We start from the raw sequence: 72,089 nt of genomic DNA, 5'->3' as shown, positions 1-72,089 counted from the left end.
CAGGAGATAGCATTGGGACCAAGTCAGTGATGGTGTGATGAGCAGCATCTCCAGGACCATACTGATGGACATGAAGTCATCAGCAAGCAGGCAGAACTCACAGGTAGGTGTCCTTGTGTTACCAAAGAGCTACTGTGCACTAGCTGGGCACTTGGCAATGCTCTTAGCACTTATATTGTATGGATTCATTCAGTGTCAACAACAACTTTAAGAGGTAGGTTCCAATATTATTCCCATTTTATTAATCAAAAGACCAAAGGTAAAGGCATAGAAAGCTAAAGACACAGGCATAATGATATCTGACTAAAAAACGGCAGCCTTGCAATGCATATTTATTGAATCTGGCCCCAAACCTATGTTCGTAGCCACCATTCTCCACTGCCTCTCCAAATGAGTGATAAAATCTGCAGAGTGGGCCTAGCTGCCTTTTCCTGAGGAGAAGCAGCAGCTCTTAACATGCCTCCTTTGTCCCCAACCCCATCCTGTTTCCCAGCTCCAACCCTCTACACAAAGTCAGGAAGGACCAGAATCATGAGCCTGTTATTTTCTCATCCTCAACCCCCCTACTCCCATACTCCAACCTCCCACAGTTCCTTCACCTTCAGGGACTCAGGAATGCTCCTTGCTAAAGATTCGAATAGGGCCAGCAGCTGCTCGGAATTATTCAACAGAATCATTTTGTGGGATGCTTCAGACCTTGAGCCCTTCAAGAAAAAGCTCTGAAGAGAAGTGAAGGGGAAACGTTAAAGGACCAAATGAAATTAAAATGCGCTTTACACATCTCCATTCAAGTAACACTCATGATGTAGGTACTGTTAGTATCATCTTCATTTTGAATACACCAAAGCTTAGAGAGACAAAATTAATTTCTCAAGTTCTTACATGGATAAATGACAGTCATATCCAAAACTCATGCATTTCCTCTCTGGTGGAATGAATGAAAAGTGAATATTAAGAGTTCTGTGAGCTTCCCACATGCCTGTAGCAGAACACTCCACAACCACCACCATAACTTTTCCTTGTATTTCGGTCATCATATGCCTGAGGAGTCTTCTTTCTTCTGGAATAGAAAATATCTAAGAACAGTTGTGACTGGAGATCTCAGAGCAGGAGTTGGCAAAGATTTTCTTTAGTTTCTTAGGGCCGAATATTTCAGATCTATAACCATTTTGAAATTTTTCCCAGCTTCATTACAAACACAAGAAAAAAACATGGAAAATTTTGAAACATATCTGTAAATTTCCATTGAAATAACATTTGGAATTCTTACAAATGTGCCAAAGAGTCTAACAGTTGACATTCCATAGTGCCAAACCGGTTCTTAGCCAAAAGGGACTTTACTGAGAGCCCTCATTTTTAGACATAATTCAATGCATTGTTTTTCATTTGGAATGTTCCACTCTAAGTTATTTTTGGTAAGATTTTGCCATTTGTGTAAGACTTCTCTGCCTCCCAGGCCTAATGTATAAGCCAGAAAGAACTCAGTTTTTCAGAAATTAAGGATTCCATTTTTACCTAAAATACTGGCTTTACTCTCAGGTTCTTTTGATTAACTTAGCCAATGAATTTTCCTACCTAGGTGCACAAGAAAAATGAAACAAATGGGTGGAACACAAAAATCCCTGTGAATTTTCCAAAGCCAAATTTTATGACTGCTGCAACATTACTGCTTACTACCACTTCTTTTCTGACCCAGTCAGCTGTTAGTGGCCTCTACTGTTAGTGGCGTCTAAGTGGATCCAAGCTAGTTAATTCCCAGATCAAATTCATTCGAGACCCAGTTCATTTTCTGTTGCAACTCCAAAACCAGTTTGGATCACAGATTTGCTCAAGGAAACTCAGAGAGCTCAAAACACAAATGTGTGAAGCTCCAAAATGCAAGAGGGAGCTTACCTTTGATCCTCAGCCACTCTGAGAGATCAATGGACACAAGTGGATACTGCAGGTACCTTCTGCATTTACTCAGTGCTCCTGGGAATACTAGAAGCTCCACTTCAGATTCTGCTTCTGACACGATCTGATAAAATGAAAACTTCAGCTGACTTAAATTTAAAGGAGTTTAGTTGAGAAATGAACAATTCCTCCATCCAGCAGCCTTCAGAATCACAGCAGATTCACAGAGGCTCCAGGGGTGCCTTGTGGTCAAAACAAATTTATAGTTATAGGGAAAAAAAGTTAAAATGATGTCCAGGAACCGGAAATGAGTTACAGAAACTGAGATTGCTGTCAACTGGGCATTTGCCTTATTTAAACACAGTTTGAACATTCAGCAGTCTATGAGTGGTGATGTAAGGCTGCTAGGATTGGCCAACATTCAAGTACTGTTACAGGTGCACACTCCTAAATTAGGTTTTCAGTTTTGTCTGACTATTAAGCTAGGTTACTCTTCACCCACAAGGACTCAAATGAAGTACAGAGTCCTTCTCAGACCATATTTAATTTGCTTTAACACTTTGTAGCAAAATTCATTGAAAGGATTATCTAAAAATGCTATCTCCAATCCTCCTCCTAATCTTATCTAACTGGGTTTTTGCTGCTACCGTTTTACTGAAACATTTTTGAAAGTCATCAGTGATCTCTATTTTATTAAATCCAGTGGTCAATTATTGCTTCTGTTCTTAATAGATCATTCTTTAAGACTTTCTTCACTTGGTTTCCAAGAAAACACACTCTCTTCATTTTCCTTTAACTTCACTGGTTACTTCCCAGTCTCCTCTGTGGACCCTTCTTTTCTCCCCAACTTCTTAAGTTTGCATCACTTTAGAGTTCAATCACTGGCCTTCGTTTGTATCCACACTTACTCCCTGGTAATCACATCTGGTCCCATGGCTTTAAAATCAATCTGCTTGCCAATGAGTAATACATTTATATTACTATTAAAACTCTTTTCCAAACTCAAGACATATGTATCTAATGGCCTGTTTGATATCTCTTGGATTCCACCCAATAGCCATCTCAAACTCATTATGTCTCAGATCAAACTCCTTATCCACCATCTCCACCCAGCCTACTTCACCTGTAGTCTTTCTCAATTAAGTTAATGGCAACTCCACCTTTTCACCTATTCAAATAAAAACTCTTGGAATTATTCCTAAGTGTCTTTTCCCCTCCCACTTTACATCCAATCCATTATGACATTCTGCTCATTCTTGTTGGCAGAAAATTCTTCATGGCCTCTCACATTTCTGCATGTCTTAGGAGCAGAGACATTGACAGCCTTTGCTCCTATCTTTTCAAGGATGTTTGTAAAGAGGACAGCTTGGAAGCTAGAGATATTGCTTTCTTCTGAAGCAGAAGGCAGTTTTGCTGCAACACACATCTATTGCATTTGCGACATTAATCTGCCTTCCTGTATTTCCTCTGTAGGACTTGTGGAGCAAAGATGACTGATACAAACACATGAATCATTCTGCCTGTTGAAGGAGTCATAAAATCCTGCCTTTACCTGGAAGCCTGTGTCATCTGCCAGCATTTATGAATCTGTGCCCCTGTAAACTTTTAGATGCTTCACAGTTCTCGGCAGTCTTTTCTGGATGGAGAATGTCTTTAGTCTTTTCTCTATGTAAAACCAGAACGCTCCTTTTAAAACAAAAGCCGCATTTTGTTATTCGTTGTGGAACTCCTGCTGTCACTCCCAATCTCATTCAGAGAAAGATATATAAAAGTCTTATAACCGCCCTCTAAGTTCTCCATGACTTAGAGTCCAGTCACCTCCCTGACATCCCTCCAGTCATGTCCCTAACTTCAATCTCTTTGCCTTCTCTGCTTCAGGCATTTTGCTGTCCTTTTTCTTCTGTTTGCATTCTGTTTTCTCATTATACCTATAGAAAACCCTATTACCTTCTTTAAGTCTTCACCTTAAAGCCACTTGCTCAATGAGGCCTCCTCTGACCATCCTATTAACAATTACAACTGCTTCCCTAGTTTCTCTGCAATGCTGCTGTGCCCCATTGTCATTCTCTGCCTCTTATCTTTTTGTTTTTTTGACAGGGTCTCTCTCTGTCACCCAGGCTGGAGTGCAGTGGCTGGATCATAAGTCACTGCAACTTTGACCTTTCAGGCTCAAGCATCCTCCCATCTCAGTCTCCTGATTAGCTGGGACTACAGGCATGAATCACTGTGCCTGGCTAATTATGTTATTTTTATGTTACAGAGTTGAGGGGGGTCTTTGTTTTTCAGGCTGTTCTCAAACTACTCGTTATAGTTTTATAAGTTTCTGTGCCACACTCTGATACCCCAAAATATCTAGCAGAGACAAACATAAAACCCAGAAAAAAATGTATGCTGACAATTCTGAAGACATTTCTATTTTTATATTATAATAATTTTAATGCTAGCTTCCTAAAAATTTACTTAAGTAATATGAATGTTAAAAAAACTTTGGACTTATTTACTTAATCTAGGAGTGTTCTTTTATGTATAAGCCAATTTGGTAGTCACAACATATAATGTAATACATGTGCATACACATAAACACATCTAGATGTATATACACACAAAGATCCAATAGCTTTTACCTTGGAACTCTAGCCATGAGATAGTAATACAGTCTCAACTGTCTGCAAACATGTCCACATGGCTGAATTTTGTTAGCCTTGATAGGTAATCCAGTGAAGGCTGTGAACCAAAATTTTAAATAAAAGGACTTTCTGTGGCAATTTGATTTTTAAAGGCCAAAACTCCCTATACTCCCAGGACACTGGGGTCAAAAACGGCACCACATGAGATCATCACATATTAACCTGGCCCAACCCTGCTTAAAACAGCGGCACAAAAGCCCGCTTTCCCATTCAACAGCAAACTCCAGATTCCAAACTATACGGAGCCAAACAGTGTCACAAAAGAGTATCAGTTTATCAAATTCTAATTTCCCATGACTGTATCAGACACATGCAAACAGTCACTAAAACACAATCCAACTGCTGCAGCATCAAACAAGCCCCAAAAGTCTACAATATGAAAGAGTTGGGGTGCTTCCTCTCTCCATTGGTTGGGCTCAATTGACCTGAAATAATAATTCCTTCAGAATTTCTCAGATGGAGAGGAGCTGATCCCACTGTCTGGTTCCCACAAATGACACTCACTTGCCTGGACACACACAAAATGACAAACAAGCTCCTAAGAGTGTCCGTATTGAAATAGTCAGGGTACTTCCCTCTCTTCATCAGTTGGACTTGTTCAACCTGCAGGTGGAAATTCCTTTAAAAATTTCCCAAACTGAGAGGAGGAGATCTTTCTGTCTGGGCCCACAAAGGACAGTCACCTATCTGGATGCAGATATCAAATTTCAAAGGCAGTTCTTCCAAGGCAATCAAGAACATGGTTGGGGCCAGCTGCGGCTGGCCCTAGAGAGAGGGTACTCATCTCTAGCCAAAATTGGGTAAGCAGCTGCTTAGGATGACTTTGAGATTCCCTGCCCATGGCAGCCGAGCCAAAGTGTTACTGGTTGGGGAACCAAAATCTGTTACTGAAACACCAGGGGTGTGGTCTTGGTCCTGCTGCTCACTGCACAGAAAACCAATTCATATCAACAATTATTGCCAAGGAAGAAGGCTGAATCAGATGCCGTAGCAGAGGAGATGGCAGTTCAGTGTCAAATCCATCTCGCTGACCAACTAAAATTATGAGTTTACATAGCAGGGAAGAAATGTAACAATGTGTAGAAAAACAGGAACTCAGGAGACCTAAGGAAGCAATCATAATGTAGGCGGGGCCTGGTGTGCCATTGTCTGGATGGGATCTTCTGGTGAGTTTCAGTTCTTTTATATTTTTTGAGGGACCTAGGGGTCCTTTACTAAGGATGAAACTCATATAAAAGAAATAAAAGTTTCAAGCTTTAAGACCAGAAAGGTCAATTTCTATGTTTATACAAAAAACTGTCCATGGGACTACAGGGGAGGTTTCAATTCGAGTGCCAGTGCTAGCTGCAATCTGCCTCAAGTCTACCTACGTTTCTGGCAAACTGTCTCAGGACCTTGGCCAGGAGAATAGCTTCGTCTCCCATCTTTGGGCTCCTCTCCCATCTGTAGGGCTGCTGAGATTGCCAAGTTCTTAGAATACCTCAGTTCCAGAGCAGACTCCTTTGTATCTGCCTTTGAGGCCAGCTCTGGACTCTCTCTAGATCTCAGCCCATGCTTATGGTGTGCAGGGGGATAAGGTGGAACTAGACCCCTATGACTTCCTCCCAGAAACACATGCTATCTGACAGAGTGGTTACTCTGCAGGACTCTAGCAGGGGATTCTCCAAGTCCACTTCTCTGATGTAGCTAATCTATGGATCAAAACTGAAAGGTTTAGCCTTATGTGTCACTGCCTCTGGGCTCTCTGGGCCTAGCTCAGCTCTGATATCAGTCCCATCATACTCAGTATTAGTCATAAGTGACTTCCCGAAACACTCATGGCAGCCTGGATTCTGGCACAAACATGGGATCTCTGAATGGAAGCAATGAATTCTGGTTTTACTGGTGCTGAGGTTGTGCTAATCAGCTTTGGACTTTTCAGGCTGCGTGAGAGATCTCTGATTCTAGGTCTCTCCAGCTGCCTAGCCCTGAATCTTCTTCCAACCTTTGGGACACTGCAGGTCCTTCAGGGGGTCATGGTGGAGTAGACACCTGGGATACCATTTAGGCATGGCCCCACTTTCAAAAAGGGTCCCAAATTTGAGATTCTAGCTTTATCACCAATGATATCACCCAATGAAACTCAGAGGGAATGAAGAGAACACATTCACCATCAATTACATGCTGCCAGAAGTCCACCCTGAATCAATGCTTTATAATTCCTGTACTGATCATGTGAGTAGAACAACAGTATTGCATGGCATTTTTGTGGTTGTAAGCATACATTTATAAAATGTACACACTTTAAGGACATTATATTATCAATGTTTTGATCTATCTTTATTTTTTGGTCTACTTCATACTACAAAGAGTGGCAATAAGCTGGCCATCTTTGAACCCCTGCGAAGCCCTGAAACTGTTGCTCATGGCAGGTAATGAGGACTGCATGGCTGAGTGTCTGTGGGAGGCTGATGGAGCTGCTCCCTCTGTGTATTCTCACAATGTGTCAAGGATCTCTGGGATGCTTCGTTCATATTAATGTCCTTAATTAGCCTTTAGCAATGTGAAACTGGAATGAAGCAGCCAACTTAGGAAGACATCTGATAGCTGTTGGCACCTACCCGTAGAATCCAAAAACTTCCTAGAGTTTCTGAGGAGACTTACCTTTGCAAGATCTTCTGGAGGATTTTGGAGAGACCTAAAGATCAAAGAATCACTCTACCCCAATCTAAGTCATAATAAATTCTTTCAACATTACCTTGAGGCAGTGACTAGATGCTTGTACATCTCTTCTGTGTAGTAGTACATTCCTGATTTCTGTTCAACAGGGAACTCACCAAGAGACTCTCATACTCTCAAATCCTGGAGAAATTCTCTTTCACTGGAAGTCTTTCTAGGGAAAAAGTTTTCTTTTCTGGCTTCTAAGATGACAGGTGGGCACTGTGACCTGAGATTCCCCTGAAATACTTGCTCTATTTCAGAATTCCTAATGAAGTTCCTCCTAATGGTAAAAAGGAGTACCCTAACTCTTAATTCAGGAGCTTTGGTGATTGAGCAGATTCTTCACATCTGGACACTGAGGGAGGGGTTGTTCATTCAGTCAGAGGACTTTGAACTGATGGTGGCTTTAGATGTGGTTGCACTTTTCTGTAGCAAAAGAAAGGTGTTTTAACTGACTGGGGGCTGGTGGTAAGGCATAGAAGAGCCAAGTAAACACAGGTTCTTTAGGGTCAAAAAGCCTGGTAGCACCAATTTAAATGGATCCCAGAAAAGAATGAGGGTTTCTGGAGTTTGAAATAAACAATAATCTGCCCTGTAGAAAAACTTGACACCAAAGTGGAATCTTGAAGCTTTTACAGAGGAAGAAATGGGATGTATAGTTACTTCATGGAGAGACCAAGTCGTGCCAAACTGTTCTGGGTTGGTGATGAGGTTTCAATGCCTCCAGAGGAAATAAGGAAATGGTATATGGTTTTAGCTAGATCAGGGAATTGGGAAAAGGTGGGATCCACAGGACATGCTTTCTTGGCTTGGGGCATCCGAGAATATTTTAAAGCTCTAAAGCTCTCTTATGTTTTCTGGTTTTCTTAAAGTCTAAAGAAGAGAAAAACAGGAACTTTGGCTATACTACAAAGCAATAGGGGACTCTCTTTGTTGGTCCTAAATATTTTCTTTCTGATTCTTTCATCTCCTGTTCCCCATTTTTCTACCCCAAATTTAGCTTTCATTATTTGCTTAGTCCCTGCTAATGCATTCTTTAAACCCGTGTCCTAAAACTGTGGCTAAGAACGACACCCGAAGCCTTCTTCCTTCATCCTTTGTGACCAAAAAGTTAATCTGAGCACCTGCCTAACTTGCTGAAAGAGAGGAAAATCAGATAGGAAGTTTATCAGAGATGGTCTAGTCTCAAGAAACTAAGTCCTGGAATGTAGACACATGATTGCATAGACACATGATTGAATGTGCAAAACTTGAGACCAGAACCCAGACATTCTAAATCCCAAGCCATTGTTCTTTGTTTTGTAAGATGCTGGTTTCCACTTTGTGATGAATTTTGCATGTTGTACCTCCAAATATGTCATCATGAGTCTCTTCCTCTTGTGACTTTAGTTGAATTAGTTTACACAGATATTTGATCTGGGAACTTTTGTCTCCCTCTAACCTGGTACTGGCTTGAATATCTTGGACAACAAGTCCTATTATGTTAAGGGAAAATTTGATTGATTAATCCTCAAATACATATTTTTATCTTTTCTACCCCAACATATTATTTCTCTTATTATACTTATCAGAAAATCTGGAAGATTCAGTAACCATCAGAACTCTGAAATACAAGTCGAACTTAATGGGAGAAATAGGCCAAGAGTAGTTTTCCTCCATTGTGTTTACCTTTCTTTTTTTGTAGAACAATTTTATTGAGGTATGATTGACATACAATAAGCCGTATGTGTTTAATGTATAAACCTTGATGAAGATAGAGATGAATACATACTCATGAAACCATCACCACAACGTATGCCATAAACATATTCATCACTTCCAAAAGTTTTGTCTGCTCTATTTATTATCATTATTGTGTGTATATATGTGTTTGATAAGATCATTTAACATAAAGTCTGCCATCTTTCTTTCCAAATTAGCAGGAGTCCTGTCTCTGATGCTGCTGAGGCACTTTGAAAATCACTATTTAGAAATCTGATTGGATGCCACACAACTGGACATCAGCAAAATGTCAGAATGGGACTTTCTAGTACTTATCCTCACACAAGAACATCAATTTAAACAACTATCTGTGGACAAAAATACCTTCACAAGAGCTAAGGATACCAGGTGAAAGATTACAGAATCTTTGTCTAGCAGAGAAATAAGAAAAGATGAATTGAAGAGCATAGGAAGAACAATTTTACATTACCTATTTCATCCCTCCCACAATAACAGGCAGCAGAGCACAGGGAGAGGCAACCTTTGTGTTGAAGAAGAAAAGGGAAGTAGGCACTGAACTTTGCATTTGACCGAAACACAGCCTGCTTCAGTGAAATACAGTAATAGGTATGCCACTATGGCCCCAAACTCCAGGCTGGTACCTGCAGACTGAGCCAGAGCAGATCCCAGAGCCCAGGTTTCAGACTTGCCTGGCAGACATGGTTTCTGGATATATCTATTCCAGTGCCCTAGGTGTCAGATGCTCCCTGGGACCAGCCCAGCCCCAGTGACTCCAGGCTCCAGACTGTTCCCAGGACCAGGCTGGCTCCCACAACTCCAGGTTTCACACCAGCCTCAGGGCCAGGCTGGCCCCTTCAACTCTAGTCACCAGGCCAGTGTCCATAAATCCAACTTCCAGGCTGGCCCCTGTGAATATAGGCTCCAGGACTGCCTAGTGCCAGGCTAGCCCCTGTGGTCACAGACTCCAAGTCTACCCTAGGTTCCAGACCAGCCCAGAACTAGGTTGGCTCACACAAATCCAGGATTCAGGCCCACCCCAGTTCCAGGTTGGCAGCCCTAGCACTAGCCCTTAGCTAGGTATCTGACAAGGATCTGCAGACACAGGCTTCAGGCCTACCTAGCACTTGGCTAGTTTCTGCCACCCCACTCTCAAGGCCAGTTCCTAGGGTCACATGCTCCAGCAGACCCAGGGTCCAGACCCATCACAGTTGACTCCACTATTGGGCTTGTGCCCACAGACCCAGTATCTAGGACTGCTTCTGTGGAACCAGGTTCCAGTCCAGTTCCTCCAGCCCTAGGACCCTAGGCATGCTTCGTGGACCTAGTCTCCATGCCAGCCCTGAAGACCTAGGTTCTAGGCCAGAATTCACACACCCAGCCTCCAGGCCATTCCGCAGCTTCTAGGCCAGCTCCTGTGGCTACAGGCACCAGTCTAGCAGCTGTAATCTCAGGCTGTAGACTGGCCCCACCCCCACTCCAGCCCTAGGCCAGCTTCAGGGTTCAGGCTGGTTTTTGTGACCCAGGATACAATAAACTCAGAGCCGAGCTGTGCTCTTGCAAACCCAACATACAGGCTGAGTTCAGCAGACCCTGACGCTAGGCTGGCCATCATGGACCAAGGCTCTAGGACCATCTCTGAAGACACAGGCTCTAGGTCAGCTCCCATCTACCAAGATCCTAGGCCCATTTCTTCAGATTCAGGCTCTAATCCTGCACCAGTACCAGGCCAGTCCCCATAGACTCAGATTTCAGACTCATCCCAGTAGACCCAGACACTAGGCCCATTCCACAACCTAGCCAGCCCTTGTAGACACAGGCTCAATGCCCACTTCAGAGCCTTGTCAGCCCCTGTAGACATGGGCTTTAGTCCAGCCCCTATTGGTACAGGCTCTATGCCTGCCCTTATAGACATAGGCTTTATGTCCATCTCCACATACCCAATGAAAATATCCAACCAGTGGATACAGGATTCAGGCCCAACTCTACAGACCCAGGAACCAAGCCTACCACCTGCTGACACAGGCACCAGGCCAGCCTGCCTGAAGACTTCAGCAACAAGTTCACCTGCAGACCACAACAGACACCCTGCCAAGAATTGCTGGATGGCTGGGAAAAGTTTTTTCCAGACAAAGCCAGTATGCAAAGACTGGAATAACTTTCTTGTTTTTCAAATGTGCAGACACGAATGCACAGCCTAAAAATCAAGAAATATAAGAGAAAAATGATACCACCAAAGAAAAAAAAAGAATAACCAATAGCTGACCCCAAAAAATAAAGGTTTATGAACTTCCTGACAGTGAATTTAAAATAATCATCTTTAAAATGCTCAGTGAGCTTCAAGAGAACACAGATAGATGATTAAAAAGAATCAGAGAAATAATACATGAACAAAATAGAAAGTTCAACAAACAGAAAGAATCATAAAAAAAGAGATATTCTGGACATAAAGGACACAATGGTTGAACTGAAAATTTCATAGAGTTCTTTGAAAGCAGATTTGATCAAGTAGAATAAAGAATCAATGAACTCAAAGATACATCATTTGAAATTACTGAGTCAAAAACATAAAAGGAAAAAAATGAGAAAAAATGAAGACATCCTATGGCAATTAGAGAACATCAGTAAGCGAACCATTGCACACATCATGTGTGTCCCAGAAAGTGAAGAGAAACAGATAGGGAAAGAAAGCTTATCTGATGAAATAATAGCAGAATACTTTCCAAGTCTGGGGAAAGAGAAATATACAGGTATAGGAACGTTGAAGATGTTTGATAAGATTCAATCCCATCAAGAGTACAAGATATATTTTAATTAAACTTTCAAAAATCAAAGAAAAGGAAGATTCTGAAAACAAATGAGAAAACAAGCAAATAACATATAAGGGAGTTTCAATAAGGCTAATAGCAGATTTTTGAGCAGAAACTTATAGGCTGAGAGCGTGGAATGATATATTCAATGTTCTATAGAAAATAAAGTGCCAACCAAAAATACCGTTCCTGGGAAAATCTGTTTTTTTGCAAATAATGGAGAGAAAATCTTTGCCAGACAAACAAAAATTGAGGGAGTTTATTACCATCAGAGCTGTCTTACAGGAAATGCTAGAGAACAAATGTTAGGACACAAAGCATGTCATAATAAATTTAAGAAGACTGAAATCATATCATTTATCATTCCAGATCACAATGGCATGAAACTAGAAATTAATAACAGGAGAATTTTTGGAAAACTCACAAATACATGAAAATTAAACAGCATGCTTCTGAACAACAGATGGATTAAAGAGAAAATTAAAATGGAAATTAAAAAATATGTTGAGACCAACAAAAATGGAAATTCAAAATACCAAAACTTGTTAGATGCTTCAAAACATTTACAATGAAAAAGAAGAAAGATGTTAAACAACTTAATGTTACACTTCAAGGAATTATAAAAAGAATAAACTAAGCCTAAAGTTAATAGAATGAAAGAATAAATAAAGATCGGGGCAGTTAAATTCAATAGAAACTATGAAAACAATGAAAAAAAAAGCCCTGAAATTTGATCTTTTGAAAAGTTAAATAAGATTCACAAACCTTTATCCAGACTAAGGGAAAAAAAGAGAAAAAAAGTTAATCATAAATAAAAAGGAGACATCACAACTTACATCACCAAAAAATCAGAAGAGACTATTATGACCAATTATATGCCAACAAATTGGATAATCTACAATAAATGGGTAAATTCCTAGATACATAAACCCCACCAAGATGAAGAAATTGAAAATCTAAACAGACCAATAATGAGTAAGGAGGTTAAACTAGTAATAAAAAATATTCCATTAAAGAAAAGCTCAGGACCTTATGGCTTCACTGCTGAATTCCACCAAACATTTAAAGAAGAACTCATGTCAATCCATCTAAAAGCCTTCCAAAAAATTGAAGAAGGGGGAATACTTCCAAAGTTATTTTACAAGGCAAGCATAATTCTGATACCAAAGATAGGGACACTTCAACACATGAAAATATTAGGCAATAGCACTAATGAACTAAGGTACATCAATAAATATTAATACTAACTAATCCCAACAGCATGTCAAAAAGATCATTCATCATGATACAGTGGGCTTTAACATAGGGATGCAAAGATAGTTCAACATACATATCTATAAATGTGAAATCCCACATCAACAGAATAAATAACAAAATCCATATGATACTTGACAGATGCAAGAAAAAGCATTTGATAAAGTTCACCATGATTTCCTGATTATGAATTCTCAACAAATGAGGTATAGAAAGAATGTAGCTCATACAATAAAGACCATATATGATAAATCCACAGCTAACATCACACTTAATGGTGAAATGTGAAAAACATTTTTCTAAGATTAAGGACAAGACAAGGATGCTCATTCTCACTACTTCTATTCAGTGCATTAATGGAAGCTCTACTCAGAGCAATTAGGCAAGAGAAAAAAATAAAAAGCATCCAAACTGGAAAGGAGGTAGCTAAATATGTCCCTGTTTGCATATAGCATGGCCCTATATATAAAAAATCCTAAAGACTGCAGCAAACTAGGTTAAAACTACTAAACAAATTCAGTAATGTGGCAAGATACAAAATGAACATATGCAAATCAGCAGCGTTTCTATACACTAACAATGAAAGACTTGATAAAGAAAAAAATCCTGTTCGCATAAGCTACAAAAAATAAATACTTAGGAGTAAATGTAAATAAGGTGGTAAAAGACTTATATAGTGAAAATTATGAAACATATGAAAAAAGTGAAGAAAACACAGATAAATAGAAAGATATTTATTATTTATAGATTGGGAAAATTAATACTGTCAAAATGACAATAATGGCCCAAGTGATTTACAGATTCAATGCAATTCCTATCTAAATACCAATGACATTCTTCAAAGAAATATAAAACACCAAAAAATGTATATGTTATCACAAAAGATCCTTAAGAACAAAATCAATCGTGAGCAACAAGAATAAAGCTGGAGATATCACACTACCTAATTTCAAAATGGACTATGAAGCAATAGTAATGAAAACAGGATGGTACTGGCATCAAAACAGAAACATGAAACAATGGAACAGAATAGAACGTCCAGAAATAAATCCATGCATTTAAGATGATTGATTTTGACAAAGTTGTCAAGAAAACGTGAATGGGGAATGAATGGTCTCTTTAATAAATGCTGTTGAAAAAAACTGCATATCCACATGCAGAAAAGTGAAATTAGACTTTATCTCACACCACGTACAAAAATCAACCCAAAATGGTTTAAAGAACTAAATGTAAGACCTGAGACTGCAAAACCACTAGAAAAAAACGTGGGAGAAAAGCTTCGTGATATTAGGTGGGGCAATGATTTTTGGATAGAATCCCTAAAGCACAGATAACGAAGGCCAAAATAGACAAATGGGATTACATCAAACTAAAACAGTTTTATACAGCAAAGGAAACAATCAACAGGATGAAGAGGCAACCTATGTAATGGAAGAAAATATTTGCAAACCATACATCTGATAAGGGGTTAATGTTTAAAATAATAAGAAACTTAATAGCAAGAAAACAAATAATCCAAATTAAAAATGGGCAAAGACCCTGAATAGATCTTTCTTTCTTTCTCTCTCTCTCTTTGAGTTGCTTTTTCTTTTTACTAGTGTGTAATAATCTTAAAAACTCTATCACATCCATAAACCACCACAGGTGAAAGGACGATAGAGATAGAGAATGAATGCTACAGTATGTGGACAGAGTGGGGCAATCCAGGTATTCCCTAGGGTAGTGTGGAAAGGAGGCAGGGAGTGTGAATAGGAGGCTGTTGTTTGGTTCCTTATTGCTGGATGGGGGTTGGCTAGCAGAGGAGAGAGGGACTCAAACTAAACTAGAAAATAAGGAACATATCACACCAAAGGCAATGACAGTTGGGGGCCAGGGGGATTACAGTACATTTTCTACACAGACTACAAGGGTGAGTGAGAGCTTCAGAGACTTGCACCCCTTCATAGGAAGAAATGGGTTTGAGGTTGATTTGACTTAAAACTCCCAAATTGGTATCTGGTCCAATTTCCTAAAATGGCAGCTCACCATTCAGGGAGAGGTACTGAGAAGTATAGCAAGAGTATGTGGTTTGGAGATGAAGTAAGGGATAAGGGGAGACAGTGGTGCTCTCTAAATCTGACCCAGATAAGCAAGAATTGGAAGAGGGCCTTGGGTGAAATGGTGGCCAACACTTTGGGAGAAGACATTGCACCATAAGCTGTAGGTACTCCTGAGGGCTCAGGGACACGGAAGTTCACATTAGGCAGGAAAACAACTGAGAACAATAAATTAGGACTTCATGTTACTGTCATCTGGCATAATATAAACCAGGTAATTTTTTTCCCTTTTTAAATATAAGGCAACTTGTCAACACATAATTTAAAAACTGGTCTTCTGTCACATTGTTTCAGATCACTAGAGAATTCCTGGCTAAAGAGCAGTGGATAGTAAACAAAACTCAATGTCTTAAGAACCGTCAGCTCACATTCCCCAGAGACAAGTGGAAAGGGAAGGGCTTATTTGATCCAATAATTTTTTTTAAAGCCCAATTCTGCATCTTTAACAGAAGAAGGATGTAAAAATTTATAACAAAGCATAATCTAAGTGTAAAGTTACAGAAAATTGTTAAATTTCTAGTTAGCTAATTGCCACTTGGGAATGAGACATATTGGGCATGGAGTGGATAAAAGGGTGCCATAAGAATAAACATTGGGTAAGAGGGGCTGTTTCCAAAGTAGACTCATCTCCAGTTGTTAAAATCATGCTCATTAGGTAAAGGAATCACTCAAGAACCTTTAAGCTTTCTGGGTTTTTTTTTCCCTTACTTTCTTCTTTAAACTGAGGGGCTGCACTAGAAGGTACTTGTGGAGCCACTCATACACAGTGCTATCAAACCAACACTACATTCAAACAAACATATGATGTTAAAATTTATACTGTAGAGCAATATTCTTAGCCAATGTAGAGAAAACAAACACATTTTAACTTTTTTCTTTTTGTGTGTGTTTTTAATCCCAAACTCCAATGTGATCCATCATTCCCTACCTACCTAATTCCTTGAGTAAGCTATTTTTTGTTTGTTGTTTTGTTTTGCTTGTTTTATTATTTTATTTAATTTTTAATTTTTTATTCATTTATTTATTTTGAGGAGGGGGAAAGAGTAGGGAATAGGGCAGCAGGTAAGTCAGGAAAGAGGCAACAGTGAGAAAGGGATCTTGGTTATGCTGAATGGTCACTATGCTTATCTAGATTTGGAAAGGGGAGTCTGGAGTCAGGATGTCAATACAAAAACTGATTTCAGTGCAGGGAAAAAATTTTGAAGGAAATTAAAAGTGCTAGTCCAGTGTAAACATGAATGATAAGTAGAAAAATGGTCTTATTACAGTTTTGGAGAAACAGCAATAAGACATCAACACAACCTAGGGTAGTGGCTCACACGTGAGCCCTGGAAAGGAGGTGAAGTTCACTCTGCAGCACTTGTCCTGTGGGTTCGAGTTCTGGGCTGTGCACGCATGGGGCAGCTCAGCCCACTCACCCTGCCACAAGGGGATGGGTGAGAAGGATGAGAAGGGGCTTCTCCAGGTCTAGGCAGTGGGAGGAGGAGGAGGCTATTCCGGGTGCCAGAATCATCCAGCACAGTACTCTCTGGTGTGCGGACACCCCCTCCCCAGCCGGCTGCAGCTAGCTTCCCACAGCCATCCTGAATAGACATTTCTCAAAAGAAGACATATAAATAACAAAGATTTTTTTTTTCTAATGCTCAACAATACTCATTATCAAGAAAAGGCAAATTAAAACCAAAATACCACCTCACACTATTATCAAGAAGATGAAAGATCACAACTGTTGGGGAGAATGTGAGGAAATGAGAACCCTTGTGTACTGTTGGTGGGAAACGTAAGCTAGTGCAGCCTTATGCAAAACAGTACAGAGGTTCCTTAAAAAGCTAAAAATAGAGCTATCATATGATCCAGCAATCCCTACTGCACATAGGTTTAAAGGAATGAAATCAGTACAGGCACACCTCATTTTATTGCACTTCACTTTATCATACTTCACAGGTACTATAAACGTTCTATTTACAAATAGAAGGTTTGTGTCAACCTTGCATGAAGCAAGCCTACTGGCACCATTTTTCCAGCAAATGTGCTCCCTTCCTGTCTGTGTTACATTTTGGTCATTCCCAGAATATTCACACTTTTTCCTTGTTATTGTGTCTGTTAAGGTGATCTGTGCTCAGTGAGTTTTGATGGTGCTATTTTAGCTGTTCTGGACCACCACCAAGTGCACTCATATAAGACAGCAAACTTAATTGATAACTGTTGTGTGTGTTCTCACTGCCTCACTGACTGACCGTTCCCAGACTCTCTCCCTCTCTTCCAGCCTCCCTATTCCCTGAGACACAAGAACATTTAAATCACATCAATTATTAACCATACAATGATCTATAAGTATTCAAGTGAATGGAAGAGTCACGAGTCTTTTAAACAAACAGCTAACAATCATTAAGTATAGTGAGGAAGGCAGGTCAAAATCTAAGACAGTCCAATAGCTAGGTCTTTTGCACCAAACAGGTAGCCAAGTTATGAATGCAAGGAAAAAATCTTTGAAGGAATTTAATAGTGCTAATCCAGTGAACACATAAATGATAAGAAAGCAAAATAGCCTTATTGCTGTTTTGGAGCAAGTTTTAGTGCTCTGGATAGAAAATTAAACTAGCCACAACATTCATAAACCAAAGCTTAATCCCCAGCAAGACTCTAACTCTTTTAAGTTATTTGAAGGCTAAGAGAGGTGAGGAAGCTGCAGAAAAAGTTGGAAGCTAGCAGAGGTTGGTTCATGAGGTTTAAGGAAAGAAGCCATTTTCTCTTTCTTTCTCTTTCTTTCTTTCTTTCTTTCTTTCTTTCTTTCTTTCTTTCTTTCTTTTCTTTCTTTCTTTTCTTTCTTTCTTTTCTTTTAGACAGAGTTTCACTCTGTTGCTCAGGCTGGAATGTAGTGGTGAGGAGATCAGGGCTCACTGCAACCTCTGCCTCCTGGGCTCAAGCGATTCTCCTCCCTCAGCCTCCAAAGTAGCTGGGATTGCAGGCACCCACTACCACAGTTGGCTGACTTTTTTTTGTATTTATACTAGAGACGGGGTTTCACCACATTGGTCAGGCTGGTTTCAAGCTCATGACCTCAGGTGATCCACCAACCTCAGTCTCCCAAAATGCTGGGATTGCAGGCATGAGCCACTGTGCCTGGCCCATTTTCATAACATAAAAGTGCAAAGGGAGGCAGCAAGTGCTGATGTAGAAATGGTAGCAGGTTATCCAGAAGATCTAGCTAAGACAATTGATGAAGGTGGCTACACCAAACAACAAATTTCCCATTTAGATGACACAGGTTTCTATTGGAAGAAGATGCCATCAAAGACCGTCACAGCTAGAAAGGGGAAGTCAATTCCTACCATCAAAGCTGCAAAGTACAGGCTGACTTTCTTATTAGCAGTTTATGCAGCTGCTGACTTTAAGTTGAAGCCAGTGCTCTCTTACCGTTCCAAAAATCCTGGGGCCCTTAAGGATTGTGCTAAATAGACTTTGCCTATGCTCTATAAATGAAAGAACGAAGCCTAGATTACAGCACCATCTATTTACAGCGTGGTTTACTGAATATTTTAAGCCTACTATTGAGACCTACTACTCAGGAAAAAAAAATTCTTATAAAAATATTACTGCTCATTGACAATGCACCTATTCATTCAAGAGCTCTGATGGAGATGTAAAAGGATATTTTTGCATGCCTGCTAACATACGTTCATTCTGCAGCTCACAGATCAAGGAGTAATTTCAACTTTCCAAGTCTTATTATTTAAGAAATACATTCTGTAAGGCTATAGCTGCAATACATTGTGATTTCTCTGATGGATTAGGGCAAAGTAAATTGGAAACCTCTTGGAAGGATTTTCCATTTCATATGCCATTAAAAACATTCGTGATTCATGGGAGGAGATCAAGCTATCAACATCAACAGGAATTTGGAAGAAGGTGATTCCAATCCTTGCAGATAACTTTGAAGCATTCAAGATTTAAATGGAGGAAGTAACTGCAGATATGGTGGAAATAACAAGAGAACTAAAATTAGAGGTAGAGCCTGAAGATCTGACTGAATTGCTTCAATCTCATGATAAAACCTGAATGGATAAGAAATTGCTTCTTATGGATGAGCAAAGAAAGTGGCCTCTTAAGATAGAAACTACTCCTGGTGAAGATTCTGTGAACATTGCTGAAGTGATAACAAAGGATTTCTAATGTTACATCAACCTAGTTGATAAAGCAGCAGCAGGGGTTGAAATGATTGATTCCAATTTTCAATGAAATTTTATTGTGGGTAAAATGCTACCAAACAGCATTACATACTACAGACAAATCTTTTGTGAAAGGAAGAGTTAATCAATGAAGCAAACTTATTTGTTGTCTTATTTTAAGAAATTACCTTAGCTACCTTAACCTTCAGCAAGTCCCACCCTGGTCAGCAGCCATCAACATTGAAATAAGACCTTGCACCAGCAGAAAGATTACAACTCTTTGAAAGTTCAGATTATCCTAGACATTATTTAACAATAAAGCATTTCAAATTAAGATAGGTACTTTTTAAAGACATAATGCAATTGGGAACCTAATAGACTACAGTATAGTGTGAACGTAACTTTTCTATGCACGGGGAAACCATAAACTTTGTGTGACTTGCTTTAATGAAATATTCACTTTATTGCAGTCGTCTGGAATTGAATCCTAAAAGTCACTGAGATAGGCCTGTATGTTAAACAGATATCTGCACTTCTATGTACATTGTAGAATTATTCACAATATCCAAGACATAAAATCAACCTAAGTGTCTATCAACAGATTTATAAACATTAAAAATGTGGTGTATATGCATAATAGAATACGATTCAGCTTTTAAAAAGATGAACTTGGAGTACATTGTGTTAAGTAAAATAAACCAGGCACAGAAAGATGAATACCACATTATGTAACTTATGTGTGAAATCTGAAAAAATTAAATTCATGGAAGCAGAGAGTATAATGGCAGTTACCAGACATTGGAGGAGGTGGTAGGATTGGGGAGATGGTCACAGGATACAAAATTTCAGTTAGATGGTAGGAGCAGTCCAACAAATCTATTGTACAGCATGGTGAGTATATTTTAAAATACCATTTTATGAAAATTGTTATGAGAATACATTTTAAGTATTCTCACCCAAACATTAAAAGTATATGATAGTGCATATATTAATTAGCTCTACTGTGCCACTTAACAATGTATACATATTTAAAACATCATGTTGTACTCAATAAATATATACAATTTTCATTTGGAAATAAATAGTTAATGATTAAAAAACATATTCACTATGAAAAAAAGAAGGAAATAGCTTTGTTTCACAGTCCCAGTTTTGAAAACCAAAAATTAAATATTCATTTTTTTTTCTCCTGGCCGTCTTTTTTTAAAAAGGTGTCAGAGCTCACCCAAACATATGATACTGCCAGTTAATACTACAATCATCCCACCGTATCCTGGAGGAATTGGTTCCAGGATCCCCAATGATACTAAAATCCACTCATACTCAAGTCCTGCAGTTGGCTCTGTGGAACCTGCAGATAGGAAAAGTCAGCTTTCTGTGTACACAGGTTTTGAATCCTGCAAATACTGTATTTTCAATCTGCATGGGGTTGCAGATGTGGAACCTACCAATATGGACTATTGACTGTATTTATTGAAAAAAATCCAACCATAAGTGGACCCATGCAGTTCACATCTGTGTTGTTCAAGGGTCAACTGTATTTGTCAGGATATTTAATAATTATATAGATTCATATAACCCCAAATCCTTCAAACAATCTTGGAGTCAGTATAATTGTCTATACCTTATAGTTAAAGGAACTGTTACTTAGATGAATTCATCTGAAGTCACACAGGTGGTTAAATGGCAGTGGTAAAACTATGTTTGAATAAATGAATAAATGATTCTTGATTACATGTACAAATGAAAGGAACATCAAATAAATGATTTCATCAAATAAATGATACCAAATATATTGCTATCGTATAGAGATACTTTACTCGTTAGCATTGTTGGTTACAAGCACTTCTCTGGCTGACTTAGGCAAAAAAAGAATTCATTATTGAGGAAAGATCTTAGCACTAAGCTTGGGAACAGAGAGCAACTGTTAAGGACTATATTGTGTTCCCTCAAAACTCACAGGTTGAAGGCTTAACCCCCAATGTGACTGTATTTGGAGACAGAGCCTTTAGGGAAGCAGTTAATGGTTAAAGAGGCTTCTAGATCAACAAGGAAACTGGCAGATAATATGGTCTCAAATAGCTGATGGCAGTTAGGAAAAGAATATTTGCTTGTATATCTCACGTGAGAGCTCTTGGCACAGGTTCTGTGGCCTTAATCCTGGGTTGGCTATTTTCATCTTGTGTAATTTTGAGCAATCTATTTATGCTATCTCTATCTCAATTTCCTGCTCTATAAAATGTGTATAATAGTAATGATTACCTCATAGAATTGTTGTGATGACCAAATGAAACAATATACTTAAAAATTAGAAGGTACCTGGCATATTGTTAATTTCTCAATAAATGTAGGTCATTGTTATTCAAAACCTATAGTCAGGCAACTTGAAGACATCATTGAATTTCTTAGTTACATTCTCAGTGTCCTTTAGCTGAATGTCCATAGCAGCTTTAAAAGACTTCCCTGGTAAATAGCAAATTCTTCTTCCTGAAGCATGAGTGAAAAGTGGAGATGGGATTGGGCATCTAATAGCCCCTACTGCAGAATTTGTTATTGAGAAACATATGATCTCATGCGAAGAGAGTTAAGGGAACTGAGTTTAGAAGGAGTGAGCCTATGAAAGTTCTGTCAAAAGTAAGCACATTCATAAACATAGAGAGGCATTTGGTTTTACAGTCGTGAAAATATTATATTAAAGACTTCAAGCAAAATGTCAGCTACCAATTTACATATTATTTCCTTTGAAAGAATTAAGATTATTGTTGCTTCTAGTGGATCAATCCAGAAACTTAGATGTCAACCTTCTCAATCTTTCTCAATCAATGACCAAATTCTGTAAACTCTACCTTTGAATCATCTCAAATCTATGGATCTCTTCTCATCTCAATAGGCTATTATGCTAGCTCAGGTGTCCATCATCTCTTTTGTGCATCCCAATAACAGACATCCTCCTCCTGACCATGTTTTTCCAGTTCTAACTTTCCAGTGGCTTGACAACTCCCCTGTGATGATTTAGAAACTCTTTAACATAACTTACAAATCTTTTCCCACCTGTCACCCACTTATTTCTATAGTTCTACAGAAGTGAAGATGGTACGCTCAGGAACGATACAATAGTAATTTTGTCTCCCACATGTCTGGAGTTTCTGGCAGTGTCCAAATATTATGTAATACTATTCTTTGGAAGAAGGCCAACTCAATTGTCTATCTTTTTTTGGTCCTTTAAAAATTCTTTTTAATAATTTTTGTGGGTACACAGTAGTTGTATATATTGATGCAAAAATCCTCAACGAAATACTAGCAAACCAAATTCAACAATACATTGGAAAGATTATTCATCATGACCGTGTGAGGTGTATCCCTGGGATGCAAGCATAGTTCAAAATATGCAAAACAATCAATGCGATACACCATATCAACAGAATGAAAGACAAAAACCATATAATCATCTCAATGGATGCGGAAAAAGCATTTGACAAGATTCAACTTTCCTTCATAATAAAACCTCTGAACAAACTGGGAATAGAAGAAACATACCTCAACAGAATAAAAGACATATATGACAGACCCACAGCTAGTATCACACTGAATGGGGAAAAGCTGAAAGCCTTTTTTCCAAGATCTGGAACACAACAAGGATGTCCACTTTTACCAGCGTTTGCTAATATTTTTATGAGGATTTTTGCATCAATATTCATCAGAGATATTGGACTATAGTTTTCTGTGTTTTGATGTGTCTTTGGTTTTAGTATCAGGATAACACTTGCCTCATAGAATGAGTTTGGAAGTATTCCCTTCTCTTTTTTTTTTTTTTTTACTTTTTCCCATTTTTCTATTGGAATTGTTTATCTTTTTTTATATACTTTAAGTTCTGCGATACATGTGCTCAACACGCAGGTTTGTTACATAGGTATAAATGAGCCATGGTGGTTTGCTGCACCCATCAACCTGTCATCTACATTAGGTATTTCTCCTAATACTATCCCTCCCCTAACCCTTCACCTGCTGACAGGCCCCGGTGTATAAAGTTCCCCTCGCTGTGTCCATGTGTTCTCATTATTCAACTCTCATTTATGAGTGAGAACATGTGGTGTTTGGTTTTCCGTTCCTGTGTTAGTTTGCTGCCTTCTCCTCTATTTTTCAGAACAGTTTGAGTAGGATTGATATTCTTCTTTAAATGTTTGGTAGAATTCAGCAGTGAAGCTATCAGGTCCTGGGCTTTTCTTTACTGAGAGACTTTAGTATAGCTTTGATCTCGTTACTTGCTCTTGGTCGGTTTGGGTTTTGGATTTCTTCCTGGTTCAATCCTAGTAGGTTATATGTGTCTAGGAATTTGTCCATTTATTTTAGATTTTCCATTTTATTGGTATGTAGGCTGGGCACCGTGGCTCATGCCTGTTATCTTAGCACTTTGGGCGGCCAAGGCAGGTGGATTGACTGAGCTCAGGAATTCGAGACCAGCCTGGACAACATGGTGAAACCCCGTCTTTACTAAAATACAAAAAGAAAAAAAAAATCCAGATGTGGCAGCGTGTGCTGGTAGTCCCAGGTACACAGGAGGCTCAGGCAGGAGAATCCCTGTACCCCGAGAGGTGGAGGTTGCAGTGAGCTGAGATCATGTCACTGCACTCCAACTTGGGTGGCAGAGTGAGACTCTGTCTCAAGAAAAAAAAAATCCAATTTATTGGTATATAATTGCTCATGGTAACCACTAATGATCCTTTGAATTTCTGCAGTATCAGTTGTAATGTCTCCTTTTTTATTTCTAATTTTATTTTTTTGGATCTTCTCTCTTTTTCTTAGTCTGGCTCAAAGTTTGTCAATTTTCTTTAACTTTTCAAAAGACCCTGTTTTTATTTCATTAATCTTTCTTACTTTTTTTCCATTTCAATTTCATTTATTTCTGCTCTGATGTTTATTATGTCTTTTGCTCTACAAATTTTGGGTTTGGTTTGGTCTTCCTTTTCTAATTCTTTACGATGCACTGTTAGATTGTTTATTTGAAGTTTTTCTTCTTTCTTGATGTAGGCACTTATAGCTATAAACTTTCCTCTTAGTACTACTTTTGCTGTATCTCATAGGTTTTCATATGTTGTATTTCCATTACCATTTGTTTCAAGAAATTTTTCAATTTACTTCTTAATTCCTGCATTAACCCACTGGTCATTCAGGAACATATTGTTTAATTTTTATGTATTCATATAGTATATAGTTTACAAAATTTCTCTTGTTATTAATTTCTTTTATTTGTTTATTGATTTATTTTTTTGAGATGGAATCTTGTTCTGTCACTTGGGCTAGAGTGCAGTGGTATGATCTCGCCTTACTGCAACCTCTGCCTCCCAGATTCAAGCAATTCTCATGCCTCAGCTTCCCAAGTAGCTGTGATTACAGGCGCATGACACCATGCATGGCTAATTTTTTTTGTATTTTTAGTAGAGACAGGGTCTCACCATGTTGGCAAGGCTGCCCTCTAACTCCTGACCTCAAGTGATCTGCCCACCTCAGCCTCCCAAAGTGCTGGGACTACAGGTGTGAGTGACTGTGCCCACCCCTTATTAATTTCTAGTTTGTTTCCATTGTGATCAGAGAAGATTCTCAATATTATTTCAATTTTTTGAATATCTTAAGACTTGTTCTGTGACCTAACTTATGGTCTATCATTGAGAATGATCCATGTTCTGAGGATACAAATGTGTATTCTGAAGCTCTTGGATAAAATGTTCTGTAGATATCTATTAGATTTATTTGGTCTACAGCGCAGATTAAGTCTGATGTTTCTTCATTGATTTTCTGTCTGGAAGATCTGTCCAATGCTGAAAGTGGGGTCTTGAAATTTCCAGCTATTATTGTATTTGGGTCTATCTTTCTCTTTCTCTTTAACAATATTTCCTTTATATATCTGGGTGCTCCAGTTGTGGGTGCATATACATTTAAAATTGTTATATTCTCTTGCTGAATTGACCCCATTACCATTATATAGTAAGCTTATTTGTCTCTTTTTATAGTCTTTGTCTTGAAATCTATTTTTCTTACATAAGTATAGTGACTCCTGCTCTTCTTAGTTTCTATTGTCACAGAATAACTTTCTCCTTCCGTTTATTTTCAGTCTATGTGGGTCTGTATAGGTGAAGTGTGTTTCTTATAGGCAATAGATCAATGGGTCTTGTTTTTAAATCCATTCAGCCACTCTTTGTCTTTTGATTGGAGAGTTTAGTCCATTTACATTCAATGTTATTATTAATAAGTAAGGACTTACTCCTGCCATTTTGGTATTTGTTTGCTGGTTCTGAATTCCTCTTCCTTCTTTTTCTCCTTCCTGCCTTCCTTTAGCGAACGTGATTTTCTCTGGTGATAAAATTTGGTTTCTTTCTTTTAATTTTTTGTGTGTCCATTGTATGTTTTTGGGTTTGAGGTTACCATGAAGTTTGCAAATACTATCTTATAACCCATTATTTAAATCTGATAAAAAACTATTTGCATAAACAAACAAGCACAAAGTAAACTGATAAAAACTCAATGCCTTAATTTTGTCTTTCCACTTTTTAACTTTTTGTTATTTCTATTTATATCTTATTGTACTGACTTTCTTGAAAAGTTGTTGTAGTTATTATTTTTGATTGGTTCATCATTTGGTGGTACTACTTAGGGTAAAAGTAGTTTATACACCAGAGCTACAGTGCTATAATATTCTGTCTTTTTCTGTGTACTGATTATTATCAGTGTGTTTTAAAACTTCTGGTGATTATTTATTGCTCACTAATGTTCTTTTCTTACTGAATGTTCTGTTCTTTCTAATGTTCTTTTCTTAATTTACCATTTCTTTTGAGACAGGTCTAATATTGATGAAATCCCTCAGCTCTTGTCTGGGAAAGTATTCTTCCTTAGTGTTTGAAGAATATTTATGCCAGATATAATATTCTACAGTAAAAGGTTTCTTTCCTTCAGTACTTTAAATATGTCATGCCACTGTCTCCTAGGTTTCCACTGAAAAAATCTGCTGTCAGATGTATTGGATCTTCATTGTATGTTATTTATTTATTTTCTCTTGCTGTTTTTACATTTCTTTCTCCTTGACCTTTGGTAGTTTGATTTTAAATGCCTTGAGATACTCTTTGGGCTAAATCTGCTTGGTGTTCTACAACTTTCCTGTACTCGGATACTGACATCTTTCTCTGGTATGGGGAAGTTGTCTCTTATTATTCCTTTAAATAAATTTTCTACCTCTATCTCTTTCCCTACCTTCTCTTTAAGGCCAACAATTCTTAGATTTGCCCTTTCAAGGCTATTTTCTATATTCTGTAGATGCGCTTTGTTGTTTTTATTTTTTTCTTTTGTATCTTTTGACAGTGTATTTTTAAATAGCCTGTCTTCAAGCTGACTAATTCTTTTTTCTGCTTGGTCAATTCTGCTATTAAAGGACTCTGATGCATTCTTCGTTATGACAATTGCATTTTTCAGCTCGAGAGTTGCTGATTCTTTTTAACTATTTCAATCTCTTTGTTAAATTTATCTGATAGAATTCTGAATTCCTTCTCTGCGTTATCTCTGTGTTATCAAACTTTCTTTAAGTTTCCTCAGTGCAGCTATTTTGAACTCTCTGTCTGAAAGGTCACATATCACCATTTCTTCAGGATTGGTCCCTGGTGACTTATTTAGTTCATTCACTGAGGTCATGTTTTTCTCAATGGTGTTGATACTAGTAGATGTTCTTCAGTGTCTGAGCACTGAAGAGTTAAGTGTTTGCTGTAGTCTTCACTGTCTGGGCTTATTTGTAGCCATCCTTGTTGGGAAGGCTTTTCAGATACTTGAAAGGACATAGGTATCGTGATTTAATCTGTCTCTACTTTAGGGAGCATCCCAAGCCCAGTAATACTGTGGTTTTTGAAGACTCATAAAAGTACTGCCTCAGTGGTCTTGGACAAGATACAGGAGAATTCTCTGGATTGCCAGGCAGAGACTGCTCTGTTTTCTCCCGTTACTTTCTCGAAAACAAACAAACAAACAAACAAACAAACAAACAAACAAAAGTATCTCTCTCTGGTCTGAGCCACCTAAAACTGGGGGTGGAGTGACATAAGCACTCCTGTGGCCACCACCATTATGACTGCAGTAGATCAGGCCTGAGGCCCACACAGCACTGCATCTTGCCCAAGGCCTGCTGTAATCACTTCTTGGCTACTGCCTATGTTCGCTCAAGGCCCTGGAGCTCTGCAGTCAGCAGGTAGCAAAGCCAGCCAGGCCTGTGTCCTTCCCATCAGGGCAGTGAGATCCCCCAGGCTCTGGGTGGATACAGAGGTGCTGTCCAGAAGTCAGGGACTAGAGTCAAAAACATTAGACGGCTACCTGGTGTTCTATTATATTGTGGTTGAGCTGACATTCAAACCACAAGATGAAGTCCTTTCCACTTTTCTCTTCTCTTTCCAAAGGCAGAGGAGCCACACCCCATAGTGACCCCTACCCACTGGTTGCCAGACTACCAACCAGTGTTCTCTTAAGGCCGAAGGGCTCTTAAATCAGCTTGTAGTAAATGCTGCCTGGCCTGGGACTCACCCTTCAGGGCAGTGGGCTCCCTTGTGGCCCATGGTAGGTCCAGAAATGCTGTTCAAGAGCTAACTCCTGCAACTGGGGATGCCAAGAGCCCACTTGCTGCTCTACCATGCTGTGGCTGTGCTGGCACCTAAGGTGCAAAACAAAGTCTCTTTACTCTCCTTCCATTCTACTGAAGAAGAAAGAATCTTGCCTCACAGCTGCCTCAGTGGGAAATGTGCTGAGTCTCACCTGAAACCTGCTATTCTCAGATGCTCATCCAAAGCCCTCGATGTATTAATAGTACCTGGGTATTGCTTAGGTTATTCAGGGCTCAAGGTATCTTCAATTAACAGGTGATGAATGCTCTGAGGAATGGATTCTTTCCTTCAATGCAGAGGGTTCCCTTCTGGCCCAGCCTATGTCTAGAAATGTTGTCTAGGAGCAGGGGCCTGGAACAGGGGCCTCACAACTCTGTTTGGTGCCTTATCCTGTTGTGGCTGAGCTGATATGCAAAGACAAAGTCCTCCTTACTCTTTCTTTTCCATTCCTCAATGAGAAGGAAGGAGTCTCTTTGAGCTGTGAGGTATGCAACCTGGAGTTGGGGGAGGGGTGATAACAGCACTCCTTTGGCTGACCCAGCTGGTGTCTCAGTATGTCAAATGTCCCCCTAGTCTGCAATTTCTGGGACTTATTCAGCACCGGACTCACCTAAGAGTTGCAGTCCTTATGGCTTAGACTGCCTTTCAAGTTTACTTGGAAACACAGTGAACTGTAGGCCCTCTGTGGTGAGGTTTTCAGGCACTGAAGTTCTTACTGCTGGGATTGCTGATTCCTCTCAGGTTAGGACTGGTTTAAATGCTCCCTCTGCCTCCATGGGCAGGTGTCAGCTGAGTTTGTGTTGTCTAGTTTTCCTTTGTGTCTAATATAACAGCAATGGGTTCAATGCCTCTTAATTGCTGTGTTCTTCCTCCCCCCATGCCCAGAGATACACTGTGCACCACACGACTGCTACTGAGGTTGGGAGGGAGGGGGGTTGGTGATTCAGGACTGTTTTTTTCTGTCTCTTCGGTGCCTCTTTCAGGGATATTAAGTCCAAACCGGGTACTATGAGTGCTCACTTCATTTTTGGTTCTCATGAAGGTATTTTTTCTGTGTAGTTCTTAACTTGGGGCCTTGTGAGGTATGGGGGAATGATTACTGGAGCCTTCTATTCTGCCATCTTGCTTTGCTTCTCCTCCCCGTTATAAACTATTTTTAAAAAATATTTAATGGCTCAAGAAATTACTTAAATAATACTCAGTATAGAATAAAAATATGTGTTCTCTCAACTATCCACAGTGTGCTGTCAATTATGGAATAAAAAATATGTATTGAGTAGTTGAAATGGACCATTTTTTTAAAAGGATGATTAATTAGTTTACTGTATAACTCTATAAAGTTTGATATAGATTTAACAAATTAATCATTTACAATTATAAATATGTAAAAATTCTTTGATAGATTATGTGAACCACTTTTCATTCAAAAAGTAGAGTAACTAAAAATATAAAATTCAATGCCTTACACAGCAAGCATGCACAGACAGTATAAAACCCTAACTGATAATTTTTAATATGTCATCTGGAGTAGATGATTTAGGTTTGTAAGAAGATATAAACTGCCTGATGGTAGGGAATCACTCTCTACGGAATCATGGTGTCATTAAAAGAATTCAGCATTTGGCCTCATATTCCAGACCTGGGGGAAGACATTTATTTTTTTCTCAGCAACAGCTTCCTTATTTGTGTAAAAATAATTCTTGCTTTTCTCATGTCATAAATGATTACAATTTGAAGTTGTTTTCACTTCCAGAAAGTGGGTAGAGACTTTTTTTTTTTTAATTAGAGAGAGTATCTCACCCTGTTGCCCAGGCTGAAGTGCAGTGGTGAAATAGCGCTCTGTGATTTCAAATTTCTGGGCTCAAGCAATCTTTTCATCTCAGTCTCCTGAGTAGTTGGTACTATAGACACATGCCACTCATATGTGGCTAATTAAAAACCAAAATTTTAAAGACGAGTTTTATTAGGTTGCCCAGGCTCATATCAAATTTCTGCCCTCAAGCGATCCTCCTGCCTCAGCCTCCCAAGTAGCTGGTATTACCGGTGTGAGCCACTGCACCCAGGATAAAAATTTTATAACTTATATTTTCCCATTTTTAATCTCAAAGTCTTCAAAATGTAATGTAGATCAGACTCTTTTAGATAGCTTTTTATAAGAAACAGATTGCCAGGCACTTTGGGAGCCTCTGATTTACCTGATCTGGAAAAGTTCTTGTATTGTTAACAAGGAAGCCCAATTGATCTTGAAGTAGATGGTGCGAGGAACACACATTGACAACAATGTTTGTCTCTATTCCTCCACAAAGCTAATTCCAGTACCCCTGAAACTTTTCTCCAGTAATTGCTTTTTCTTCTTATACTTACAATACCCCTCCCTCTTGCTCCACTTTAGACAACCAGAGGACAAGGTATATGAAACCCAGTTCTCATTATTACAGTAACTTTCTTGAGGCATTCTTGGCTTTTTCCAATCCACAAATGGTTAAAAGTATTAGGCCGCTATTTTGCCTTGAAACGAAACTTTCCAACTCTTTGTTTGCTCTACTAACTTCATTTAAATAAGGCTGCAGCTGTGCTATTTTTGCCAACTATAGAAAATTGACTTCATATTGTCCTAGAATAGTCTTTCAGCTACAACACGTTATGTATAAATCAAAAGCTTCTTGTGTAAAACTTTTTATAATTGTAGAAGGTGCTCAATACAGAACATGGTCTCAGTCCTCCTGTGGTCCACAAAGCCTCTGACTTCCTGTCTACGGACAGAACATCTGGTTTAATCTACAGGAACCCATAACTTCCTGAAGCTTTATGCTTAACAGTGACAGCGTGAGTCAATTGAATTTTAGTGTGTCTGAGTCCACAGAGTGTTAGCTACAGAAACTTTTCCATTGCCATTCTGAGCAAGTGCAGCAGGCAGTGTGCCTACAGCTCTGCAAAGAAACTTCAGGTAAGCAGAATTGTTTAGAACAGCCTTTTTTTCTTGGCATGTCAATTAATTAGGATTCTTGTTCTAAATCATTCGTATTTGTTAATTTATTTCTTTTCCCCTGCAAACCCTTGGAATGAGCACTCACTAGGGTCTCAACATTGAGAACAAATTCTTCAAAACCTTTTAGGTACCTGAAGCTGGAAAATACTTTAGAAAAAGCCAGTGTGTAGGCTTTTGAATTTGTAAAATATCCAAATGCTTTCCTTGAATTATAAATTATCAATATGCTTAAACATTTCTCTGACAACCTCTAGATCTCCAGGGTAATATTGTTAGCAAAAACAAAAAAAAATCAGTATTCTCCTTGCCTCCAATCCTGCTTCTAGAGTATTACTTGTTTATTTGCATAGAAAAATCTTCCTTCTTCCTTCTGTGTCACGTGGCTGGAATAAAACAATGCTTTTCTGTTGCCCTCTGCCAAATTTCTCTCCATTCATTGAAATATTTGGCACCTGACATCCTAATTTTTCTCTCCAGCAAACTTCTGCTACATCCTGTTCGTGTCTGTGATACCTGAAACTCCCATTCCCTTCTTGGCTCCTACTCTATTGACTTGGAGTTGATGCCAACAGTCATACATCCCAAACTGATCTACCTCTGAATACCTCTGAAATCTCAACCTCTAATAGTCTAATATCTGACTCCAATCTCCTATTTGTAAGTACATTTTTCCCTGTCTATTAACATTGCTATTCTTTGACTTCATCAAGTACTTTCGTCCCTTGCTTTTTCTATGTTTTCTCACTTTATTGGTCTCCAATCTACTTTACTTTTTTCTTCTCTGTCCTAGATGTGAGTTTCAATCCCTCATTTCTATGTTCTCAAATGCTTTGTCCCTTATCTTTTTTGTTAATCCAGCCCTGAAAAAACCAATCTTGGTTTGTTTTAATTTGTCTTCTGTGCTTTACTTTGAGGGTGCTGAGCTTAATAAACTGTTGAGTAACACTTCCAAATCATGGTGTCCATCTTTACACGATCCTAAGCATGCTTGCCAGTCCTTGCTAATTCTAGTCCACTCTTTCTCCCATTAACATCAAAAGCCATTTATACCCTAACCATTTCCCCTAACATCCTACTTCTTTTTCTTGACACTTTCTTGGCAAACTCCCTCACCCACTCACTTCTAAAAAGTGATTTTGGGAATAGGAAGAAATTTTACCTCTTCCAGGAAATAGACATTCAAAAATAACTTGCCAACTCTCTGCTCTTTTTTTTTTTTAACCCTGTGTACTCCTATATACAATTAGTCCTTACTTAACATTGTCACTAGGTTCTTGGAAACTGCAATATCAAATGAAACAACATATATCAAAATTACTTTTACCATAAGCTAATTAATATAAAGAAGAGTTAAGTTCCTACAGCATGTTTCTGGTGATAAAAACATCACCAAACTTGTAAAGAACTGAAACACATCTAATATAAAACAATGCAATAAATGTAAGCTGTATATACATTTAAGAAATATTGATACAAACAAGTAAGATAATTATTTACCTAATTTTTGGTGTATGATGGTGATCACAGTGGTTGTGGGTTAAATTGAGAAATAAATGTTTGCAAAGCAGAAGGTGTAAGAAGCACCTCTTGTATCTATGAATTTAAAAATGAATCACAAATATGATGGGCTCGCTGAGTCCTTTTGCACAGCATTGTTCACTGTCATGCATTTGTATCATTATCATAGACTTTATGAATTTTTGTTTTATTATGAATGTTTCATTCATTCATTTTTCAATTGCCTTATTCCAGTTCAGGGGAGCAAATGACAGAAGCCTATCCTGGTAGCTCAGAGCACAAGGCAGGAACCCACCCTAGACTGGAAACCCTTCCATCCCAGGGACACACGTGCATGTGCGCACACACACACACACACTCTCTCTCTCACACACACACACTCATCCTGTGAAAATTTAGACATGTCAATATACTAATGTACACATTTTTGAGATGTGAGAGGAAATGGGATTATCCAGAGAAAGTCCACACAGACATCAGGAGGACAGGCAAACTGCACATAGACAGTAGTCCAGCCAGGAATTGATTTTTTTCTCTTCACCATTATAATGAAAAGATATTGAACAAAATGACATTATTTGATGACATGCTGTATACCTACATACATACACCTGCATCTGCATCCATCCTAAGTTTTTTTGATTTCTCACTGGAAGAAGTATTCTTCCTGTCCAAACCTTAATTTAACAAGTATGCTTAGAATTATGGTTGACGATTACATGGATTAGTCAACATAAAGAAGCTGAAATAGTGGTTGGCATTTTGTACGTTAGGTCATTGAATTTCTGTCACCTTTCTATGTCCTGTTAGATACATTGGCATATCGATAACTTACATCTTACCTCTTGTAGTTAGTATAGGTATGCTTAACTCTCATCTAATAATAGAAATGCCTTTCTTTGATCTCTTGTACCTCTCTTCTTCCCCTTGATACTCTCGTGTTCTTCTTCCTTTTCTGGTCAAGCTCTTTGAAAAAGTTACCTTCACTTCCTCACATTTCATTTAGTCTCCAATCCCCATAACCTGATTTCTTCTCCCGTCCACATCTCTTAACCAAGTAGGTAATCAACTCCTAACTTCAAAAGGCACTGCCATCTTTAGTACTCATCTGTTTTAGCTTCTCAGCAACCTTTGACTGCTTTGGTCACTCTTTCCTTGAAGGTTTCTCCTATTTTGACTTCCAAGGTCCTTCTCTTATTTTTCACATTTTTTTTTGCCATGTTTCCTATCTCTTCTACTGGGGTCTCTTCCTCTCTGATTTTGTTAAACAACACTTGATCTAATAGTCACTCTCTCACAATTCTCCATTATAATATATTGAAGAATATGTTATATTATATTAGACTATTGGATCATGTTGACCCATAAACATCTACTGCCTTGGCAGTAGAGTGAATTGAAACTATGTGTCTCTCATTGGTGAAAGCTGAACCAGGGTCCAGCCATGGAGGGAAGCTGACGGTGAAAAGGAAGCAGGTGGGAGAGCATGTGCTATTGGTAGAGGCAACAGGCCATTTACAACCTTTTTTTTTTAATCCACATTTTTGTGCACCCCCTACAGGTTACATATCTAATATTCATTGCAAAGAACCTACCATTAGGCATTTTCTTCTGCTTTGAAAGTTTCTGTTAGCAGCCACGTTTTTCTCAGAAACTTGGCTATGCCAGGAGCAAAGAGACTTAATGCTCAGTTTTTGAGGAAAAGCATTGTAAAAACCCCATTTCTATCCTTCACTGACTCTATTTGTTCATTCACTGAACAAAAGCTTATTAATTTTTCCACTATGCTAAGTGCTGAGCTTGATGCTTGAGTCACAATAAAGAGTAAGACATAATATCACTTACCAAGGAGATTACTCTCCTCTGGAGAAATATGCTACCAAAGCTTGCAGAATAGGCAGAATTCTGTGCCATTTGGTCAGTGCGCCTATCATCTTAGACAGTGACAGAAACACATTAGCTTGTTTTAGATCTGTGGTTTGCCTCAAAATGTCTATTTTGTGCCAATAGATTTATTCAAGCAAGTTACATATAGTCCATCTTTGAAGCTGCAGTTTTCTTCATTTATGTTTCTGTCCAGTGGAATGGTCACCTTCACTGGATTTAAAGGTTTTCAAAATTTCCTTCAGAACCTTGTATATACACAAATTACCACCATGCTAAACACTTCACACACCTTTTCTGGCAAGGAAATCCTCATGACAACCTAGAAAGTAGATATTACTATCCCCATTTTATAGATAATGCAACTGAGGCAGAGAGGCTCAGGTAATTTGACTTATCTAAGGTGACCCAGATAGCCAGAAGAGGAGCCAGGGGTGGAGTTTTGGTTTGTTTGATTCCAAAGCCCATGTTGTTAACAACTTTGCTTCCTTTTGTATTGATTTTGGCTGTATACTTATGAAGGGGGCCAGCCCCTCCACACCTCCACACGTGTGGGTATTTCTCGTCAGGCAGGATGAGAGACTGAGAAAAGAAATAAGACACAGAGACAAAGTATAGAGAAAGAAAAGTGGGCCCAGGGGACCAGCGCTCAGCACACAGAGGACCCGCACCGGCACCAGTCTCTGAGTTCCCTCAGTATTTATTGATTACTATTTTCACTATCTCAGCAAGGGGAATGTGGCAGGAGAACAGGGTGATAGTGGGGAGAAGGTCAGCAAGGAAACATGTGAGCAAAGGAATCTGTGTCACAAATAAGTTCAAGGGAAGGTACTATGCCTGGATGTGCATGTGGGCCACACGTATGCTTCTCTCCACCCAAACATCTCAGTGGAGTAAAGAGTAACAGAGCAGCATTGCTGCCAGCATGTCTCGCCTCCCGACACAGGGCAGTTTTTCTCCTATCTCAGAATTGAACAAATGTACAATCGGGTTTTATACCGAGACATTCAGTTCCCAGGGGCAGGCAGGAGACAGAGGCCTTCCTCTTATCTCAACTGCAAGAGGCCTTCCTCTACGAATCCTTCTTCAGCACAGACCCTTCATGGGTGTCGGGCTGGGGGTTGGTCCAGTCTTTCCCATTCCACGAGGCCATATCTCAGGCTATCACATGGGGAGAACCTTGGACGATACCTGGCTTTCCTGGGCCAAGGTCCCTGCGGCTTTCCACAGTGCATTGTGCCCCTGCTTACTAGAGAATGGAGAATGGTGATGACTTTTACCCAGCATATTGCCTGAAAACATATTGTTAACAAGGCAGATCTTGTACAGCCCTAGATCCCTTAAACCTTGATGCCATACAGCACATGTTTCTGTGAGCTCAAAGTTGGGGCTAAAGTTACATATTAACAGCATCTCAAGGCAAAACAATTGTTCAGGGTACAGGTCAAAATGGAGTTTCTTATGTCTTCCTTTTCTACATAGATACAGTAACAGTCTGATATCTCTTTCTTTTCCCTACATATCCTCCTTTACTTTTTGACAAAACTGCCATCGTCATTATGGCCTGTCCTCGCTGGTCGCTGTCTCTTTGGAGCTGTTGGATACGTCTGTAGACTAACAAGAGACAGAACAGACATACAAGGATTAATATGAAATTTACAATAGTTCAACTTCTGATGGTTTTAACCTAAGTTGGGGTTAAGATTTGTGAGGCCATCAGCAGCTTTTACGATTGCCTCAGTTTTTGGCACCAAATTTAAATGGGCTTTTGATGCCTTAAACATTTGTTTTTTAAATTTTGAAATATTTAAAGTAAGATTATCTTCTCTTCCTTGTAGATGGCATCTAACTATGTCTCAGTGATGCTCAGACTCATTATAGGCTTGGGGTGTAATGCAAAAATCTGATGTATTTCAGTCACACTGTAACTGAAAAAGATATTCCAAGCTCATGAGCCTATCTTACATCCAAATGACGGTTTGTCTAAGATCATTAATTTGGTTTGCCAATTTTTTATCTATTTGGGTCTGAGAATTGCACAATTTTGAGGAATTCTTTTGCCAATTATTTACATAGTCTGCAGTTTGAACAGAGGAGTGTAAAGAAATTCCAGCAGCTGCAGCAGTAGTTGTGACTGCAATAAGACCCATAATCACTGCAATCAAAGTAAAAATGAATCTTTTGGATCTAGTTAGAACTCCTTTTAATACTTCTCTTAAAATACGGACAGATGGGGAAGCCTCCAAGTCAGTCCATGGACACAGGGATCTACACGCCCTGTCTTGCCCTCACCAGCAGAATATGGTGCTGCCAATCAAAAGTTGAATCAATGCATGTAAACAATCTACAATTTTTACAGGTTACAGTTTGGGAATCTGGTTTAATAAGTATGTTTCCTACAACTAGCATATAAAGGGGTTTTACACAATTTTGCAAAGGAATTGTCATACTGGAATTTAGGTTAATAGTATAATATGGCTTACGATTATTTGTTCCTATAGTTTGATTTGCAGACCAAATTCTAATGTGGTGCGAGGCCACAGTAAGCTTTCATCATTCTGGATGTTCAGGACTAGTAACAGGACTAATTAACTTTGGTCGAGGTGAGGAAATTCTCTTTTTACCCCATTTTAATGGATAGAGTGATTTTAACCTTTTATAAATCTGGTCCAGCTTTTTAAATTACCATCATAGGCCAGATTAATGGGCCAGATGGATGGGGCTTGTGAACATGAGTGAGTCTGGCCCATACAATTATAATATAATTGGCCTCGAGGGGCCCAGTCTATAACAGTTCCATATTCATTGTTTTGTAATATCACCACAGTATGAGCCACATATTCTTTCCAAAGTAAGACTTTTGGGTCTTTTGATTCTTTGGGAATTTTTTTGGGGTAATTCTTCCCCTTAGGCCTAAATTTTAATGATCTTTGATAAGAAGAATCCTGTAACTTTTTTATTTGTGGCCTGAGTGACATTCCACTTACCATGTGATAAGTAAATCTACTGGTGGCACTGACAGTAGGTACTTCTACCAAACAATTTTGGGTTGTAGGTGTTAAGCATCTGGGTGCCTTCCCTAGGCAAATAGGAGGATAATGATACCCATTGGAAATATTTATCATCGTTCCTTCTTTTTTTAGGTTGGGCAGGGCAACGATCATCTGTGGGGCCTGGTACCCATGCACTATTATTAACATATACTTTAGTAGGATTATCTATTCATGTGACTGCCCGAATTAAGGGCGGGAAAGGCACATAGGCCCAGTAAGTATAATTAGTTGCAGCTGCTCCTGCAGACATGGGGAGACTTACCACCGTGGATACAGTCATCAAAGCTGCAAGCAGTATATTCTCTGGAGTTCACGTTACCCTTGTTTTCTTCAGGCTTTTTCAGTTTACTATGTCAGCTTTTTTAACTGGGCCCAGGTCGGCGGCTCCACTTCCTTGGTGGATGGCAACTTCTTCTGTAAGTTGTAGGTATCTAAACTAGAAGCTGGTTTTTTCCTGGGGAAATACAAGAAATACCTCTCCCCCATGTTATCACCTTTCCTATTTTTCATGTTTTATTTTTATTATTTTTTCACCAAATCAGTTTTCCTTTTTGTGGACTGTCCTTCTTATCAGTAAAATGTTGTTCTGTGGAAGTAGTTGTCTGATTTCTCTAAATGTTTAAAAAATTAAAGTATAGAGTGCTAGATTAGGTTGCATCTGGGGAGTGTTATACTCTTACTCTCTTTTTCTCTTTTTTGTTTCACCAATTGAGTTTTGAGTGTTCTATTAGTTCTTTCAATTAGGGCCTATCCTTGGGAATTATACGGGATTCCTGTTGCATGTGTAATTTTTCACTGATTTAAGAATTTTTGAAATGTTTTACTATGGTATCCTGGCCCATTAATTTTTTCTGGAACTCCCATGACAGCAAAACAAGATAATAAATATCTTTTAACATGGGAAGTACTTTTTCCTGTCTGGCAGGTTGCCCATAGAAAATGTGAATAAGTATCAACGGTCACATGGGCAAATGACAATTTTCCAAATGACAGTATATGTGTGACATCCATTTGCCATAATGCATTAGGACATAGACCTCTGGGATTAACTCCTGCCTCCTGAGTGGGCAGGTGTAGGACTTGACACTGGGTGCAGTGTTGTACAATACTTTTTGCCTGTTTTTATGTGATATCAATTTTATTTTTTAATCCTGTTGCATTTACATGAGTCAAGGCATGAAGTTCTTGTGCTTCTATGAATGCAGATGATACTAGCAAGTCAGCTTGTTCATTTGCTTCAGTTAAAGGCCCTGATAAATTAGTATGTGCTCAAATATGAGTAATATAAAACGGGAAATTCCTTTTTCTTACAGTTTGCTGTAACAAATTAAACAGCTGGTTTAACTGATCATCCATACTATATTTGATTAGGGCTGTCTCAACATCCTTTGTAGCCTGTACTACATATGCAGAATCTGATACAATGTTAGTAGGCTGATTAAAATCTTGTAACACTGAAATGACAGCAACCAACTCTGCTCTTTGAGCTGAGTGATATTGAGTTTCAATGACTCATTCTTTTGGCCTGATGTAAGCTGCTTTTCCATTGCTGGAACCATCAGTAAACACCATCACAGCATTCTCTAAAGGTTTATGTCTGGTAATTTTAGATAAAATCCAAGCAGTCAATTTTAAAAACTGGAAGATTTTTGTTTTTGGGTGATGATTGTCAATACTTTCCACAAAATTAGCAAGACCAATCTGCCATGAAGCAGAATTGATAAAGGCTTTTCTAACCTGTTTCTTGATTAAAGGAACAATGATTTTTCCTGGGTCACTTCCACACAATTTTACTATTTGTAATCTTGCCTGACCAATTAATGTAGCTATTTGATCCTAGTACAATGTAAAAGTATTAATCGTACTGTGAGGAAGGAAGGACCACTCCACAAGATCTGTATTTTGAACGGTAATGCCTGTTGGAGAATGCACAGTAGCAAAAATCAAAAGTTGGAGTGGGGCCAAGGGATGTATTCTATTTACTTGTGCTGACTGAATTTTTTCTTCAACTAATTCAATTTCTTTAGTTGTCTCTGGAGTTAATGTTCTTTTACTATCCTATTCTGGATCCCCTCTCAAGACAGAGAACAAATTTGACATGGCATAAGTAGGGATGCCTGGAGTTGGCCAAATCCAATTAATATCTCCTAGCAATTTTTGAAAGTCATTTAATGTTTTTAATGTGTCTTTTGTATTTCTATTTTTTGTGGTTTAGTTTTCCATTCCTCTACCTGCATTCTGAAATAATGAAAAGGAGTAGAGGTCTCAATCTTATCAGATGCAATTGTCAGTCCTGTGTTTTAAACCTCTGTTTGCAGAAATGTGTAACAGTCAATTAATTTGTCTCTCGTTTTTGCAGCACACAAAATATCATCGACATAATGAATGATATAACAGTCGGAAAACTTGTCTCTAACTGGTTGAAGAGCTTGAGCTACAAAAGTCTGACAAATAGTTGGACTATTAAACATTCCCTGAGGCAACACTTTCCACTGAAACCTGGTGGCTGGTTCTTTATTATTTATGGCTGGTATAGTAAAAGCAAATTTTTCAAAATCTTGTTTTGCCAGAGGAGTGATAAAAAAGCAATCCTTCGGATCAATTATAATTAAAGGCCAATCTTTGGGGATTATGGCCAGAGAGGGCAACCTGGTTTGGAGAGCCCCCACGGGTTGAATTACTGCGTTAACAGCCCTTAAGTTGGTCAGCATGCCCCATCTGCTGGAATTTTTCTGAATTACAAACACTGGAGAATCTAAGGAGAGAACATTGGTGAAACATGTCCTTTTTACAACAGTTTTTAAACTATTTTATGAAGTGCTCCCAAGTATTCGTTAGGGAGCAGCCACTGTTTGACACAGACAGGATGCTGCAGGGTGAGTTTGAATTGCTCCTTCACCATAGTGAACTGCAGGTTGGGCAATAATGGGTGCCACAAGCTGAGTCACAGTGAGCCTAGTTTCAGGCTCCTTCCCCCAGCACTCACTCAGCTGAGGAGGAGGTGGCCATCATGGTTTTAGCCCCAATGGCCCCAATGGTTCTGGACCTTTTTCTTCTAATTTTAATCTTTCAGGATATATTAACTCCTGTAATTGATTGTAGCCAACATTTTGTGTTGACCGAGCCATTAAAGACTCTGCTATATATTTACAATGTGAACTTTCCATTCCTTTCAGGGATTCTGTCCCTGCCTCTCCTTCACAGTCTATTACACAGCTTTCAGGGGCATGAGAAACTGAAACACTATCTTTTTCTGTTTGAAATGGTTCTAAAGTTGCTTTAATAATGGTCCAATCATTCCATACTGTAAGTGGGATGATTTTACCTTCCCTATTTACTTGTTTCAATTCTTTGCCAATTTTTTCCCAATCTTTCAGATCTAAAGTTTCCCGTTCTGGAAACCATGGGCAGAATTGTTCTATTGTTTGAAATAGCATAATTAGATTTTTTGTAGAAGCTCGAACTCCCCCTCTTCTTAAAATAATTTTAATGAAGCTGAGATAAGAGGCACATTTACTTTCAGTTTGTCCCATTGTTACTCTGGGTTCCTCTGAGCACACAAGCTTACCACAAGGCTGACCATGGACGTACTTGGAAATCTCTCATTGACTGTCCTCAATGCTCATGTTCTTAGCGTACCTGCACCCTAGAGAAAGGCCCACATTGGGCGCCAGATGAAGGGGGCCAGCCCCTCCACACCTGTGGGTATTTCTCCTCAGGTGGGATGAGAGACAGAGGAAAGACATAAGACACAGAGACAAAGTATAGAGAAAGAAAAGTGGGCCCAGGGGACTGGTGCTCACCATACAGAGGACCCACACCGGCACCAGTTTCTGAGTTCCCTCAGTATTTATTGATTACTATTTTCACTATCTCAGCAAGGGGAATGTTGCAGAGCAGGGTGATAGTGGGGAGAAGGTCAGCAAGAAAACATGTGAGCAAAGGAATCTGTGTCACAAATAAGTTCAAGGGAAGGTACTATGCCTGGATGTGCACATAGGCCACATTTATGCTTCTCTCCACCCAAATATCTCAGTGGAGTAAAGAGTAACAGAGCAGCATTGCTGCCAGCATGTCTCGCCTCCCAATACAGGGCAGTTTTTCTCCTATCTCAGAATAGAACAAATATACAATAGAGTTTTATACTGAGACATTCAGTTCCCAGGGGCAGGCAGGAGACAGAGGCTTTCCTCTTATCTCAACTGCAAGAGGCCTTCCTCTTTTACTAATCCTCCTCAGCACAGACCCTTCACGGGTGTTGGGCTGGGGAATGGTCAGGCCTTTCCTATTCCATGAGGCCATATTTCAGGCTATCATAAGGGGAGAAACCTTGGACAATACCCGGCTTTCCTGGGCAGAGGTCCCTGTGGCTTTCTGCAGTGCATTGTGCCCCTGGTTACTCAAGAATGGAGAATGGTGATGACTTTTACCAGCATAGTGCCTGCAAACATATTGCTAACAAGGCACATCCTGCACAGCCCTAGATCCATTAAATCTTGATTCTATACAACACATATTTCTGTGAGCTCGAGGTTGGGGGTAAAGTTACAGATTAACAGCATCTTAAGGCATAGCAATTGTTCAGGATACAAGTCAAAATGCAGTTTCTTATGTCTTCCTTTTCTACATAGACACAGTAACAGTCTGATCTCTCTTTCTTTTCCCTACATACTTACATATATATGTGCATCCATAGATGTCACATGTACTGAGATTTCTAGGATTGCAAAAAATATTAATGGCTTCCTTGCAAGCCATCAGAATGGTGTAGAAATTTTTCTATTTGTTAGTTCTTAGAAAATATGGCCATTCTTATATATTGCCTACAAGTATCATATGAGAGGTCAGGTGTATATAATGTAAATATATATTATATATTTATATATATTGTCAGCCATGTGTATATGGCTAGAAGAAAGTTCAAAAGTTCATATTTATATCTTATTTGTATAATACTGTATTTCAGAAAGACTTTCAGGTGGGTATAGGCAAATGTATGTATGCACAGATAACCATTCACCTATGCATCATTATATTTATTATTTATTTATTTATTTATTTATTTAATTTTTATTTTTTTGAGACGAAGTCTCACACTGTTGCCCAGGCTAGAGTGCATGGTGCAATATCAGATGACTGCAACCTCCTCTTTCTGGGTTCAAACGATTCTCCTGCCTCAGCCTCCTGAGTAGCTGGGACTACTGCCACTCACCACCACACCTGGGTAGTTTTTTGTATTTTTAGCAGAGATGGGGTTTCACTATGTTGGCCAGGCTTGCCTCAAACTCCTGACTTCATGATCTGCCCTCCTTGGCCTCCCAAAGTGCTGAGATTACAGGCTGAGCCACTGTACCCGGCCTACATCTTTATATTATTAATTTGGGATTACATCATATGTTTTTCTGACTTTGTAACACAGACGTTTTCCTATGTCATTAAACACTCTTGAAAGACATCATTTAGATAGCTGTCTGGTAATCTATTATTTGGGTATACCATCATTAACTTGATCATTTCTTCATAATGAATTTTGTATTATATCTAATATACAGTATCATATTACAATAAATTTTCTTACATTTACATCCTTAAACATATCTATTATTATTTCCTTGGGATGAGTTTCTAGATGTGGAATTACTGAATAAAAGGGTTTGCTCTATTTTTAAGGTTGCTAACATATAATTCCAATTCCTAGATCTTGCCAATTACTACTTGGTGGTATCATCACTAATCAACAATTTTTTCTTCCTAAGGTTTGGTTCCTTAGGAGAAAAAGGTCTACGCACAATATAGTCTGCAAGGTTTTTTCCCAGATGATTACATTCTTTCTTGATAGCTGAAAATAGTACCCATGGTATGGCAACATTAGAGCAAGTATTTCAATGCTTGGGGTTGGGGAGGCTCTCCAGAGGGACAATCCTTGAAGAGATGCATTATTTTTTATTTGTGTCTGGACAGCTGAAGGCATTCACTCTCCATATTCTTTTACTGATTTGAATCAAATGAGCACGGGAGATATATTTTGCCAGATATGTTAATGTACTTTTTAAGTGGAATTGTATGGAGATTACTAAGGAGCTCTGAGGTCTAGTTGCATCTCTGGGCTTTAGTTTCTCATTTGTAAACTGAAAAATTTGGACTAGATAATTTCTAAAGCCGTCACTGCTAACAGTGTATGATGTCCCTGGTGACTTCTCCTTCCTCTTTTTTCTGGACACCCATCATATCTCTCTAGGTATTTTTGTTTTTGTGTTTATTTCCTTAGATCATCTTCTTGAGGGAAGGAAGCTGAAGCATTACATAAGATGTTTGTGCTTCATGACTCTCAGAAGCTGCAGATTCTGTATAAATACTTGGAAAAGAGCATCGCTGAATACACAAAGGTAAGGGAGTAGGAGGAGATCGAAGGAGAGAGGGTTGAGTTGAGAAGAGGACAGATTCAGGGTTCAGTACCTTACTGGGGAGATAGGAATGCAAGTCTAAAGTCAGAATCTGTGCAAAGATAACCTTAGTATCCATATCCAGTCAATCACCTACTTTGCTTCCTCTTTGTGACCTCTTAAACATCTTTTGATTTTATCCTTCTGCTATCTTTGGTGTACTTTGTCATCTCTTTCAGGTAATTGCAATATTTCCTTATATCCAATCTTAACAGCCTAGTTACAACTTTGTGATGAGAGTCATCTATATGACACATATAGGATCATATCACTCCCTGGTTTTAAAATTTGCCATAGCAATTTGCAGAGTCCATCTCCAGGGCTTAATTGGGTTACAGAGTTTATCATGAAATACTCCAGCCTTTTCTATTTTGCCTCTCAACATTCTCCCGTCCTATATACCACATGCTACAAATATTGAGCCCCTCACACTTCAGTAGACATGATATCATCTACCATACTCTTAATCATTTCACTCATGCTTTTTCTCCTACTTGTAATAACTTGCTCTCATTCTCTATTTTGCAAAAAAAAAGACATTACATGTTTATCAAGACCCAGTTCAGATATTACTTCTTATGTAAGTTTCCTTATCATTTCCTAGAAAGGTAGTGCTTTTCCTCCTTGGGATTCTATACCACCATATACATATATCTCTCAGACCACGTGTCCTACTATGGTTGAACTATGTACTCTCCATCCTTCTAAACTTAACTTCAGGGTTGTGGCCATATCATATTCACCTTTGAGTTGTTCATGCTTAAGAGAGACCTGATACACAATAGATGCCAAATAAGTAGTATGTTATGAAATAAAGAAAAAAATGAGAAAATGGCATGAATTTTTAACAAATGAATGAATATCAGGGAAGCCAGTTCCTAACAATTCAGGTGTTAACATGGGTTTTTGTGGATGCTTATTGGTCCCTCTTACAGCATAACTCTCAATGAGTAGCCCAATGAGCCACCTTGGAAGCACTGGACCCATCCTAATTCCTCCTAGACTTCTTGTCCTTATTTCCCATGCCTCATATAGGACTTTATATTGGAGAAAAACTTCATCCCCTCCTGTTTTGTTCTGTTGCATTATAGGCATATGGCACCATTTTCAATATAAAAAATAAAAACCCATTCAAAATGGAGGTGATGGTAGATGCCTGGACAGATTACCAGATCATCATTACTTGGCCTCAGAACCAGGTAGGAGCAATAGTTATTGAATACCGGGGCAGTCACTCTGCAGACATTCTATGTGTGGCAATGAGGGAACTGAAACTGAGGGGTGGTGAGAAGAATGTTGACACTGTTGATGTATGCAGGTTTTGGAAGGGCTGTTTGGGAGACAGGGTAGGGCAGTGAGATAAGGCTTGAACTTAGATCCAGTGATCAATAACCCTGGATGTGTAAATAAAATTAGGATTCCATCCAGTCAATCTATTCCATCAAGATTCTGATCATAGGAATACATCCCAACCTAGACTTCTATGGCTGAAAGTGATTAAGAAGTGTTTTCACCTGCAAGGACTCTCAAGTGGAAGTATCATCAGCAGAGGGTAGGCAGGCATGTAGAGGCAGACTGAGCTGTCTATTCTAGGTACTACTCTGGTTCTGGAATGATAGTTCTTTCCAAAAGTTTATCTATTCACATGCACTCCAAGAGCCAATCACTGAGCCAGCCCCAGAGTCCTGGGTTAGGATTAGCTCAGGTGTCACCTTGCCAAAAACTCAGAGCCTTTCCAACCTGTTCCTTATCATTTTTCCATAACTTAGGCACCTTCTCTTTTAAATCCTTAACATACACCATTTTGGTTACACTTCCCATTCTAGACAATGGAGCTATTTACTCACCCTCTCAAGGGCAGCTCATTTTAGTGCCCTAGAAGAAAGAAACTATCTTCAGTGTATAAATAGTGAGTTATTCTTGGAGCGACTGCAAGGCCATTTTCTACACCTATCTTAGAAAAACAGAATGTTTCAAACAAGTGAATCTCTAGTACTCTAGGCCTATGCAAGAGCATTTTGTAATTGCAGGGCTATGTATGATATTTGTTGTATCAGGAGATAAAAAATGACTGGGGTCATTACACATCTTCACCACATCTTCACCAAAGCTCCTGACAACTTAGAGGAGGTCATGCTCCGAGTTTATCAACTGGGAGCAAACGTTCCAATCCAATCTAACTAGTCTGAGTTAAAAGAAAAAGATCCATGGTTTATTCCTAGCTGATATGGAAGGTATAAAGCAGTACTTGTCTTTCTCCTCTCTCCAGGTTGCCAGGAGGGCTTGGATGAAGCAATAAGAAAGGTTGCAACTTCAAAATCAGTGCAGGTAGATTACATGAAAACCATGCTTTTTTTTTTTTTTATTATACTTTAGGTTTTAGGGTACATGTGCACAATGTGCAGGTTTGTTACATATGTATCCATGTGCCATGTTGATTTCCTGCACCCACCAACTCGTCATTTAGCATTAGGTATATCTCCTAATGCTGTCCCTCCCCCCTCCCCCCACCCCACAACAGTCCCCGGAATGTGATGTTCCCCTTCCTGTGTCCATGAGTTCTCATTGTTCAATTCCCACCTATGAATGAGAACATGCGGTGTTTGGTTTTTTTTCCTTGCGATAGTTTACTGAGAATGATGTTTTCTAGTTTCATCCATGTCCCTACAAAGGACACGAACTCATCATTTTTTATGGCTGCATAGTATTCCATGGTGTATATGTGCCACATTTTCTTAATCCAGTCTATTGTTGTTGGACATTTGGGTTGGTTCCAACTCTTGGCTATTGTGAATAGTGCCGCAATAAACATACATGTGCATGTGTCTTTATAGCAGCATGATTTATAGTCCTTTGGGTATATACCCAGTAATGGGATGGCTGGGTCAAATGGTATTTCTAGTTCTAGATCCCTGAGGAATTGCCACACTGACTTCCACAGTGGTTGAACTAGTTTACAGTCCCATCAACAGTGTAAAAGTGTTCCTCTTTCTCCACATCCTCTCCAGAACCCGTTGTTTCGTGCTTTTTTAATGATGGCCAATCTAACTGGTGTGAGATGGTATCTCACTGTGGTTTTGATTTGCATTTCTCTGATGGCCAGTGATGATGAGCATTTCTTCATGTGTTTTTTGGCTGCATAAATGTCTTCTTTTGAGAAGTGTCTGTTCATATCCTTTGCCCACTTTTTGATGGGGTTGTTTGTTTTTTTCTTGTAAATTTGTTTGAGTCCATTGTAGATTCTGGATATTAGCCCTTTGTCAGATGAGTAGGTTGCAAAAATTTTCTCCCATTCTGTAGGTTGCCTGTTCACTCTGATGGTAGTTTCTTTTGCTGTGCAGAAGCTCTTTAGTTTAATTAGATCCCATTTGTCAATTTTGGCTTTTGTTGCCATTGCTTTTGGTGTTTTAGACATGAAGTCCTTGCCCACACCTATGTCCTGAATGGTATTGCCTAGGTTTTCTCATAGGATTTTAATGGTTTTAGGTCTAACAATATCATACTGAATGGGCAAAAACTGGAAGCATTCCCTCTGAAAACTGGCACAAGAGAGGGATGCCCTCTCTCACCACTCCTGTTCAACATATTGCTGGAAGTTCTGGCCAGAGCAATCAGGCAGGAGAAGGAAATAAAGGGTATTCAATTAGGAAAAGAGGAAGTCAAACTGTCCCTGTTTGCAGATGACATGATTGTATATCTAGAAAATCCCATTGTCTCAGCCCAAAATCTCCTTAAGCTGATTATCAACTTCAGCAAAGTCTCAGGATACAAAATCAATGTACAAAAATCACAAGCATTCTTGTACACCAATCAAAGAAAAACAGAGAGACAAATCATGAGTGAACTCCCATTCACAATTGCTTCAAAGAGAATAAAATACCTAGGAATCCAACTCACAAGGGATGTGAAGGACCTCTTCAAGGAGAACTACAAACCACTGCTCAATGAAATAAAACAGGATACAAACAAATGGAAGAACATTCCATGCTCATGGGTTGGAAGAATCAATATCGTGAAAATGGCCATACTGCCCAAAGTAATTTATAGATTCAATGCCATCCCCATCAAGCTACCAATGACTTTCTTCACGGAATTGGAAAAAACTACTTTAAAGTTCATATGGAACCAAAAAAGAGCCCTCATCGCCAAGTCAATCCTAAGCCAAAAGAACAAAGCTGGAGGCATCAGGCTACCTGACTTCAAACTATACTACAAGGCTACAGTAACCAAAACAGCATGGTACTGGTACCACAACAGAGATATAGATCAATGGAACAGAACAGAGCCCTCAGAAATGATGCCGCATATCTACAACTATCTGATCTTTGACAAACCTGACAAAAACAAGAAATGGGGAAAGGATTCCCTATTTAATAAATGGTGCTGGGAAAACTGGCTAGCCATATGTAGAAAGCTGAAACTGGATCCCTTCCTTACACCTTATACAAAAATTAATTCAAGATGGATTAAAGACTTAAATGTTAGACCTAAAACCATGCTCTTTATACCAGAATTACCAAAGAAACACGAGACTTCAAGTAATGACAAGATGGAGTTATTTAAAGTGGGTGACGATAACAAGTGAGATTTTACCTTTTGCTTCCCAAATTCCTTGACAGAATTATTGAGTTGCCACAAAGGCTGTACTTGGAAATGTAGGACTTGAGACTAAATTATGATGGGGTACACAATTGCATGGGTAAAGAAAGGGAGTTATGTTAGCAACTGTGTACTGAGCATGGACAGAGCCTTCATTAGACCAGGTATTTATGCATATTATTTCACTTAGGGCTCACAAGGGTCCTTCTGAGAGGGTAATGGACATCATTGTGACATGGAAAAATGTTTACTGAAACTATTTACGTCTTACAAAATGCTACATGCTTATAGAAAGTACATAAGATACGAAGTGAAAAATAAAATCTGTCCACTTGGGTTCCCCTGCTAGGTGTAAATAATTTTGACACTATATGTATGCTTTTAGTACTGTATATGAGTTATGTATTTATTTTTGCAACAAGTACACATAATTTATGGCATCTTCTGAAATGAATATCATCATAAATAGATTATTGAACAGTTGTATAAATATTTCTGAAAGATGAATTACCAGAATTAAAACTGTTGAGTCAAAGAATATGCATAATAAATGAATGATATTTCTAAACTGGATGGTAAGATTTTCATAAATTTAATGTGTGATGTCATAACTTATGAAACAACCTAAACATCCAGTAATGGGGAAATGGAAACAATTATTATGGTACATTAAAACATTAGAATACTATGAAGCCATTAAAAAGAATGAAGCAGCTCTACATGACAGATTAGAAAATATTTCCAAAATAGTTTGTTACGTAAAAAAACATAAGGTGGATGGAACAATGTATATAGCATGCTACCATTTGTGAAAATAAACAAATGTATGTACATATCTAAAATTGCATAGATTTATGGGAAACTTGTACAAAATATATTGGTATTAGTGGTTGCTTCTAGAGAAAGTAATTGGGTAATAGGAGATCAGAGAAAGAAGAGAGATTTGCTTTCCTCTAGTAATCCATTTATGCTTTATAATTTTATTACTAATTGAAAAAATAAATAGAATTTAAACACACATTCACAGATATGTTTGATTTAGCCAGAAAAGTTAACATTCTTCAAATTCTGCTTTGCCCCACCATTGTTCCCATGAGATTCTTAAGGGGAACATATACACAGGGAAAAATGATAAATGGGGATTAAATTATATTTAGTAGTATAACTCTGGAAGTCTGGCATGAAGTACCTGCCCTAGGGTGATTCCTCTAAGCCTACACATGGATATCTTTATATCTTGCCATTCTAGGTTTGGCTATCCACAGGAGGGGGGTGCAGGAAAGTGTACTTGAGATCTTTCAGGAAGCAAGCCCAGGATTAGGTTAGACACGGAAGTGAGCAAAAACAAAGCATCACCCATAGAAAACTTAGCGTTCTTTTGCCCACCCACTGGCAAACATGAAGTGACTCTGAAACTGACAAACTTCTCAAAGCTTTTCCTCCTTGGAGAGGGGCAAAAATTCCTGGAGATCTTCTCTCTTTCACTATTTCCATATTTACAGAGGATATTACTATAATTTTACAAACAAGAAAACTGAGTCTCACATAACTTTTCCAAAAGAAAATAATCAGGATTTGAATCCCAATGGTTAGCACCAAAAATGTAGTATTCTTTTTCCTATATTGCAGCTTCTTAAACTGCATTTCTGGGTATGTGACGATGGGCTTTGGGACACATGAAGATGTAAGATCAGCATTGTTCTCATCTTCCTGTAAAATATGTTTGATTGGAATATCTGTTCAATGAATTACTATCTTGTATATTTAGATATTTTGTGGAGTAGAACTCAAAATGCACATGGTTTAATACATGCATCTTTCAAGTAAATTCAGCCATGTGGAGGGCTTCTCTGGTCTATATCCTCACTCTTTTAAAGACAGGTGTTCATTTTCTTCCTTAGGGCACTTAATGGGACATTATGAGATGTCCTATAATACATCATGCTATCTGTCTGCTATTAAATATACCATAAAACACAGTATTCCCCCAACAATTATTTGGAAACATTTTGAAGCAGGAATAGAAAAGGTAGTTGTTATGCAGCTATTGCCTCCTCTAGGCTGTAGGATCCTTAAGGAAAGGAATGGTGATATATACATATATATATATACATATATATATATATTTTTGCAATTCCAGTGTTTGATAATATTGGCTGAATAAAGGTAAATTTTTTTTCTTCACAGGGAAGGAAACTTTTCAAACATGTGCTTAGGTGCTTCACATGCAGGTCTTGTAAATGAACACTGGGCCTTTGGGAAAAATGAGAGGAGCTTGAAATATATTGAACGCTGCCTCCAGGATTTTCTAGGATTTGGTGTGCTGGGTCCAGAGGGGCAGCTTGTCTCTTGGCTTGTGATGAGACAGTCCTGTGAGTTGAGAATGGGTTATACTGTCCCCAAATACAGACACCAAGGCAACATGTCGCAAATTGGTTATCATCTTGAAAAGTATCTTTCTCAGAAAGAAATTCCATTTTATGCTCATGTGGCAGATAATAATGAGAAAAGCCTACAGGCACTGAAAAATGTTGGGTTTAAGGTTTGTCCTTGTGGTTGGCATCAGTGGAAATGCACCCCCAAGAAATATTGTTGATTAGTTTCATTGTCCATTTCAAATCTTATCAGTAGAAAATCATTAATTCAAACACAAATATGGTGATCTACATTAGCACAAAAGACATCTGATTATCCAGGATCTGGGTATTATTTAAGCTCACCCTTAACATTTTTACCCTCCTCCTCCTCTGTATTCTTACAGAAAATTAGAAGCTCAATCCTATGGTCTCATAATTTCCTTTATGATGACAGACATCTCAGAATTAAAATCACCCAATGCCAATCGTTAGTGCCAAATAACCCTTTATCTCAACACTTTCTTAAATGAAGACGACTTCTTTGATGAAAAAATTTGCTTTTTATTCTGAGTACCCTCTGAGGAGCTTTGAGATGCTCCGCTAAATTAAATTTTGTGGCTATGAGTGAAAATTTGGTTTTCTTACTTGCTTTTTATCACAAGCGGTTGCTAGGTTGAGGTGAAAATTTAAAGCTTAACTTTAGATTTTCAAGATGATTTTTATGTCTATGATGTATTAGGTTTCTATTGTCCTTATAACAAATTATGATAAATATTATGCCTTAAAGCAACACAATGTGTTATATTTACGGCAGTCAGAAGTTCAGAATAGGATTTATGGGGCTAAAACCAACATGTTGGCAGGGCCAGCTCTTTCTGGAGGCAATATGGGTAAATCAACTCCCTTGCCTTTTCCAGATCATAGAGGCTGTCCTCACTCCTTAGCTTGTGTCTCTGAATCACATCATCTTCTATCTCTCTGCTTTCATTGTCATCGCATCACATTCTTCTCTTCTGCACTCAAATTTGCTTCTGCCTTCCAATTGTTTTTTTCTTTTTTCTTTTTTTTTTTATTTTGAGGCAGAGTCTCACACTGTAGCCCAGGGTGGAGTACAGTGATGTGATCTTGGCTCACTGCAACCTCTGCTTCCCAGGTCCCAGTTCAAGCAATTCTCCTGCCTCAGCCTCCCGAGTAGCTGGGATTACAGGCATGTACCACCATTCCCAGCTAATTTTTGTATTTTTAGTAGAGACGGGGTTTCACCATGTTGGCAGAGTTCCAATGGCAAGTATCAATGGCAGGGTGGCAGAACCGGAGCCAAAGGAGGCCACCTTTTGATCATGAAGTGTAATTGTTTTTAAGATCAGGGATTCAGAATTGTAATATAAGTGCTCAATTAGAAACTTCTAATGATAGTGCATGGCACGTGTCCTTTCCCCCATCTAGATTTTCCGCTTTTTTTTTGTCTGGCTCACTCCTACTCACTCTCCAGTCCTCACCTTAGTGGTCACTTCCCCTGGAATGCCCGTGACCCTTTAAGATAGCAGTGGTGCAAATAGCAAAGGCTGAACTTATAACCAGATTCACATGCAACACCTTGCCCTGTGCCATGCTTCAATAATGATGAGGAAGTGAGAAAGAGTAGCAGAAAAGAGGCACAACAAATGACATTTCCATAGCAGAGGCCCCAAGGCCAATCCACTTGATTCTCTAGATTTCCTTTTCTGTGTAACAATGATGAAAGGTAGCCTAGGAAAGCCATTTGTGTGAGGCTTTACTTTGATACCTTGCTAGTCACTAAATAAAGAGGCTGATTCCATTCTTTAGTGTAGCCATTGCCTCATAAATCCATATATAGTCAGGGTATTTATTTCCAATAAAGTATCCATATAGATTAGGTATATTCTATTGACAATTTTATCAAAGTCCTTCATTTATCTTCCAGAGAGCAGATTCTGTCAACCACATTTCATAAAGAGTTCTGATTCTAAGAGGTAAGAACTGAGCCTGGCTTTCTAGTTACATGTTTACTGCTAACCCCATCCTTCCCTACAACACTTATACATATTTAAAGACTATACCCTTTGCTGCCTCCAGCCTTGATTGTAAGTTCCACAACAGCATGGCTGTGTCTTTTAACATCAAGTCTCTATGTTAGAAAAGCTCCTGGCATATCATAAATGCCAAAGAAGCATTTGTAAGTGAAGAAAACTATTCTATGGTTTCTACTACGGATATATTAAGAGATGGCTTGCACAAGACTGCTGAGTAGCTTCATTGTCTAAAATGGAACTAGATTCTCTGGGTACCACCTGGGTCCATTGGTGGTAATCACAGGTGGCCTCAAAGGAACAGAACTGCCCCACAAATCTGTGGGAGTCTTCATTTACTTCTAGAAAAGAGAAGTAAAATGGACTATTATTCTGATGCAGATATTTCATGAATCCCACGATCACCCGTGCCATGTTGCCTGTCGTTTGGTATGTTTCCACGCTGTAGGCTATTCCTACATCACAAGAAGTGTCCAAGGTTAATCATGATACCGGAGCCCCATCTGGACCTAGCATACAGGCTGCTGGCAGTGCTCCTATACAGCGCTTGATGTAACGCCGGCTCCTCTCATTCTTCCCTCACCTCCAGTTATCATTTACCAGCCCTGAATAAGAGACAACCAGCGGGGCATTCTTAAAGTTGGGAGTTTCACAGTAGAAAACAAAAAGAAAGACAACAACATTCATCCTCACCCCTGTAATTTCTGGGTGCCGTCACATTCTAGAGATCCCAGGGACTCTTCTTGTCTAACGACCCACCATTGCAAAGTTGCATATTTTGATGATTGGCAACTTTTATTCATCCCAAAGAATGAATTCATCCTCTTTTCATTCCAAAACTCACTTATGTGAATAACAAAAATGTACAAGGAATAGCAATTATAAGTGATCAGTACATGTTTTTGTCTCTCAAATTCATCGTCTGGGTGGCCTGACTCAGCTCAGCTTCCAAGCTTGCTTTTATTGGAGTCATGGAACTTCAGGATATTCTCCATAATAAAGAGGACTGCTCTCGAATGCTCTACCTTCAGTGACTTTGAAAATGCAGCCACTCTTATCCCCTCACCTAAACTTTCTTGAAGACCTGGGAAGAAAGCCAAGAAAGCAATATTGTCAGACTTGGAGTCCTCTACTTACACTGCTCCCACCTGATTAATACATCAATGCTTAGTCGTTATCAAACTTGAGTTTACACCGCAGTGTGGGGGAGTCTTTGTCACACCACAGATTGCTCTACTTCTCCCAGCCCCCAGAGTTTTTGTAAATTTACATTTCTGTTGAGCTCTCAGGTGATGCTAAAAATATTAGTTGATGACTCAATTTGAGAAGCACAGCTGCTTGCCCATTTCTTCAGACTTGTTATCTTGGATTTGGAGTATGTGTTTCCAGTTTATGATCTCACATATTTCAAAACTTCTTGTGATGTTTTAGTCTCTTTGGAGAACATGCAATATGCGTTTGTGTATGAATCCATATTGTCAGTCATCTCCTGTTTAGGATGGTGAAAGGTCAGATCATTCAACTGAAATTTTTCTTCACCTCTCACTGATTGCAATTATCAGAAAAATGAAAGTTCAAAAGAAAATTTTATCAGTGGCCCATGATGGCCACAGATGGGCACACGGATAATAAAACCTAGGCTTATAAGCTACTGCTGACCTCTTGCCTGTGTAACTGGAGTTCGTTAAATATTTCACTGACAGGTACTGGTTATAAAACTCCTTATCAGATCCAGAAAAAAGACAGGATGAAATCAGTCATCTTCCACCAGGCCTTAAGATGCCTCACCTTTCTCCCTACTCACTCAACTGCACACTTACTTTATTTTATATATAGCATCACCGAGAACCCAGCAGAATCAAAAGATTGCAACAGTTGCTTCTCTCCTTGCTTCTCTCACCTCTTGGGCCACAGGTATCCCCCTGTTATATATACTGTGCCCCCACGTAACCTCCTGTGTGACACATTCTGGGATGTACTGAGTCTGTCTCTAGGATTAGGTCCTTAAACTTGGCTCAAAATAAATTTAACTGTGATTTCTCTAAATTTTAGTTCCCACTGTTTCACCACACACCTAGAATCTATAGTGTCCTAGAATCTACAGTGTCCAAGGCTTGGGCAAGATACTTTAGTGAATATAAACATTAATGAGATTGCCTTTTCCCAAGCCTACATGATGTCAGCCTATTCAAAGAGTGACACTGTCTTTAAAGCCAGAAGCCCACAAAATAGAATGAAATAACTGAAATTTTGGCAGCACTCTGGGTAATTTATGTGGTGTTAGACTAATGGGTTTGAAAAAAAGAGACTGGTGATCACATTCTGGCAAGCCACAAACTTCATGGGAAGATGAATTTCTGTTTCTCAGGGGAAATATAAACAATAAGTGTGACAGTTTTAGCAGTGAATATTAATATTATTTTAGAAAAAAGAGAAAATAGTGTAACTAATTTTAAAGAAAACTTCAAGAATTTGCGAGTGTTTTTATGAATGGAAGTTCCTGAATATGGCCGAAACCAAAACTTCCATGAATTTAAAATAGTAGATGTTTTAAAAGACCAGATTTTTAAAAATAGCCAAGTAAATATTCAAGGAATTATAAAAAGAATATCAAAATAAACTAGAAGAAAACAAATGGAACTATCTATAAAAATGAAAGCTATATATAATGAAATGGAAAACAAGACATAGTGTAAAGGATATATAAAAACCAAAGTTCATTTTTAAATGGCAAAAACAGAAAGAGAAAAGAGAGAGAGATAAACTTCTGGTAAGGCATTTTAAGGAAATACGAGAGACAGAGAAAAAGCAAAAATAAAAAAATAAGCATAGAGTATGAGAGATGAGAATGGAAACAGAGAAAAGAACAAGAGAATTATAACAGAAGATTATACACTACTCAAAGGCAACATATTTATTGATAAAAGAAATGGATGTTATCCCTCAAAAATAAACAATCAAAATTGACTTTCAAAAACATAGAAAACCTCAACAAACTAATATAAAATATCAGAAATTAAATTTAAAATCTACCATTTAAAAATTGGACAAGGATTATGGCCTCCAGCTCCAACCATGTTGCTACAAAAGACATTATTTTATTCTTTTCTGTTGCTGTGTAGTATTCCATGGGAATATATGTACCACGTTTTTTAAATCCAGTCTACAATTGATGGGCACCTGGGTTGATTCCATTTCTTTCCTATTGTGAACAGTGCAGCAATGAATATACAGATGCATGTGTCATTTGGGTAGAATCATTCATTTTCTTTTGGCTATTTACTTAGTAATGGCATTGTTTGGTTGAATGGTAACTTTGTTTTAAGTTCTCTAAGAAATTTCCAGACTACTTTCCACAGCACAATAATCCTAAGCAAATTAATGCTGTAACAGAAAACCAAATATCACATGTTCTCACTCATAACTGACAGCTAAGCATTGACCATACATGGACATAAATGTGGGAACAATAGACACTGTGGACTACTAGAGGGTGGAGACAGAGGGGCTGGTTAGAAAACTATTGGGTACTATGCTCACTACCAGGAAGATGGAATCTGTCCACACTCCAAGATTCAGCATCATGCAATATTCACATGTAACAAACCTGCACGTGTACCCCTTGTATCTAAAGAAAAAAATTAAAATTAAAAAATAAGAAGTAGCCAAAATCAGATTATTTTACATTTAAACTGTACACAAGCCAAAACAAACACATAATTTTAATATTAAGCTTTGGAAACAGCAAATCTGTTAAAAAATAACAAAAAGAGACTTATTGACCATATTCTCTTATGAATACATATATAAAAATTTTGCATAAAATATTCAGTAGTATATCAAAAGAACGTGAGCACTTCCAAGATGGCCAAATAGGAACATCTCCAGTCTGCAGCTCTCAGCAAGTTAGATGCAGAAGATGAGTGATTTCTGCATTTCCAACGGAGATACCTGGTTTATCTCATAGGGACTGGTTGGAGAGTGGGTGCAGCCCATCGAGGGAGAGCCAAAGCAGCATGGGGCATCACCTCACCCAGGAAGCAGAAGGGGTTGGGGTATTTCTTTTTCCTAGCCAAGGGAAGCCATGACAGACTTTATCTGGAAAAATGGTACACTTCTGCCCAAATGCTGCTCTTTTTGACAGCCTTAGCAACCAGCAGTCCTTGAGATTCCCTCCTGTGCCTGACTCAGCAGGTTTCACACCCATGGAGCCTTTCTCACTGCCATCGCAGCAGTCTGAGATCAACCTGCAAGGCTGCAGTCTGATGGGGGGAGGTGCGTCCGCCATTGCTGAGGCTTGAGTAGGTAAACAAAGTGGCCAAGAAGCTTCCACTGGGCCGATCCCACCACAGCTCAACAAGGCCTATGGCCTCTATAGACTTCACCTCTGTGGGCAGGGCGTAGCTGAACAAAAGTCAGCAGACAACTTCTTCAGACTTAAATGTCTCTGTCTGACAGCTTTGAAGAGAGGAGTGGTTCTTCCAGCATGGTGTTCGAGCTCTGAGAACAGACAGACTGCCTCATAAAGTGGGTCCCTGACTCCCATGTAGCCTGACTGGGAGACATCTCCCAGTAGGGGCTGACAGACACCTCATACAGGAGGGTGCCCCTCTGGGATGAAGCTTTCAGAGGAAGGATCAGGCAGCAATATTTGCTGTTCTACACTATTTGCTGTTCTGCCAGCTCCACTGGTGATATCCAGGCAAAAAGGGTACAGAGGGACTTCCAGCAAATTCCAACAGACCTGCAGCTGAGGGGCCTGACTGTTAGAAGGAAAACTAACAAACAGAAAGGAATAGCATCAACATCAACAAAAAGGACATCCACAGCAAAACCCCATCTGTAGATCACCAACATCAAAGACCAAAAGTAGATAAAACCATAAAGATGGGGAGAAACCAGAGCAGAAAAGCTGAAAATTCCAAAACCTAGAGCACCTCTTCACCTCCAAAGGATTGCAGCTCCTTGCCAGCAATGGAACAAAACTGGACAGAGAATGACTTTGACGAGTTGACAGAAGTAGGCTTCAGAAGGTTGGTAATAACAAACTTCTTTGAGCTAAAGGAGCATCTTCTAACCCATTGAAAGGAAGCTAAAAACCTTTAAAAAAGGTTAGACGAATGGCTAACTAGAATAAAGAGTGTAGAAAAGACCTTAAATGACCTGATGGAGCTGAAAACCATGGCATGAGAACTTCATGATGCATTTGCAAGTCTCAATAGCCAATTTAATCAAGTGGAAGAAAGGATATCAGTGATTGAAGATCAAATTAATGAAATAAAGTGAGAAGACAAGGTTAGAGAAAAGAGTACAAAGAAACAAACAAGCCTCCAATAAATATGAGACTATGTGAAAAGACCAAATCTACGCTTGATTGGTGTACCTGAAAGTGATGGGGAGAATGGAGCCAAGTTAGAAAACACTCTTCAGGATATTATCCAGGAGAACTTCCCCAACCTAAGAAGGCAAGCCAACATTCAAATTCAGGAAATACAGAGAACACTACAAAAATACTCCGCGAGAAGAGCAACCTCAAGAAGAGCAACCTCAAGACAGATGATTGTCAGATTCACCAAGATTGAAAAGAGAACAAAATGTTAAGAGCAGCCAGAGAGAAAGGTCAGATTACCCACAAAGGGAAGCCCATCAGACTAACAGCAGATCTCTCAGCAGAAAACCTACAAGCCAGAAGAGAGTGGGGGTCAATATTCAACATTCTTAAAGAAAAGAATTTGCAACCTGGAATTTCATATCCAGCCAAACCAAGCTTCATAAGTGAAGGAGAAACAAAATCATTTACAGACAAGCAAATGCTGAGAGATTTTCTCATCACCAGGCCTCCCTTATAAGAGCTCCTGAAGGAAGCAGTAAACATGGAAAGGAAAAACTGGTACCAGCCACTGAAGAAAACATGCCCAATTGTAAAGACCATTGATGCTATAAAGAAACTGCATCAAGTAGCAGGCAAAATAACCAGCTAACATTATAATGGCTGGATCAATTTCACACATAACAATATAAACCTTAAATGTAAATGGGCTAAATGTCCCAATTAAAAGACACAGACTGGCAAATTGGATAAAGAGTCAAGACTCATCAATGTGCTGTATTCAGGAGACCCATCTCACATGCAGAGACACACATAGGCTCAAAATAAAGGGATGGAGGAAGATCTATCAAGCAAATGGAAAACAACAAAAAGCAGGGGTTGCAATCCTAGTCTCTGATAAAACAGACTTTAAACCAGCAAAGATCAAAAGAGACAAAGAAGGCCATTACATAATGGTAAAGGGATCAATTCAACAAGAAGAGCTAACTATCCTAAATATATATGCACCCAACACAGGAACACCCAGATTGATAAAGCAAGTCCTTAGAGTCCTACAAAGAGACTTAGACTCCCACATAATAATAATGGGAGACTTTAACACCCCACTGTCAATATTAGGCAGATCAACAAGACAGAAAGTTAACAAGGATATCCAGGATTTGAACTCAGCTCTGCACCAAGTGGACCTAATAGACATCTACAAAATTCTCCACCCCAAATCAACAGAATATACATTCTTCTCAGCACATCGCACTTACTCTAAAATTGACCACATAATTGGAAATAAAACACTCCTCAGCAAATGTAAAAGAACAGAAATCAAAACAAACTGTCTCTCAGACCACAGTGCAATCAAATTAGAACTCAGGATTAAGAAACTCACTCAAAACTGCTCAACTACATGGAAACTGAAAAACCTTTTCCTGAATGACTACTGGGTAAACAACGAAATGAAGGCAGAAATAAAGATGTTCTTTGAAATCAGTGAGAACAAAGAAACAATGCACCAGAATCTCTGGGACACATTTAAAGCAGTGTGTAAAGGGAAATTTACAGCACCAAATGTCCACAAGAGAAAGTAGGAAAGATCTAAAGTCGACACCATAACATCACAACTAAAAGAACTAGAGAAGCAAGAGCAAACAAATTCAAAAGCTAGCAGAAGGCAAGAAATAACCAAGATCAGAGCAGAACTGAAAGAGATAGAGACACAAAAAAACCTTTCAAAAAAATCAATGAATCTAGGAGCTGGTTTTTTGAAAAGATCAACAAATTGATAGACCATTAGCAAGAAAAGAGAGAAGAATCAAATAGATGCAATAAAAATGATAAAGGGGATATCGCCACCAATCCTACAATTACAAACTACCATCAGAGAATACTATAAACACCTCTAGGCAAATAAAATAGAAAATCTAGAAGAAATCGATGAATTACTGGAACCATATACCCTCCCAAGACTAAACCAAACACTGCATGTTCTCACTCACAGGTGGGAATTGAACAATGAGAACTCATGGACACAGGAAGGGGAACATCACACTCTGGGGACTGTTGTGGGTTGGGGGGAGGGGGGAGGGACAGCATTAGGAGATATACCTAATGCTAAATGACGAGTTAATGGGTGCAGGAAATCAACATGGCACATGGATACATATGTAACAAAACTGCACATTGTGCACATGTACCCTGAAACCTAAAGTATAATAATAAAAATAAAAATAAAAAATAAATAAATAAATAAATAAATAAATAAAAAAGTGATGACAGGAGAGATCATCAGTGTATGTTAATATGCCCAAGGACATTGATTATCCCAAAGGGTAGGAAATGAGGAGAGGAGGGGAGGGGAAGTGAGAGGTTATTAACTTCTTAAAATCATGTTAAATTTTTCCCTTGTATAATCAGCATATATTATCATTGTGATTAAAAACCAACAAGAAAAAAATAATTTTTTCTAAATAAATTCTGTATCCCACCCTAAAAAGTTATTATTCAAAATCAAATTGACTTTCAACACTGAAAGAAACATGGCATATGATGGAATCTGACAAGGTGAATGTAATTCAAAGTAAATTGCAGCGTATGTCATTCTTTCCTTTTTTTTTTTTGGTCATATATGTGTCCTGTGGAACTTTTATATTTTAATATTTTTGTTTATTGACTCGCTTTATAAAAACTAGCCTTGTTCAAAGCAATGCATATATGAAGTTATGGTTTGATGCTATAGTTACAATGCTAAAATACACATAATAACTACAAAGTTAGTGAAGTAAAGAGAACTATTTGGCTTCCTACAATTATTTAGCATATCACACTTTGAAGAAATTGGACCATGGATTAAATAAACTAAGCATTTATCTTTGATACCAAATTGTCAGGAAGCCAGGAAATCAAAAGAACATCCTTAGGGAAGGTGTTAGGCTCAGCCTGGCTCTCACACCCTTTACCCCTTTGTTCCTCAATCTAGGGTCACTTTGTCACTTTCTGCATTCCAATCATGACCCAGTTTGCACACTAGTCTTGACTTTGGGTGGCTTATTACTATTTGGAGGCTCAGCACCTATACCCACATGAAGTTGGGCTGGCAATGAGGCTTCAGTTCACTAACCAGATGTGCATAAAATACATACAAAAAGGGCAAGACTTTAGGGCAAAAAAATAGACCCAGGTTTGTATTACTATTTCAGCTTAATAATTTATTCCAATTACCATAATGGCTAATTATGGTAAATACTATTTAAAATCATGTGCTATGTACTAAGTCTTTGATGTACAATATCTCATTTAAACCTCATGTAATCCTCTGAAGAAGGTCCTGTTATTTTTCCCATTTTAACACATGATGAAACTCAGAGAAGGGCCTATGGTTACTGTCAGTCCATTGAATTTAATTCAGATTGGACAATGCTTTAACATCTGGTATCCAGCAGCTACATGACTTCATATTTCTCAGTGTCATTTCCTTATGTCTAAATTGGAGATATTAATGGTCACTTCGTAAGATTGTTCTATGAAAAGTCACTAATAAGACAATTGCTTCCAAATAGTTGACACACAGTAATTATGATTCCCTTCTCTGGTTCCTGCAAAGTAACTTCCTGGTTCTTGTTTTTTCTTGTTGTTGTTGTTCGTTTGTTTGTTTAAGGCAGAGTCTCACTCTGTTGCCCAGGCTGGAGTACAGTGGTGTGATCTTGGCTCACTGCAGCCTTGACCCCTTCTGGGGCTCAAGTCATCCTCCAACCTCAGCCTCCTGAGCAGCTAGGAGGATAAACACGCACCACCATGCCCTGCTAGTTTTGTTGTATTTTTTTTTTTTTTTCAGAGATGAGGTCTCACTATGTTGCAGAGGCTGGTCTCAAACTCCTGGGCTTAAGTGATCCTCCTGCCTTGGCCTCCTGAAGTGCTGGGATTACAGGTAGAAGACACCATGCCTGGCCCTCAGAGGAAATTTTTACTGGTGGACTTCTGCTTTGGTTTTTGTTTCTAAGTCACTGTTCTGATATCTCAGACACCCAACTTTCCCTGTAAATTTGCCTCCTCTCAGCCCCTGCAGGTGACCCCTGCCACCTCAAAGGGCCCTTAATCTGTGAGTGTCAGCCTTATCATTTTCTTCCTCTACCCGCTCCACCCCTTTTCCTAGATGAATCTTATGCTTTACAGGAAGGATGGGAACACGTGGCACTCTTGCAAGCTGCCAAGTACTCAAGGAGTCTTTTAAAATACTCACATTTCCTTTCACTCTATAAAAGCAGCCCTGGTGTCTCAACTGGTCAGTTCCTTAGGCCCTTTGGGCCAACCTGGCTCCACCAGTCCCTATCTGTGTGCCTACCTGCTTTTGAGGCTGGATAATAACCATCTGATACTCAGGCCAGGAGTCCACTAGCACCTCCATGTTGAAGGGGTTCCTGTGATTGATGTGGTACACAGAGCCGTACACCTGAAGGACGGATGGAAAGACTAGGAGAGGCTGGGATCCTCAGAGATGGAGATCTGGATGTGAAGAGAAAGAGAAAAACAGAAATCAAGAGACAGTACTGGGACCAAGTCAGTGATGGTGAGATGAGCAGCATCCCTAGGACCCTTCTGATTGATGTGAAGTCACCAGCAAGTAGGCAGAACTCACAGGTAGGTGTCCTTCTGATACCAAAGAGCTACTGTGTACTAGGTGGGCACTTGGCAATGCTCTTAGCACTTATATTGTATGGATTTATTTAGTGTCCACAAAAACTTTAAGAGGTAGGTGCTGATATTATTCCTATTTCCTTGATGAAAAGACCAAAGGTAAAGGCACAGAAAGGTAAAGAAACATGCACAAAGCCATCTGACTCTCTCACTGTTCCCTCACCTTCAGGGACTCAGGTATGATTCAGGCCAAGGGTTTGTATAGGGCCAGCAGCTTCTGGGAGTTATTCAGTAGAATTATTTTGTGGGATGCTTCAGTCCTTGAGCCATTCAAGAAGAAACTCTGAAAAGATAACAAGGGAAGGGACAACATTAAGGGACCAAATGAATTTAAAATGCACTTTATATTTCTTCATTCAAGTAACAATCATGATGTAGAAACTGTTAGTATCATCCTCATTCTAAATATACCAAAGGTCAGAGAGAACAGATAAATTTCTCAAGTTCTTACAGAGGTAAATGCCAGTGTCATACTTTGAAACCATATATGAATGGCTCCAAAACCCATGCCCTTCCTCCCTGGTGGAATGAATTAAAAGTGAATATTAAGAGTTCTGTGAGGTTCTCAAATGCCTGTAGCAGAACACTCACCTACCAACATCATAACTTTTTCCCTGTCGTTTGGTCATCAAATGCCTGAGAAATCTTTTTCCACATGGAATAGAAAATATCAGCCCTCTAAGAATAGTTGTGACTGAAAAACTTAGAGCAGGATCTGGCAAAGATTTTCTTTAGTTTCTGAGGGCAAAATATTTTAGACCTATGGCCATTTTGGATCTTTTCTCAGTTTCATTACAAAATTTTTTTAAAAAAGATGAAAAAATTTTGACACATATCTGTAAACTTCCATTGAAATAACATTCAGAATTCTTAGAAATGTGCCATTAATTTAATAATAACTTGGAGAAGGTAATCATCACTACTGATAGTTTCAAAGCTTAGGCTGGTTTCAAATTTTAATTCTGTCCCCTACTTCTTTGTTAGGTTGCTTAATCAATCAGAACCTCAAAGTGTTTTCTCACAACTTTGGAGCCAGAAATTAGAATGCATGTTTTCCGGAGGAATTAGATTACACAATGCAATACATACAAAATGCATAGCATTATATCTGGCATGATGTAAGAATAATATTTAACATGTTAGTTTTTTAATTGACTTTATATTAATCAACATGTCATATAGATATTTAGCAATTATATCCAATGATATAAAAATAATTAAAAATATAAAGAACTTACAACAAAATTAATGTAAGAAGAAACCCATGGATCAGATATTTGAAACAATCATTAGCAAATTAGTTAATACAGATGTTTGAAATTTTTTATCATGAAGGTTAAATAGTTAAGAAATACGTGTTCAGTAATAGGCAAGGTGAAACATGTTTTGTCCTGTCTGGGGTCAAACGCCTCAAAGTTAAACTATGTTCTGTAGCTGGATGAAGCAATGTTTAAACAAAGGCATCCTTTTGCAAGAGCTCAGAATTTCAGAATATTTGAATATCCAAGGAAGTTTTAGTAAATAGAACTGGATCTCTGACACGAGTCTATCCCCTGTTTGACTCTGCTGTTCTTGTAGTTGTCAAAAAAAAAAAAAACAAAAAGAAAAAAACTGGTCTTTTTTTCTTCCCCACCTCCAAGATCTTTCTTTTCTGTTTATCACCTGTTAACTAAAATTGCCCATACCCTTGTGTTTTACTATTGTATTCTCCTTTAAAGTTTTAGTAAAGATTTTAGAAGTCTCAGTTCAAGATCTACCATGCTATATCACTCCCTGCAGAAGAACTTGTGTTCCATTTGCCCTGAGAACTTTGTAGACTGGGCTAATACATGAGAAGAACTCCCACACCTATCAGCTGCCACATCTTTCTCCAAAATACCTATCCTATCCATTCCTCACTCCATTCACTTGCAATGACGTTAGTTCAGGGCCTCCTTCTCCTCATAATATTGCTTTTATAACGCCACCCAGGCCTCAGCTTCTAACATCTACCCAAATAAAAGTTTTCTCTACCCATATTCTTCCCATCAACATTTCTTTTTTTATTATTATACTTTAAGTTCTAGGGTACAGGTGCACATCGTGCAGGTTTGTTACATATGTATGCATGTGCCACCTTGGTGTGCTGCACCCATTAACTCGTCATTTACATTAGGTATATCTCCTAATGCTATCCCTCTCTGTTACCCCCATCCCACGACAGGCCCCGGTGTGTGATGTTCCCCTTCCTGTGTCCAAGTGTTCTCATTGTTCAATTCCCTCCTTTGAGTGAGAACATGTGGTGTTTGGTTTTTTGTCCCTGCGATAGTTTGCTGAGAATGATGGTTTCCAGCTTCATCCATGTCCCTACAAAGGACATGAACGCATCCTTTTTTATGGCTACATAGTATACCATGGTGTATATGTGCCACATTTTCTTAATCCAGTCTATCATTGATGGACATTTGGGTTGGTTCCAAGTCGTTGCTATTGTGAAGAGTGCCGCAATAAACATACGTTGTGTCTTTATAGCAGCATGATTTATAATCCTTTGGGTATATACCCAGTAATGGGATGGCTGGGTCAAATGGTATTTCTAGTTCTAGATCCTTAAGGAATCGCCACACTGTCTTCCACAATGGTTGAACTAGTTTACAGTCCCACCAACAGTGTAAAAGTGTTCCTATTTCTCCACATCCTCTCCAGCACCTGTTGTTTCTTGACTTTTTAATGATCGCCATTCTAACTGGTGTGAGATGGTACCTCATTGTGGTTTTGATTTGCATTTCTCTGATGGCCAGTGATGATGAGCATTTTTCATGTGTCTTTTGGCTGCATAAATGTCTTCTTTTGAGAAGTGTCTGTTCATATCCTTTGCCCACTTTTTGATGGAGTTGTTTGTTTTTTTCTTGTAAATTTGTTCGGGTTCACTGTAGATTCTGGATATTAGCCCTTTGTCAGATGAGTAGACTGCAAAAATTTTCTCCCATTCTGTAGGTTGCCTGTTCACTCTGATGATAGTTTCTTCTGTTGTGCAGAAGCTCTTTAGTTGAATTAGATCCCATTTGTCAATTTTGGCTTTTGTTCCATTGCTTTTGGTGTTTTAGACATGAAGTCCTTGCCCATGCCTCTGTCCTGAATGGTATTGCCTAGGTTTTCTTCTAGGGTTTCTATGGTTTTAGGTCTAACATTTAAGTGTTTGATCCATCTTGAATTAATTTTTGTATAAGGTGTAAGGAAGGGATCCAGTTTCAGCTTTTTACATATGACTAGCCAGTTTTCCCAGCACCATTTATTAAATAGGGAATCCTTTCCCCATTTCTTGTTTTTGTCAGGTTTGTCAAAGATCTGATGGTTGTAGCAGTGTGGTATTATTTCTGAGGGCTCTGTTCTGTTCCATTGGTTTATATCTCTGTTTTGGTACCAGTACCATGCTGTTTTGGTTACTGTAGCCTTGTAGTATAGTTTGAAGTCAGGTAGCGTGATGCCTCCAGCTTTGTTCTTTTGGCTTAGGATTGACTTGGCAATGCGGGTTCTTTTTTGGTTCCATATGAACTTTAAAGTAGCTTTTTTCCAATTCTGTGAAGAAGGTCATTGGTAGCTTGATGGGGATGGCATTGAATCTATAAATTACCTTGGGCAGCATGGTCATTTTCACGATATTGATTCTTCCTATCCATGAGCATGGAATGTTCTTCCATTTGTTTGTGTCCTCTCTTATTTCATTGAGCAGTGGTTTGTAGTTCTCCTTGAAGAGGTCCTTTACAACCCTTGTAAGTTGGATTCCTAGGTATTTTATTCTCTTTGAAGCAACTGTGAGTGGGAGTTCACTCATGATTTGGAGGTTAAAGTACAAGGCCCAGAATATCAGGCAGGCCACCTCTGGTCTGGCTGCACCTGAGTTATGCAAATGCCTCTGAGGACCCACCTATCATAATGAGCATGGCCATGTCCAGGGAGGAAAACAAGCCTTCATTTACCAGCCTTTTTCAACCATTCATCTCCTAAACTGGAAGCATGATAACTTCTCCAACACAGAGAAGGCCCAGGTCCTTATAGATTTAATGCAGTTTATCTTTCTAATGCACAATCCAACTTCACCAGACTTCAAACAGCTCCTCCTGATGCTATTTAACACTGAGGAGCACCAGAGAGCAACAGAGGCAGCCCTCCATTGGCTAGAAGCCAATGCACCTGTAGGCAGTTAATGCCCAGGCATATGCATGGGGCCTATTTCCTGAAGAGGATCCGCACTGGGACCCAAAGTATGCAACCCGGTTTCAGCACCTACAGAGGTACTGAGAAGCAATCCTGCAAGGGCTAAGAGATGACAGGAAAAAGGCAATCAATATAGGGAAAGTCTCAGGGCTGCTACAAGGTGCAGAGAGCCCCAACCAGTTTTATGAAAGACTCTGTGAGGCATTCCAGTTATACACTCCATTTAACCCTGAGGCTGCTGAAAATCAGTGCATGGTGAATATGGCATTTGTAGGGCAGGCCCAGGGAGATATCAGGTGGAAATTGCTGAAGTTAGAAGGCTTTGCAGGCATGAATGCTACTCAGCTTATTGAAGTGGCTACCAAGGTGTACATTAACTGAGATCAGGAGGTAAAGAAGGAGGTTGATCAAAGGCTTAGGAAAAAGGCTGATTTTCTAGCAGAAGTCCTCACAGGAAGAAAAGCTTGCTTTGCAAGGGGGTACAAATGCAAGCATGGAAGAGGCCAGTCTGAACAAGGATTCGAGAGCCAGCCAAGGCTATACGAGAGATAAATGTGCGCAATGCAAAAGGAAAAGACACTGGAAGGATGAATGTCCAGAGAATAATAACATAGAGAATGGTCAATGCCGTAGTATGAAAAAACCACAGGCCAAGGGCTACCATGCCCTGGGAGGAACTAGACACCAACCTGACTGGGCTGGCAGAAGCTGAAGGATATGAGGACAAGGACAGACTGGGCTTCTTCTCTTTGGGCCCCCAGGATCCCATGGTCACATTAGAAGTTGGGGGCCAGCTGATGGACTTCATGGTAGACACCAGGGCTGAACACTTGGTAGTGACCTGACCTACAGGGCCACTATCCAAGAACTGTGCAACTATTGTAGGTGCCACTGGAGTCTCAGAGAAGAGGCCATTCTGTCAGTCAAGGAGGTGTCTTGTAGGAGGGCGAGAAGTTCAGCATGAATTCCTATACCTCCCAAATTGTCCAGTTCCCTTGCTAAGAAGAAACCTACTACAAAAACTGCAAGTGCAGATTACTTTTGAGCCTCAAGGAGATATTACTTTAAGCCTAACTCAGCCGAAATCCATGGTATTAATCCTTAACGTCCCACAGGCTTTCCCCCATGATACGAGTAAACTTAGGAGTTTATAGATTTCTGTTTTCTGTAAATAGTAACTTCAAGTATTCTGTTTTTTATCTAAGCAGCACAAGGAAGGTCATGAGATGCCTGAGCAGGCCTGGACTGCAGCTATCTAGGTGCCATAGTGAAGGTTATAAGATAAGCCCATGCAAGGCACTAGAGTAAGCCTAGATAGCAGCCATCTGGGCCACATAACAAGAGTTGCATGTAATTCTGAGTCAGGCATCTGTCACAATTTGATTGACTGCCTTTCTTCTGCCTCTGTATCCTTGCTTTCATGCCACTATGCTTCACACTACTGTAAGCTTGTTTCAAGCTAGCCCATCTTAGAACTGTGTATAAAAGTCAAGTGCTGTCTTTGTTCTGGGACCAGTGTTTGGCTGTTAATCTGCTGGGTCTGAATGCACTCAATAAAATCCTCCTGTTTCACCCTGTTGAAATGGAACAGGAAAACAACTACCCAAAAGGAGCAGATGTAACAATTTCCGAGGCTCATACAGGACTAGGAATAGTTTCAGTTTCCAAAAATCCGACTAGAAAACTTCATAATTCATGAAGTATCAGGGAGAGTACTCAGAAGGTATTGCTTCCATAGTGGGACAAAATTAGCCCTAGTTCTGGTCCCACCTAACAAACAAATGCAAGCTTTGAAAGCATAAAATTGTTTCCATGTAAAATAACATCAGACTAGAAGAAAGCTCAAGAGTAAGCAGACTACCTTGAAGGATTCCAGGCCAGTGTCTAAGGGAAGGGCAGCAAGGCAAAGCTAGTTGGAATTCAAGATTTAAGGAGACAAAGCTGAGAGACCAAGGTGACAAGAGATCACAGGCAACAGACCTGGCAGGAGACCTGCAGAGAGAAAGAACTCAGGATATATGAAGAGGGTTCCCCTAAAGATTTCAACTGTGTACTGATCAGAGCAGTGGCTGAGAAAACTTCCCAAGGCCAGGAAAGAACCACCCTAAAACTATTATATTGTAACTATCCTCCCGCCTTCTCCCTGTATCCTTTTTGGGGATCCCCGTTTCCTCATTTCTAAATTAAGGAGTTTGGCTCAGATCAAACTTTTATTGTTCCTGTGAATTGATTCCTCCGAGCCTTTTAAAAAGGATTCCAGATCCCACCCTCACAGACTCTAATTTTCAGTATGTCAGGCTGTGGTTATGAAATAGGCACTTTTATCTGCCTCACTCCACAACCCCCACCTCAAATGTGCACCACGTTGTTTAAACAACTGTGTATGCCACCACAGATTGACCTCAATTCTTTCCTAATGCCCCAGAACCTATGAAGGTAACCTGTGCTTGCAGCTGTGCTTTCTTACAGAAACAAAGGCTGGATGTCAGTAACCACCATGCGGTAAGATAGGAAAGGAGCTCAGCAGGGCTACCCTAACCTGAATCCTTGCTAATTACCATATGTAAATCCCTGCCCCGGGGAGAAATGCACCTTGCTAGGCACATGTAGTGATGAGGGGCAACAGAAAGTATGAGACTGTCACGCTCAGCTCTTCCTGGAAAGCCCCACCTCTTTCCAGGAATCCTTGCCCTCAGTCTCCACCTACAAGCCCTGGAAGACCTTGTCTAGCACCCCCTCACTACACCCCACACACTTTGAGCAGGAGCTTCCCTTCTCCATTCCTTGATCAGTGAATAAAGTTTCTGCTCTGCTTAATCAAACCTGGTCTAGTGCTAAGTGTGGGAAAGGCACCTGGCAGGGAAAGAACCCACCAGTGTCAAACGACCCTCTTGAGATACAGGAACACCTAGACAATCTCCAAGTATCTTTTCAGGAGTAAAACTCTTGGCCTTTGAAGCTGAGTGGGGGGAAGGGAATTACCACAATGGGCTGCGGCCTAGCTCTCCATCCAAAACCTCCTTGACTTTGGGCTGAGGTCCTTCTGCCTACTGCCTTTGCGAGCCATCCCCCTAAGAACTCCAGGTCCAACACAGGACCAGAAAAAACACTCACAGAACCAGAGAGTCTGTCCACACAGTGCTTGTGCCAGTGCCCGACGTTCTGGATTAGCAGGTGCTGCGAAGACTGCTCTCTTGTGGCTCTCAGCTGAACTTTGCCCGCCTGGAAGATCGAGTCCGCGAGCAGGAGGATCCTGGGAATTGACTCTCTCGCTGGCCAACAGACGAAGAGTCTCTGGAGGCTGTTTTCTCTCATTGGATGAAAATGACTCATCGCTCATCCACTTTGGAAGCCAATTAACATCTCTGGAGACTGATTGCAGCAATTGGAAGGGATAAGCGCGGTGGGTCGGAAGCCCGTGTGGAGGGGTCTGCGCACCCATCCGCCCGCTCACCATCCCTATTTGTCCGGATGACCCATCCTGGTCCCAGCGCTCCCCGCCCCGCCCCCCGCCACCACCACGACTCAGTCCACGGCCAGCTCCCGTGTCCCAGGATAAACCAAGCAATCACTGCCCTGTTCCTTCCCGGTCGTCAGTGTCCGCTGTCTACCAGTGGAGGCCAAGGAGGAGCTGCGCAGCACCTGGGCGGAGCGGGAGGCGCCTGGCGGTTTCGCGCTTTCCCCGCCTTTTGATTGCGCGAGAGCAGCGCGCTGGCGGGAGCTGCAGGGCAAATATCCCGCCCTGGTGCGTTGGTGTGTGGCACTTGCTGCCATTCTGCCGCTGTAGGGTGAGCGGCGGTGGCGGGACTAGAATCCAGGCGGGATCCGTTGGCAGCAGCAGAGAGAGAGCTCAACCCTGATGATGCAGAAGCCCAGACAGCAGCAGACTTCAAGTCCCAGAGCAGGCTGCACCGGCGCCTGCGTGAGGGCTAGAGGGACTTGGCCTGCTCCGCAAACGATCCAACTTCGCAGAGGATCTGGCGAACACAGACAATGCCAGCCTGGATAAGGAAGCGGCCAGCACTGCTTAGGCTGGGTTCCCAGGACCCGCATTACTGAGTGTGGAACTTTACCCTCCTCATGAAGACGCCAGAGTTGGGTATCCCCAAAGTGATGATCAAAGAAGTGCTTTGCATGGGGCTTGAGAAAACATCTTACTGTTTAGGAACAGAATGTCTTAGTATCTAAGAACCTGAATAGAAGGAGATGCCTTCAGTATTGGGTGTTTGAAAAGTTGGTCAATAAAGGGGAGAAGATGGTTGATTAAGGGGGGATGGTGACAATTATTTTGTAACTCATAGAAGGACAGATGTTTATGTAAAAGTTGATCGTTTTGGTGGAATAATCATGAGCATGTTTCTGAAGTTAATGTAAAATATAGAGAGACCCCTAAAATCACTGCTTAAATTACACCGGTCTTGTGGTGCTTGGAAAGAGAAAACTTTGGAAGTATAATTGTAAAAATAATATTATACAGAAAAAGAGAAAACTTAAGGACAGCTTTCTCAAATCACTGTTATTCTTGAATCATCTGAAAGCAGTATACATGAGTGGCACCAATATACATCGGAGAGTAAATCATTGCACAAGGAGACTTGATTTTCTTTTCATTATAGAATCTGGAGGAAAAAAAGCTATGAAAAGCAAGAGGTGGTAGAGAATGGTGTTGTTGAAATTGCCTGACATCACTGGAGATAATCTGCCCTGGAAAGAAGCGCTCCTTAGGGAGGAGCATCTGCACATTCCACTAGCGTAAAGCACCTGGTCGGCCATATGAAGAAGTCTGGATTTTGTTTTAAATGTGAAATTTATTTTAAATGGAGGATTTGAAGCAAGGGAGTGATATAACCTGACATATTTTTAAAAATCACTCCGGTAGCTGTGTGGGAGACAAACTCTGGGAGGACAAGAGGAGATATGGAAGGGAGAAGGCAGCTAAGAGTCTGTCCCAGGATTGCAAAGATTTCGGAGCCCGGCCTCAGGTGGTAATGGTGGAGGTGTTAGAAATGGCTGGATTCCACATAT

General features: G+C 39.4%; 2 protein-coding genes and 1 pseudogene across 2 annotated transcripts in view; 1 reads left to right on the top strand and 2 right to left on the bottom strand.

Moving 5' to 3' along the window:
- LOC100589324 (putative glycine N-acyltransferase-like protein 1B) overlaps positions 1 to 677 on the bottom strand; it is an 8,479-nt gene extending 7,802 nt beyond the window's left edge. The window contains 1 exon segment of the mRNA XM_030810127.1: positions 600 to 677. Coding sequence (XP_030665987.1) covers positions 600 to 677 — 78 coding nt within the window.
- Positions 678 to 43,710: 43,033 nt separating this feature from the next.
- LOC100595219 lies at positions 43,711 to 51,040 on the top strand (annotated as a pseudogene).
- A 2,042-nt stretch (positions 51,041 to 53,082) lies between these two features.
- LOC100588990 (glycine N-acyltransferase-like protein 1) lies at positions 53,083 to 70,506 on the bottom strand. The gene is given in 9 exon segments (XM_012509477.1): positions 53,083 to 53,115; positions 53,117 to 53,505; positions 53,760 to 53,938; positions 54,218 to 54,257; positions 54,260 to 54,341; positions 62,515 to 62,622; positions 63,031 to 63,150; positions 69,938 to 70,023; positions 70,116 to 70,506. Coding segments are annotated over 9 exon segments (1,428 nt in total).
- Positions 70,507 to 72,089: the final 1,583 nt, after the last annotated feature.

This window comes from Nomascus leucogenys, chromosome 4 (genome assembly GCF_006542625.1).
Source record: "Nomascus leucogenys isolate Asia chromosome 4, Asia_NLE_v1, whole genome shotgun sequence".
Taxonomy (NCBI): Eukaryota; Metazoa; Chordata; class Mammalia; order Primates; family Hylobatidae; genus Nomascus; species Nomascus leucogenys.
This window is presented reverse-complemented; position numbering and strand designations above follow the sequence as displayed.